This window comes from Cucurbita moschata, unplaced genomic scaffold (genome assembly GCF_002738365.1).
Source record: "Cucurbita moschata cultivar Rifu unplaced genomic scaffold, Cmos_1.0 Cmo_Scf00018, whole genome shotgun sequence".
In the NCBI taxonomy this organism is placed as follows: domain Eukaryota; kingdom Viridiplantae; phylum Streptophyta; class Magnoliopsida; order Cucurbitales; family Cucurbitaceae; genus Cucurbita; species Cucurbita moschata.
The window spans coordinates 1,627,016-1,687,963 of NW_019268534.1; the positions used below are offsets into that span (position 1 = coordinate 1,627,016).

Sequence of the window (60,948 nt, forward strand, 5' to 3'; positions counted from 1 at the left end):
AAAAACAAAATTTGAAATTCAATGAAAGTCGAATAACGAAATTTAAATATATGAAACGGTACGAAACTCGAGGTACAATAATTTTTTAAATTAAAAAAAAAAAAAACATTTTTTTTGTTTAGTTGTTTGATTCCATGTTTGTCTGGCATTTTGTTTGTCATGCCATAACCCATTATTATGGGGTCCATTCTCTTTCAGCTCTATCGGTTTGGTACATGTCATTATTAATCTCCCCAAAATTTTTCTTCCAATTCCCATTTCCACTTCCACTTCACATAGACCTTTTCTCTTCCTCTCAAGCTTCCACAAACCGTGATTCATCGAGAATTTTGAAGTACACGTTTGTTACTGTTGACGATAATGATATTTCTATAATATGAATTTAACGTTTTGAATGAAACCGAGAGAAAAAAACGAACCTAGAATAATTTTCGACCACATAGTTATTAGATCAGATTGTCTTTTCTGGTCAACTCTAGTTTCAATTTGGTCTTATTATAATCCGGGTCATATACAACATGTCAATTTAAAAAAATCGATGACTCAAATATGTCAATACGACACAGTCACAAACAACATGTCAACGAGCTTCAACTAAAAACTAACATTAAAGACATTAGCATAACTAAAGCAACTCGATTGTAAATGAGAGGAGATGTTCATCAAACCGCTTTACTTTTACCGAGTGTACAGTTGAAGAATATATAGGTTCCCGAGCTTAGCAGTTTAAAAATAGTAAATATTCATTTTTCTTTCGTTTTCTTCTTCTAACCTGGAAGAGAAACCGGGTTTGAGAGGAAGGGAAGCAACTATAACGACGTTCAAAAGTTTATTTATTATTATTATTTTTTTAAATTTCAGATACTCTATTTAATAATTTCTTAGAAATATTAGATATAAAAAAAACCCATATTTAAAGTAAATGAGTTAAAAAGTAGACATTTTAAAATTATATAATTAAAATCCCAAAAAATAAAATAAATAATGAAATAAAATGAGAGTATTAATTGCAAATGGCAGCCGACTTAAAAAATAAAATAAATATTTATAAATAATAATAATAATAATAATAATAATGATGATAATAATAGCTGTGTTATTGGGTAATAACATAATGTCGTGTTGTAAAGCTAATGGACAAAAAACAACATTAAACAATTCCCTAACATTACGTGTATGTACCAAAGTCATTAAAAAAAAAAAAAAAAAAACACACACACACATTGTGAAAACCCCAAAATGCCCCCCTCATTTTTTAATTAGTTTATTATGTCCTATTACTCCTATGATAATAATGACTCCACATGGGTCCATTAATTTTTTTTCTTTTTAATTATTTTTATTATTTTACTAATTAAGGTAGTAATTTTTGAATTCATGGTTTCAACCACGACGGTTAGCTTTATCCTTTATACAGGAAAAACCGTTAGTAGGATACCGTGTTATCGACGCAAGTCATCTTACGAGTTACCTCTACGCTTGTTTTAATAGGAATGTTGTTGCAGCTGCCAAAACGGTCTCGAGAGTTTCGTGAAGAAACGCAAATTCTTCGATCCCTGATAAATGATGTGAATTTATTGTAACCGAACATGCCGAGAATAAGTAACCTTTTTCTTTAATATTTATAAATCCATGTTCTTTGAACCACCACCTACTTAGGGCTTTGGTATTATAAAATTAAAAAAAAAAGTAAAAACAAATGAAAAATTGTGAGGGGTATCTTTGGAAATTAATTTTCTATGAGGCCCATAAGAGCAATGGGCCTACAAACATTGTACAATGTATGTGAAAAGGCATAGGGACAATTGGGTCATTTTACGTAAGAAGAATATTCCTTCTTAGAGATAAACAAATGGATCACGTGTTTGATTTAATCACCTTTTTCCCCCACCCAAATTAAATAAATATAATTATATAATTTTAAATAAAATTAAAAAAAATGTAAATATAATTATCGAGTTATTTACTGAGTTATGCTCGTATTAACCATTAATAATATTTTTATTTTTTTCTCAAATAATAAAATAAAGAATGACGTGGAAAAGGGAATTTTTTTTAATTTAATGATTTTTCTCTGTTGGGCCGGTGGAAAATTCGACGAGTTTTGGGCCGTTGTATAAAATTTTGAGCCCATTAAGCAAATAGTAAATGGGCCCAATATAATCATTAATTAATTTTGGGCCATTGTATTAAATTATTTTTAGTATTAATATTTAAAAAAAAAAGTAAATTTAACTATTTTTTAAGGTGATTTAAATCGGTTTGTTATCTATTTTTTAACCGTATTTTCAAATCCAAATCTAAAATTTGAAAATATAAAAAAAAAAAAGTTAAAAAAATATTTTTGTTTTTTAAAAATTAATAAAAAATGATTAAATTTAAGATTAACTAAAATTAAATTGAGGTATTTGTATTAATTTGTATTTATTAAGGATTATGTAAAAAAAGAAAGAAAAAAACTAATTAATTTAGTTTTTAAATCTTCGGCCGTCGCGCCAAATTTTTAAAAATTTAATTCCCGCCACATTGGCGATCGGGGTGAAACAACGTTCCACCAATCACAGCGTTCCGTTCTTCACTATAAAAGCAAACCAACAGCCCTCTTCTATGCTATGAATCCATTTCACCGCCGGAAAGTAAAAATGAGTTCCAACGATGTTCCGACTAAGGGCGGCAGAGGCAAGAAATCTGACGCCAAGTCAGTCTCCAGGTCTCACAAGGCTGGTCTTCAATTCCCCGTGGGTCGTATTGCCAGGTACCTCAAGAAGGGCCGTTACGCTCAGCGCGTAGGTTCTGGATCACCGGTTTACCTCTCCGCCGTCCTCGAATACCTCGCTGCCGAGGTTTGTAAGGCTAATTTCGTTTACAGTTTAATTCTTCGATTTTTAGTGTTTTGTTTCAGGAATTTTGCTTTTCGTTTAGGTTTTGGAGTTGGCCGGCAATGCTGCTAGGGACAACAAGAAGAACAGAATCATTCCGAGGCATATTCAGCTTGCGGTGAGGAACGATGAGGAATTGAGCAAGCTTTTGGGATCGGTTACGATTGCTAGTGGAGGAGTGATGCCGAAGATTCATCAGTCTCTTTTGCCGAAGAAGGCTGGGAATGCGAAAGACAAGGCCGAAATTGGATCGGCATCTCAAGAATTTTAGGTTACTGTAGAAATCACTACCATTGATGATGAAATGAAAATTAAATAGTTAGGTTATGTTAGATTGTTATTAGCTTCAATCGATCATACTTCTTTCGGTATGTAAATTTGCGAAACGAATTTCGCGTAGATCAGTTTTCGTGATTGTTGTCGTTCAACTTTTTTATTGTGTAAATGCTGATGAAGTTCACGGCTAATTAGAATCGAAAGAAACTAATTGAGTTTTCAATTTCCTGGAATTCGTAAATTTTCTTGCATGCCAATAAAAAATTACGAGATATAACCGCTTTAAAATGCGAAATCTTCAATTTACTTAATTGGCCACTAATTTAAATGTTTATTTTTTTTCATTAATGATATGGAAGTTGCTGATTCATGTGATTTCGTTTCTCTCTCTCTATATATTTTAGGGATCCTTCTTCCTTAATCCCTCGATTTTTCTTTTTTCGATTCTATCTATCAAGTTGCATATTATCTAGGGTTTGATCATCCGCCGGGAAAAACTATACTATGAGTTCATCGGCTTCGACCAAGGGCGGCAGAGGGAAACCAAAGGCCACGAAGTCTGTTTCGCGGTCTCAGAAGGCTGGTCTTCAGTTTCCCGTCGGTCGTATTGCGAGGTTTCTTAAGGCCGGTAAGTATGCGGAGCGCGTTGGCGCCGGTGCTCCCGTCTACCTCTCCGCTGTCCTTGAATATCTGGCTGCCGAGGTTAGTGCTTGCTCTTCTCATCGGATCTTTTACTTGTGTTTCCGATCTGTTTATCTGTGGAGTTGTTTTCGTCTGATTGTGATGAAGTGAGGTGCTGTAGTGTAGTGCTTTGATCACTTGAATCGAAATTCTTATATTTGATTTTGTTGGGTTTCGTCTGCTTTGGCTCTGGAATTGATTTGGAGATGATGAATTTCGATTTGTTTCTTTAAATTGATGAAGAAACTATTTGAAATTAGGTTCACCATTGCATAGTAATCTCGAGCTTTGAATTGTGGCCTCCCTTTTTCTCTTGCATGTCATCCAATTGGCTAGAAATTGATACTGAATGCAGCTTATTTAGTTTTACTTGGTGAATAAGATGCCAAAGCCACAAGACTATGTTAGTTTGTTCTTTGGATGAACGAAGTTTCATTTGGGTTCATCCCTATTGTTTCTGTACAATGATGATGAATTGGTTTTGCATTTAAAGTAGCTGAATATACTAAAAATTTTCATTTGCAGGTGCTTGAGCTTGCAGGCAATGCTGCCAGAGACAACAAGAAGAACCGTATTGTTCCGAGGCACATACAGCTCGCAGTCCGTAACGACGAAGAGCTAAGCAAGCTTTTGGGGGATGTGACCATTGCAAATGGTGGAGTGTTGCCGAATATCCATCAAAATCTCTTGCCTAAGAAAGCCGGGTCGGGTAAAGGCGACATTGGATCTGCATCTCAAGAGTTCTAAAGGTGTTTGATCATCTGCAAATTTTGATATGCGAGGTATTTAAGAGCGAAAACTGTTGTGGTTTCTTTGCTTTGGTTTGGAATCTATTTGGTTATTGTGAACCACAAGACTGGATCTCTTTAATTTGACATCTGATTGAAACCATATTGTGTTTTGTCCCTCTACTGTTTTGCATGCTTGTTTGTTAAATTTTGCTTTTGGAATAGACCCTTTTTCATTTAAGATGTCTGCATTAGGTTGATTCAGCCACTTGCAAAAATGTGAACTCTCACATCGGTTGGAGAGGGTTGGAGAGGGGAACGAAACATTCCTTATAAGGGTGTGGAAACCTCTCCCTAGTAGACGCGTTGGGATTGTTCCCAAAAAACACATTGATTCAAATGGCCTTTAGGAAATGTTTCTAGCACTAGCCATATTGATGATTTTTAGGCAAGATACAAGAATAGGGAGATGGGACGGATTCCTTCATACACTTCTTCTAGTTGGTCATGGCGAGAACCAAAAGTAGAATGGATTCCTTCATACACTTCTTCTAGTTGGTCATGTTGAGAACCAAAAGTAGAACGGATTCCTTCATACACTTCTTCTAGTCGGTCATGTCGAGAACCAAACCAAATGGATCTTGCTCATAGTTGGTGTCTTTACAAACACTGTTGAACTCTCCTCTCCTGGCTTCTCTATCTTCCTTCTCCCTGCCCTTAGGATCGAGTTGTTCGGCTGTAGGGAAATATCCCATTCGTCAAGCAAGCGGATAATGTCACCTGGCTTGACCGGGAAGTGAACTGCAGCTGTTTCATTTGCCTCGAATGATAGACATGCCTGGTTTGGTTGTGTCCTTCAACTGTTGTCTTCCCTTTTTCCATAACTATGGACTGGATTCACATTGTTCAAGTCCTTGAGAGGCATATCATTTGCATGCCTATTCTTAATTGCCTCAAACAAACAAACAAACATGCTCTGTTTTGAAGCATAGCATTCTAAACGTTTGAGTGTGGAGGAAGGTCTAGATCATGTACTTTGGAGCTGCAACTTTGTGTGGAATCAGATACTAATGATGTTTGGGCCCTTGTTAAGTTCTACGTTTGGTCAGTTTGGTCATTTCGTTATATATTTGGAGAACGTTGTGAAGTCTAAAACAGATAGTCTTCGATAATGGTCGATTGTCTGAATGATGAAATATGCATTTTAAGTCGAGTTGATAGATGATGAACATTAGGTTAATGTTCTCATCCAAATAGAAGCATATTTCAAAGAAACTTCTAAAACACCAGCCATTAAATAAACATGTTTTTGGAAGTTCATTAAATTATGAATTTCATTTTTTTTGTCATAAACTTTTAAAAGTTTGTGTCTATTTTTATAGGTAAGTGGTAAAGGTATTTTTGAATTTTTTAAAAAAAAGTTTAGAAGAGTTTGAATTTTTTTATAAAAAATAGGAAGTTTTATTATTATTATTATTAATAAGAATACTATATTTAACTGCGTAAATTTTTTTTAGTATAATGAAACTTTTAAAAATTTGATATATTTTTTTAAAGATAATGTAAAATTCAAAAGTATTTTTTAAAAAAATTAATTTAACTTTCATATAATTAATTTGATAAACGGTTTAGATTTTAATTTTTTGATAATTGTTTTTATTTTTATAGATTTTATTTTTTTGATAATTGTTTTTATTTTTCTAGATTTTATTTTTTTGATAATTGTTTTTATTTTTTTATTATTTATTAGTTGTTTGAGCGGTTATTAATAATAATAAGACCGACCATTTTAATAATTAAACAAAAATATGGTAACAAATACTTTTATTCATAAAATTAATTTTTTTTTAAAAAGCTTTTTTCTTGGTGCATCAATACAACTTTGGATGGACGAGCAATAAAATTAAAAATAATTAAAAAAAAAAACTAGCCAGAATTAATTTGTTCTTGCTTATTTCATATCTATCTAGAGTTGATTTGTTCTTGTTCTTGCTTCAATCTGCGAATAAGCTGCATCATTTCAGAACGCATGTTGGACTCAACATACTTACTCTTTACACTTCGCATCACATTAATGGGTCCAGAAATCTCGTCCTTGCTTCGAAATTGATCAACGTTGAAATAATGCTCGTAAATCACCCGAGCGGTTTCCATCACATATAGTCCACAATCATATCCATTATTTTGTCGAGGTGCACGACATTCCATAAACTCTGCTGGATCATAATTGATGTAGCCACTCACAGATTCATAAAGGGTGAAAGCAGGTTCACTGTTCATCGTGGAAAGGCTGTCGTAGTGCATGAATAAATTCCGTTTTCTGCAATACACCAGCAAGCTCCAATGAGATCCACCAGAAGAGGAGACGTTGGAGTTGTCATTGACGACGAAAAAAATTAGCTTCTTTTCATGGAGGTTCAGGGATTCGATCGTGGATATAAAAATATCCCAATCAAGAGTGTTGCCCAACAAGAAAGAGACACTCGTTGGTATCGATAGAATTTCGTTCGATTGGTACGTTGCGGAGAGGTAGGCAAAGTAGAAATCTATGATGGTGTCGTTCAAGTAGTTTCTGCCTTCTAAACTATGCAAATCGAATCCTTGAATAACGACATCACCGTAAGTCAAGAATTTAGCAGCCATGAGAGGAAAGGTTTGCGAAAGGAATTTGTTAAATGTAATTGACGATGAGAGGAATGAGAAAAATAGAATGAACATATGTTTAAATAGACCAGGACAGATGATATATTCCCTGTTTAAATTCAATTTTCAAAATATTTTTTTTTGTTTATTTTATATATTTAAAAATTAGATATATCTTTTTTACAAAAAAAAAATCAATTTTAATATAAACTATTAATTTATATGAAAAAATAAAATTACATTAAAAAAAATCTATTTGTTTCAAAATTGGTTTAAAAAAATATTTTCACATATTTTTAGGCATAAAAAAATAAAAAAGATTAATTTGAATAATTACACCTATTTTTTATAAGCGATATTATTGAAATTAAAATTACAAAATAAATAAATATAAAAATAAAAAATTAAATTTAAAGCACTATTTAAAATTATTTAAAATTTAGAGATTTTAAATGAAGCCCAACGGCCCATTACTATTCTCTCTTCCACTTACGTGTAAGAAAAACCCTAACCCCGTTCAACGGCCCATTACTATTCTCTCTTCCACGTAAGAAAAACCCTAACCCCGTTCTTCCAAGCCATCCGCCAAAACCCTAAGGGCTGCCCTAATTTCTTTGATTCACGCATAAGCCCTATTCGTCTCCCTCCTATTGAAGTTTCTGCTTCTTTGTACATGATACGAACCGTTCGCCCACAATTCATTCTTTCTGGTAAGGTTTAACGTTTTGATTTCGTTCTTTTTTGTTCACAACCCAACCGATATATTTGATTTATGCTCTGTTGCGATGCTCACTTTCGTTCTTATTTCTAGTCAATTTCCTTGTTTTTAACTGCATTGAATGTTAATTTTTCCTCTGTTTGCTGAATTGGTAGTGGGTGTTTTGAATAACAATGAGAAGATTCAGAGCTTTACTTATTGTTCGAACTTTTGGGTTTTTTGATGTTGTTTGGAGTCGCTGAATTGTCGTTGAAATATGTTTTATCTTGTTTGTTTGTACCTATTTTTTTAGTGGCAGATTGCCAATGTTCTAAATTAATGCAGAATGGGTGTTATTCTGTATGGATTTTATGTTGTTTGTGCATCGAGGGCCTTCTATGCTTTGTTTAATCGCATATTTTTCTCATTTTTAGGCTTACTTACTCTACATTTTCATGCTGCTGTAGTTGTTTAGGTGAGAAGGGTGTTCTTTTTTCAGTCTAAGCATGGGAGAACCTAATTCTTTGAGTTTAACAAGGACCTTCCCGGTTAAACCAAAGCTTAAAGCTAAGGCCAGGACACCCAAAGAAACTCCAGAATCAAAATATTGGTCCTCCTTTAAGCGTCATGAGATCCCAAACCTTGTTTCATCCATATCCTCTGTTTCCTTCTGTCCGACGAATCCTTCCATTTTCTCTGCTAGCCACTCGACCTCTCTCACTCTTTTTAGCACGGAAACCATGGCCCCTACCTCTGCAATTACATCTTTTCGAGATGTTGTATCTTGTGCTTCGTTTCGTTGTGATGGCCTTCTCATTGCTGCCTCGGACCTTTCAGGGCTTGTCCAAGTCTTTGATGTTAAATCTCGAACCCCGCTTCGAAAGCTTCGTTCCCATTCGCGCCCAGTTCATTTTGTCCAGTACCCGGTTCTCGATAAGCTCCACCTAGTATCTGGTGGGGATGATGCAGTTGTTAAGTACTGGGATGTGGCGAGTCAGACTCCGCTTTTGGATTTTTTGGGCCATAAGGACTATGTTAGAAGTGGAGCATGCTCTCCATCTAGCATGGACATGTTTGTCACTGGGTCGTATGATCACACTGTGAAGCTTTGGGATGCTAGAACGAATTCAAAATCGGTTCTGGAAGTAAATCACGGGAAACCGGTGGAGGATGTGATTTTCTTACCGTCAGGTGGACTAGTTGCTACTGCTGGGGGTAATTCTGTGAAAATTTGGGATGTGATTGGAGGTGGGAAGATGGTGGGGTCTATGGAGAGTCATAATAAGACTGTTACTTCACTATGTGTTGGGAAATTGGGCAAGGATAGCGGAGAAGAATCAGATCAATTTAGAATCTTGAGTGTAGCTCTGGATGGGTATATGAAGGTGTTTGATTATTCAAAAATGAAAGTTACTCATTCAATGAGATTCCCAACACCTCTTATGTCGGTTGGGTTTTCTCCTGACTGTAGTAGTAGAGTTATAGGGACTTCAAATGGGATCTTGTATGCTGGCAAGAGGAAGACTAAGGGAATTACAGCGAGTAATTTGTCGAACCCTTGGAGTCTCGGATCAGTTGGGGAACCTCAAAGGCGAGCCTTGAGGCCTTCTCACTTTCGATACTTTCATCGTGGTCAAGGGGAGAAGCCAACTGAAGGAGATTACCTAGTCATGAAACCCAAAAAGGTGAAGTTGACAGAGCACGATAAACTCTTGAAGAAGTTCAGGCACAAGGATGCTCTAGTATCGGTGTTAGCGAGTAAGAACCCGGAGAATGTGGTGGCTGTAATGGAGGAATTGGTAGCAAGAAAGAAGCTGTTGAAATGCGTTTCGAATTTGAACACGGAGGAGCTTGGTTTGCTATTGGTTTTCTTACAAAAGCACTCTACATTGCCAAGATACTCAAGCTTGTTGATGGGGTTGACGCGAAAGGTTCTTGAGCTACGGGCCGAAGACATTAGAGCCTCGGATGCCTTGAAAGATCATACCAGAAACTTAAAGCGATCGGTAGACGAAGAGATTCGGATACTACAGTCATTGCTGGAGATACAAGGTATTATTTCACCATTACTGAGAATTGCTGGAAGATGATGAGATTCAGTTTTTCAATTAGTTGTTTGTAAGGTACACTTTTCAGTGTTTTCTTTACAATTAACATCAAGAAAAGGCTCCAATTTTGTCTCTGTGCCTGTGTTGTTTGAAAATCTAGTGGTGAGTAGATCATGAAATATTTAGTGTTTGATTGAATTCATGAATTTTAGGTACCAAAGAACAGTGTCAAGGTCCTTCATGTGAAGGTCATATGTTATATACATTAAATTCAGCTACTCTCTTGAATTGGGTTTGTCTGCTGATATTATTATTTTGCCCCGGGTTTAAAAAACGTCTATATTCAAATATTATTGTCGACCTTTCATACATATTGTTAGAGTAGCAATTTCTTAGAATACTTGGATGAACATTATTGTCGACCTTTCATACATATTGTTAGAGTAGCAATATCTTAGAATACTTGGATGAACATGGGGACTTGAACATCGTTACCATTATACTAGGGTCCCACTTTCTTCTATCCACAGCTATACCGAATTGAAATATTTTTTAGACTAAGGTGTTTGTGATGTGACAAATACCGTATTCGAGCTATAAGATAATATCAATAATTTAACCTATGTTCAAGGTTAACAAATATCTTTTTAAACTTTTATGCGGTTAAGGTTAAAATTAATGGGTGAATAAGTGAGAATTTAATTGATCTGACTTTAATCTTCAACTTAATAAATTACAAACCTAAAAGGGTCCAATTATTATTATTATTTTCTTTCTCTTTTTATGTTTTATTTTTAATACTTAAATTGATAATAATTAGAACACTTTTGGAATCATGAAAATAAAATAATTTATTATTTTTAAAAAATAAAGTTTAATACTTGAAATTACATAAATATTAATTGTTTGAATTATTAAGTTAAAAAAAATTAAAGGCATCTAAAATTGAGGATCTACAAAATAGATCAAAGGTGTCGCCATCATTAAATAAATGATGAAAATCCAAATTTGTGTTTTTTAAATAAAAAAATAAAAAAAATAAAAAATAAATAAAATTGCAGCATCATGTGAGTAGCCATTATTAATAAGAACGCAAATAACAGGTTGGAGTTTTGAATGAGACAGAAAAAAGAATATAATGACCAAACACAAAATACCAAAATTAATGTTTTTAAAAATTAAAATTAAATATTAGAAAAAAAAGAAAATAATCTCTCTCTCTCTCTCTCTCTCTGTTATTATTATTATTATTATTATTATTATTTGAAATTCAAACCTTGAATTTTGGAGGGAGATCTGACAGTTTCATTTTCATCTGATTTTGTGGGGCCCATTTCAATCACCTGCTTTTCGATTTAGGATACCCATTTGTGGGCCCCACCTCTAGATTCAATCTCCTCCGCTCCTTCTACCCCACTGGCCCCACCTCCCTAACGTTTTCATCTCTCTTAACTTTTTTTAAATATTTATGAGTTAAAAAAAAAATAATATTAATTACTTTTTACTGCTTATATTCATTTTCCTTTTAATTTCATTTTTTTTACTATTTATTTGAATTTACTAATTCACCCGTTAATTTTAATTAATAATATTGCAAAAAAAAAAAAAAAAAATCTATAATTTTTATATTTTTCATAAATTATAATATAAAACAAAACATGTGATTAAATTAAAAAAATACTTTAATTTATTAATTCTAATCTATCAGTTTGTTGATGTGACAATTACTATATTACATTATTAAAGACAAACTTTTGATAAATAATATAATGACAATAAAATTGTTGAAAAAAAAAGGACAATAATAATTGAAATTGGCACAAAAAAGCAAATTACAACCTTGGAAATATCAAGCTTGTCCACATTTGTCCCTCAACAGTAAAAAATCCAATTTTTATATTTGAAGTGCCCAAGGCCCATTCCAATTTATTTTCTAACATTTAATGGTTCGTTTTTTAAATTTCTGATAATCGAGAGATTTCACGCCTTTATTATAAGAAATAGATCTCACATCCACACCCTTAGAGGCTCAGCGTCTGGTGGTATGGTGTCCTCGTTAGCACACCGCCTTAAATAGCCCAAACCCACCGTTAATAGATATTGTTTGTTTTAGCCTATTACGTATGACTGTCAATCTCACAATTTTAAAACTATCTACTAGAGAGAAGTTATTCTTATAAGAAATAAAAAAAATTAGTGAAAAATAAACTAAAAAACTCAGAAGTCACCCAAAAAAATCAATTTTTTTAAATTAAAAAAAAATGCATAAATGAGTTATAATTAATTTATGACATCATGATTATGTCATTAATATATGTAAAAGGAATATTTGGGTCCTAATTTTACCTAATTTTATTGAGCTTCAAAGTCCATTTGTTATAATTAATGAAGCTCGCAAATTAAATTCTCCACACACATCCGCTTAAATTCTCATTAATAATTCCCTTTGTGTCCTGTTATTAAATTTTTAATTTTGTATCTAATAAATTATTGACGTATTAATATTTTATTTAAAAAATTCATGGATATTTATACATAAATCAATTAATTTTAAAAACCCATTAAAAAATAGAGATTATTTATTAAATATAAAATTGAAGTTTTAATATTTTATTAAATTTATTTTTTAACGTTGAGAGAGGAGTAAAAAAAATAATAAAATAATAACGGTGGTGAGCGCAGATAGAAGAGAGCACATAAAAAAGCGTTTTTTTGAAATGTGAAGTGGCCGTTTGAGACCTTTTTTTTGAAATTTGTTTAACTTCGAAGAACCGTAGCGACACAAAGACACGGGAAGAGGGCTTCCTTCAATGCAATAAAAACAAGCAACCAAACCCATCTCTCACATTTTCAAAACCCCCACCCAAATCGGCGAACGACCAAGAGAATGACCGGCATTGTCATGGTCACTAGGGGCGGCGGCTGCGGCGGAGGCACCAAAATGGTCAAAGGAGGAGCCAAGGGCTCCTCCGTCAGTGATGACCAAAATCAGATCTCTTTGGTCGATGTTTTGCTCACGGCGTTGAGGAAATCGATGGTTTATTGCCGTGTTGATCGCCGGGAGGAGCTTATCTCCACTGTCCATCAGATGGAAATTGGATGGCCGACAAATGTTCGACATATTGCCCATGTCACTTTCGACCGCTTCAATGGTTTTTTGGGGCTTCCTGTCGAGTTTGAGGTTGAGATTCCCAGCTCTGTTCCTAGTGCCAGGTGAGGAATTTCCTCTGTTTTTTGGTTGTTTGGTTCTAAACTTAGCTATTTTGAGTTCATTTCTTTGTTGGGTTTCTTGTTTTATGTCCTCAATCTTGAGATTTTTACTTTGAAATGAGCTTATTTGTTTCTAAGGAGCTGAATCTTAGCTTTTTTAGTTCAAATGTTTTGTTGGGTTGTCATTTTTTGGGCTCAACTTGGAGCATTTTGGTTGGAAACTTGCCATATTTGCCTTTGTTAAGGGAGCTCATTTGCTAAAAAGACTTAACTCTTTGCTTATTCACTTCAAATGTTGGCTAATTTGAGCCTTTTTCTTGGCTTTTCAGTTTTAGAGTCTCTTCGTCCAAGTTTTTAGCCTTTTTTTTTTTTTTGGAGATGAATGGGTGGATTATAGCATGAAATAGTTTGGGTACTCTCGCATTGGTTGGGGAGGAGAAAGAAACACCCTTTACATGAAAACCTTTCCCTAGCAGAGATGCGTTTTAAAAACCTTAAAGTAAGTCCGAAAGGGAAAGTCCATAAAGGACAATATCTGCTAGCGGTGGACTTGAGTCTGTTACGTATGGAATTCGTTTTAACAACAATGTTCTTCCACTCAATTAAGACAACTTCCTGGGATTTAGAATGAACATTGAATAATGTCACGGACTATGACAATGCTCTGTCTTGGAGCTGTTCTTGCGGTGTGAGGGAGGAGCCTTTTGGTGATTAGTGGGGTCCCGACATCCCGACATCACGACATCATTTAGTTTACTCTGTTCTTAATGTTCAGCTGAATTATGAGCATATCTTAACTTTGCAGTGCCAGTGTGTTTGGGGTCTCTGCTGAATCAATGCAATGTTCTACTGATTCAAGAGGAAATAGTGTACCAAGAATACTCTTGCTAATGCAGGATCGCTTGTACCGTCAAGGAGGCCTTAAGGTATCGAATTGTCGTGTGTCGTGTCGTTAATGGCGCATTGCTAGCTATGTATATGATTTGTATGTTCATGTGTTTGCTGCAGGCTGAAGGGATTTTTCGGATAAACCCCGAAAACAGCCAAGAGGAGCAAGTAAGGGACAAGTTGAATAGAGGGATTATACCTCAAAACATTGATGTTCACTGCTTGGCTGGCCTAATCAAAGCTTGGTTTCGAGAGCTTCCGTCTGGAGTACTCGATGGACTCTCTCCTGAGGAAGTTCTGCAATGTAACACCGAAGAGGAGTCGGTCGAGCTCGTTAAGAAGTTAAAGCCAACCGAGGCTGCGTTGTTGAGTTGGGCTGTGGATCTTATGGCTGATGTTGTTGAGGAAGAAGATTGTAACAAAATGAATGCAAGGAATATTGCTATGGTTTTTGCTCCGAACATGACTCAGGTATAAACTGAGACAGCGCGTAATAGAAGCATAATATACGACTTTCATTTGTCACTTGTATGATGTTGTGTTTTTTGTTGGATAGATGTCTGATCCATTGACGGCTCTAATGCATGCTGTTCAAGTGATGAACTTACTCAAAACACTGATTATGAAAACGTTACGGGAGCGGGAAGAGGCTGCATCGGATGGATATTCGCCTATGTCGTCTCGTTCTTCTGATCGGCAAATGGATGAAGATTTCAATAGTCAGGAAGATATGGATACCGGAGACGAATCGGGAGGGCCGAACTCCGACATTGAGAATGATGTCAATGAAGATGGAGATGAAGATGAGGGATCATTAAGTGAGATTGAGGACTGCTTCTTGAGGAAATTGGATGATACCAAAAGCGAAACTCGAAGATCTTCAGCAAGACGAGAAGGCGATTTAGACGTAGATTTGAGTCCAAGAAGCTGCTCGGGATTGAACGTCGAGTTGAGTATCTCGTTCACCGATAGTAAAAACGAAAACTCGTGCCTTAGTAGTACAAGTGATGGAGAAGATTCCACGACGAGTTTGCACGAAGAGGAGGGACAAAGCATTCACAAAGAACTCGTCTCCATAGCATGTAAAAACTTCATTGATATTCATATGGATGACAAGATGAGGGAACCCGCTTCGTTGACATCCATGGTTGTTGCTTCTAACGACTCGGTGTAACAGCTCTCATCGATGACGACGACGACGATGATAGTATTTCGAGATATGGTTTCTTTGCAGTAGTTCAAAGTGATGCTTGCTTTTTTTTGTATCATAGCACGATGTTTAGCGAGAGGCTTTGACCGGAAAAAAAAAAATCGAAAGGATTGCTTGTTTGTGTGTTTTTGTGATTCCTAAAGTTTAGCTTCGAGCTGAACACGTTTAATTTGTTTCTTTTGTCATTGAAACGAACTTAACCTTGAAGATTCTCTAGTTGATTGGACTGTGTTATTCCTTTGATATGAAAAGGAAGATATTGTCCGTTTTGGCTCATTACGTATTGTTATTAGCCTCATGGTTTTAAAGCGCATCTATTACGGAGAGGTCCTTACCCTTAGAAGGAACGCTTCGTTCCCCTCTCCAACTGATGTAGGGTCTCACAACCACTCCCTTGGGGCTTAGTGTCCTCGCTAGCACACTGTTCGATGTCTGTCCTTGATACCATTTGTAACATCCCAAGCCCACCGTCAGCAGATATTGTCCGCTTTTACCTGTTACGTATTACTGTCAACCTCATGGTTTTAAAACACGTCTGTTACGAAAAGGTTTCTGTACCTTTAGAAGGAATGCGTTTCGTTCCCTTCTCCAGCCGACATGGGATCTCACAGTCCACCTCCCCTTAGAGGCTCAACGTCTTCACTGGTACACTGCCCGTTGTTCGGTTCTAATATTAATTATAATAGCCCAAGCCCACTGCTAGCAGATATTGTCTACTTTGACTCGTTACATGTCTCATCAGCCTCACGGTTTTAAAACACGCCTATTAGGGAGAAGTTTCCACAACACTCTCGTAAGGAATTATAAGGAATGTTTCGTTCCCTTCCCAACGCATGTGGGATTTCACAAGGCCAAAGTAGACATATCTACCAACAGTGGGTTTAGGCGGTTACAAGCTCGAGTCCAATTAGTTATTTGGTAAGATGAGCATAATCAAGACGATGATTAACCACATTAGAACGGAGACATCGCCACGATTCGTAAAGACTAATATCTGCTACGGCTTAGACAAATCTGAGATCATGGATTCAAAACAATGACAGCTACCTACCAACCGAACCGAACAAAATCATAGGACCAAGGAAGTTGCAGATTTTGATTTGAACTCTGTCTTTAAAAGTCACCATTTTTTTCTGAGTTCATTAAATGAACCCAGAAAACAAGGCAAGAACCCATTTCTTAATTTCATGTACATTTTCAACATCAAACAACAACAAACATTAAAGAACACAAAAAAAAAAAAAACCAAATTTGTTCTGTTATGAAGCCAAACAAGTCTCCCAAAACAACCTGTTTTTCTCCACCTCATTCAACATTTTGAACTCCTCAGCTGAATCAATAGAAGCACTTGACTCTGTCATGAATCCAATTGGCTTGCTTTCCACCTCCTCCTCATTCTCGTCATCGTCATCGTCATCGTCTTCATACGTCTGGACCTTGTTACGCATAGCAGGAGTTTCATCCGTGCAAGATTCAGCGTCGTTGAACTCCACCGAGACGGTCGAGCTTCCGTGGCCGACCAAGGAGTCGGCCTCGGAGTCGCCCGTCGCCTCGAAGAGCAATTGAGATGAAAAATCCTCAATGTGAGTGCCATATTGGTGAGGATGGAAGTTGAAGAAGAAAGGAGTTGAGAGCATAATGATGATCAAATGTGAAAAAAAAAAAAAAAATGAAATGAAGAAGAAAAGAGAAAGTTTGCTTAGTTTGCAATAATAAGAAATGCAGGGTGTGGTGTGGTGAGGCTTTTATAAGGCGAGGACTAAAATGTTAAAAAACATGGGCTGCCTTTGGGATTATAAATAATTTTGTGGGTCATTTTCTAAAGTTGGTGTAAATATTGGGGCTTTTTAAAAAATATGTGAATGGAATTGACAACTACATGCAAATATGGGCTTCTAGAAGGAATTGATGTCTTTGAAGAATTTTATTTTGAATTTTATTTTGTATCTCTAGAAGGAATAGAGAGGTCCAACCCAATTCCTACACATACCCAACCCTTTTCATTTTTATTATTATTATTTTTTTAATTTCTATTTTATTGGGTTCCGGGACGAGTGCCGCTAGCAGATGTTGTCCTCTTTGGGCTTTTCATTTCGGGTTTCCCCAAATCTTTAAAACGCGCCTGTTAGGAAAAAGTTTCCACACTCTTATAAATGGTGTTTTGTTCTTCTTCCCAACAAATATGGGACGTCACAAGCCACCCCATTTGGGGCCAACGTCCTTACTGACACCCCGTCTTGTGCCTACCCTCCTTCAGGGAACAACGAGAAGGCTGACACCTCGTTCGGTTTCTGGCTCTAGTATCATTTGTAACGCCCAAGACCACTGCTAGCAAATATTGGACTTTTTGTTTGAATTTATTTCTTACAAATAATTTGATATAAAAAAAAAACGTAATTATAATTCAATAGCATAATTAATTCTTAATTAAATTTGGAAGATTAAATAAACATCTTATTTATTACGATAAGTTAAGTTGATTTATTAAAGTGAAATCTTGCACGCAATCTGAGAAGGGTAATTTTGTAATTTGATAATGAAATTAAAAGAAAAGTCTTTATTTTTTTTTTCAGATAAAAGTTGAATTCATTTTTCAATTCTTTATTTGAATTTCTAATTCCAAAAATATAACTTTTTTTTTTCTTTTTTCTTTTTTTCTTTCTTTTCAACGCTTTTGACCGCCCTAAAATTTACCTTTTTTTCCATGAAAAAAATTAGAAAAAAGCACCAGAAAAATATAAATGAAAAAAATGCTGACTATTTTTTTTTTATAAAAAAAATTAATAATTAATGAATTTGAGCGTAATTGAGTTCGTCAGACATCAATAATGTTCTTTTATCCGAATAATTATTTCCATAAATTACGAAAATAAAAATTTTAAAAAATTTAGAGATATTATTGATTTATAATATCCACGATATTTTAATAGTTAGATTATTTTAAAAGAAAAAAATAAAAGATGACGCAATAAATAGAATTAAATTAAAAGTCATGGATGAAATTGAAATTGAAATTAAAGCTAAATTAGAGTGTTTTTTAAGATACAAAAGTGGTTCTCTAGTTTAGCAAAAGTCAAAAAGCAATTAGTCAGTATTTATTCAATAAATATTTTAAAAAATATATTTATTTTACGTTTAATTGGAAAATGAGCTGTCCGTCCCTAACGCTTTTAACTTTAACTGCTAACACCACCCTTTTTAATTATTACTTCTTTTAATATAAAATCATTACTTTTTTAAAACACATTATTTCTCTTTTTCTGTAACGGTTAATACATTATTAGTATTATTCCACCATTTTTTTTCTTTTTTTTATTTATTTAAAAAATGTGAAATAATTTTCTAAATTATTATTGAAATTTTAATCTAAAAAAAGTTGAAATAATACGAAAATAAGTGATCGGAGAACACAACTATATGAACACTAAACTCCATCAGTTCAATCGAGCTTTAATTCAAATCATAACAGTCAAGCTCATTGCTAGTAGATATTGTCTGTTTTGACATGCTACGTATTGCTGTTAGTCTCATAATTTTAAAACGCATATGTTGATGTGAGGCTTCCACGCCCTTATAAGGAATCTTTCGTTCTTTTCTCAAACCGATGTGGAGAAGAGAACGTTTGTTGATCCAAGTTCAATAACGTGTAGATCGATATAGCTGGATTCGAATCTCTGACCTCTTGATCAAAAATATATATTTTAATTAGTAAAATTATCGTAATTTTAATGTCTATTTTGGTGAGTTGAAATAAACAAAAATTAAAATTAAAATTAAAAGTGAAAAAAAAAATCAATTTTTTAATTAATTATCTTAATTTCCATATTCCAAATATGGTTTTAAGATAATTTACAAAAAAAAAAAAGGGAAAAAACAAATAAATAAAGAAATCCATGGTTTTTGACCTTTTTACACAGACACGGAGAAGGTAAGGCGGCAGAAAAGGGGCCCATTTTTGTCATTTTCATATAATCAAATACGTGTATCGCATGCACACGGCATATCATGCGGTCGCAGTCAGCTTCCCCATTGGATTGAGCAAAACTACACGTGGCAGAATCTGAACGGTGATGATGTCTAAGTCATTCAAGAAGCTCTTGCTTTTTACCAAAGCGCGTGCAGAGCACTTCTCATCAAAATCAATCACTACTAAGCCTAATTTTTTTTCCTTCTAGAAGGTCCAAATTTAATCTAAAATCATAATTATAATATACATCCATTAATTCGGTATTTTTAATTAATATAAAAAAAATATTGGTGTTATAGGATAAGATAATATTGTTCAAATTAGGTAAAATGATAATATTTTAATCGGTGCCCACATTTTGAGTTTTTAATTCATTTACTAATTTTCTAATTTTGGTAAAAAATAATTAATAATTTAATCAATTAAATTAGGTTTGAAATGACTCAAGTGGAAAAAAAATATTATATTTTATATTTTATTTTAGCCATAAATAATAATAATAATAAAAAAGCTAAAAAGAATCTCTTTATGAGTCATCTTCGAAAATAATAATAATAATAATAATAAATTTAAAACTATTTCCATGTTTTTTATCTTTTAAATAATAACACAGAAACTCACGTGCAGATTTTAATCGAGTCACTTTCCTGAGGCAAGACACTTATTTAGTTTTGTTGCAGGTTCATTTTTCGTGTCGCTCATGTCTAGTCCGCTCTTTTTGAGCGGATGTTGGCCTCGACAACTCTTGTAAAGCTATCCACCTTAAACACGAGATTATAGCTTAAGAAATATATGTATAATTTCTCGAAGTATTTACGTTTTAGGGGTGGGCGACTTATCCATTTAGTGATTTTGGCACTAGACGTTCCAAAAATGGAATACTATCAGGTCGGGTGAATTCAATAATAGACGCCTATTGGCATTCCAATCTTCCTTCTTCTTTCAGGGCCTACCCGAAAGAGAATTCAGTGTTTCTTGATCGTGAATATATGAATAGGACGTTCCGTGGTCTGCTGGAATCCAGTGTTTCGGAACAAAACAATTAGAATTAGGCTCGTTGAACTGGAATGTGTATTATCCATATATGAGATCTTTCAATGGAGAAGATCCGTGTAAATCTTTTACTAAGAATATTTATATAAATATTTAAACCTTCAATCAATCATTAGAAAAAAAAATGATTTACGTCTTAATCCACACTCTTAATACTCAACCATATAAATAAAAAAATAAAAAAATAAAAAATTTATTTATATTAAACTTCAAAGTCACATAAATTTGACTACTTCAATCTATTAATTAAATCTGATTTAATTTTTGAATGTATAAGCCAACAAATTAAAAGGTTTTCTAATATTATTTTAATTACTCTAATTAATTTTTTTTTAAAGTAAAGCAATTGAAATATTAAAAAATATATGCACTAAGAAATAATTTGGTTTAAAAAAAATGATGATGGTCCCTCCCAAATTTTAATATTAAATGAAATAACTTTTCATCTGCTAATTTTGTTTTATTGCCTTAATTAATAATAATATGTTTACTTTATTATAAATACAAATCTAAAAATTTAGAGTCTAAACCCACACAAATTTATTATAAACGTTTAAAAAATGTGTTTTTAATGAAATTTGAACTTATTAAAATATTATTGAATTAAGTATTTAAATATTTAATGAATGTCAGCATTAAAACCTACCCATTACTGTGGATTTGTTTTAGTCCAAAAGGATCTCTTATGATTAAATTTTCATTATTTTGGTCAATTTTTTTTTTAAATAATGAAAGAAATTGTTGTTCAAGTACCCATTTTTTTAATCTAAAAACTGTACAATATTTAAAAGAATTAAATAATTTTATTAAAATAAATATATATATCGAAAATTTGTCTAATTCTTATCCAAAATTAATAATAATAAATAAATACATAAAGCAACTCACTTTTGAGGGCCCAAGTCTAAAGGATGTGAAAAGATTAGAAACAGAGATAAAAGATGATTTTACCATGTTTTAAATGCAAATAAAAAAAACCCCATATTTGATGAAATGGAAAATGAACTTTATCATTTATTTAAAAAATATTATATGCATTTCAAAACTATTCTCAAAGTAAAAATTTGTTAGAATGAAAATTGGGACCTGAAACGGTGATCTGAATTGGACGTTCCAAATCCCAATTTCCATTTTTTAAAAAAAAGAAAGTTCTAATAAATTTATGACCCACTTTTGAATGAAATAAAAATAAGTTTTTAAGGAAATAGACTTACAGATCCTTTCAACTCTTGACTCACTTTGCAAATGAGCTACAGATCCTTTCAACTCTTGACTCACTTTGCAAATGAGCTACACATCTTGCCTAGTTAGTCACAAGTGCAACTCATTACGACACGAGTTGGCTTCTCATGCGCGAGGCACTGAGTGACGGAAGCTTGGCTTGAATGTCACCAAAATAAAGTTTTTAGCTAACTTGACGAAATTAAAAGTTTAAGATGAATATTGACACAACTATCGAACACACAGATAACAAAGATAGACGTAACAAATGAGTAAAGAAAAATGTTGGGACGGCTAGAGAAGGCCACCATGTGATTCATTAGGAACATGATTATAAGAAGACATCAAAATTGATCAGCAAAGACTTCTAATCATTGACTCAAAGAAATGAACAAAAATGAATGAGAAAGCTACAAATGCATTAACAGGGACAGATGAGGAAAATTCAGACTCATAATTCTTTGAATGCCTAAGTGGAAAATAACAAAAGCTTTTAATTTAAGCTAATTCAAATGGGATGGACATATTTTCTTCTTACTGCGCTTTCATGGTAGATGCTCCATCCATCCACCATCCTTGAATTGTCTATACTGAAAAAAGTATGTCTTCCAATATCCCTGAACAGATCAATGATGCATTTAGAAGTGTCTCTATCATAAAGAAACTTCGTAACTTTTATGAAACTTAACGGCACACAGAGGTAAGAATTGATGCATGAATGGAAGGGAATATCGAGAAGAAACAAAAAAAAATCAGAAATGAACAGGGAGAAAGACAATGTCATCAGCAGTTTGAAAGTTCTTTAAACGAAGCTTCAACACAATCCCACGTCGGTTGAAGAGGAGAACGAAGCATTCTTTAGAAGGGTGAGGAAACCTCTTTCACGCATTTTAAAAAACCTTGAGAGGAAATATTTAGAAGAGTGTGAAAACCTCTCTAGCAGACACATTTTAAAAAATCTCGAGGAGAAACACAAATAGAAAAGCCTAAAGAGGACAATATCTGCTAGCGGTAGCAGCTAGACACCAAGCGATATACCAGCTAGGATGTTGAGGCCCGAACGGGGTGGACATCGGGCAGTGTGACAGAGAGGACGTTGGGCCTCGAAGGGGGTGGATTGTGAGATCCCGCATCGATTAAAGAGAGGAATGAGTGCCCGCAAGGACGCTGGGTCCCAAAGGGAGGTGGATCCAAAGATCTCACAATCATTGGAAAAGGGAACGAGTGCCAGCAAGGTTGCTGGGCACCAAGAGGGGGAAGTGGATTGTGAGATCTTAGGTCGATTGGAGAGAGGAACGAAACATTATTTAAAAGAACGTGAAACTTCTTCCTAGCAGACGCATTTTAAAAACCTTGAGTGGAAGCTCGAAAGGGAAAGCCCAAAAAGGACAATATTTGTTAGTGGTGGACTTGGGCTGTTACATTATCAACCATTTCAAAACACGAAGTCCATTATGAACATTACCATTACCATGAGAAAAATAACAAGCAGCAGCCCAGGTAAAGTAATTGAGTCCTAAGAATTTAGAACAACAATAGTCATCAAATGTGATTTCAAAACACAAAATATTCTGGGAGGAATCGAACTTCTAACCGATTAACGGTAATACCTGTATGATGCTACAGCTGATAAGTTGCCTTGGAAGAATCCATCCAGCATTTTTATTTGGAAGACTGCAAAAGAAAATCAGATTACAGAGTTAAGTATCAAAGAAAACAGAGTCATGTGTTTATGCTTGTCAAAATAAAGGTACAAGTCGTGCACTGGCAGAAAAGCAGCAAAGCCACATGTATAACCAATGTCTTTTACTGTTTGAGTCAACGCATTGAAAGGGATTTCAGATTGTATGGAACTATTTTGATCATCTCCAATAGGCTCCTAGTTCTAGATAAAAATGGTAGTTTGTAATAGATAATCTAAAACAAGATATGCTTGCAGAAGTAAGGATTGAATGCCCAACCCACAGTATTGCAAGCAAGAGATGAGTTTCTTTCAAAGAATACAAGAAACCAGAAGGCAAAAGCATCAAATTAGGCAATACTAAATCAATAACCTAAAAGAATCAAGAGATCATTTATAATTACATTGTATTTTACAGTCAACAGATGTCCCGGAAGAATCAATTAAAGAATGTTAATCTTCCAAGATACATAAATTACAAATCGCATCAGCATGGCCGAACGATGTTACAAGTATCTTTGATTTCATCTGATGATGCAATCACAGGCAGAATGGAGTAATGAATTTTAACCAGACCATTCCAATCCACCCTAAGATCTGATAATGGAATGACTGTCGTGTGCTTTTGGGCCCCCCCGATGTAAGCAAGTGGTAGCAGCTTGGCTGCGTTGGATCACATAACTAAGAATCAATATGGTTTGCTTTGTTTGTTGTCTCTCTTCAGCTGGACTTTTAATTTCTTTCCACCTAATTGGCATCCATTCATCCTACTTATGGCAGATTGAGCAGCCTCGACTGAATCATAACTAACAAATCCTGTAAGATGGAGCAAGGTTAGACGGCTACAGTTACCTAAATACAGTAGAGAATGATCAAAACACTTCATCTTCAACATTTGCTTTTGCACAAAGTTGCAGGTGTAAAGTAGTAAGAAAAAAATTTCAGCTACCCATTAAAGGAATCAACCGTGCTCACCAAAACATTTGCTAACTCCAGATGTTTTGTCAACAAATACTTTAGCACTCAAAACTCGACCAAATGCTCGAAAAGAATTAGCAAGCTCCAGATCACCAAATTCTTGAGGTATGTGATAAATAAAAAGATTAGCACCAGGTGGACCTAGAGTAAAAGAGAGAAGTATAATTCCCAGAAACTCAACAAATCAGTAAATTAAAGTCGGACAAAAACAGAAATAACTACCTACCTTCAATCTGACTCCCAGAGCCTTTACCCAAACTAGACGTTGGAGAGTTATTGTTACCACCAGTAAATGGCCCAGGTGAACTGCTCACAACCCCAGGACTCATCATTCCTCCAGGGTATGCCATGGGATGCTGAAGACCTGGAACTGCAGGATACGCAGAGCCAACGTAACTTGCAGGAGGCATGCCATAATTTCTAGTGGCCATACCTGGGCCAAGGTCGGGTGGGATCCCACGCATTGCATTTCCTTGGTTTAACTGGGGTATCATATTGGGAAAACCAGATTGATTCTGCATTGGAGGTAGATGATACTGCATAAGCCCATAACTTCCAGGAGCCTACAAAGAGAATGCAGAGACTATCATTGGCTACCCTCCAATTTCAATATAAAAAATTTCAATACAAACATGAAAATGAAAACCACTCAAAAGGAAATCAAGATTAAGATCATGGATTCAGGTGTCTGATTTATAACGTTCATTAATAACTCCTCTAATTTAAAAGAGATGTGAATGGCGTTCTTTTGAAAGCATGACAACCAAAAGAACAAGAACAAGGACAGCACAGACCCTCTACAATAATAATAAAAGAGAAACAGAAAAAAAAAAAAGATCATTGCACACAAATGCATGCGTACATACTAAGAAGAAGCCCAAAAATAATCCCCTTGCAAAACTGACCTGATAACCATAGCCATTATATGGTGGAATATAACCCAGTGGCACGGCTCCAAACAGCGAAGAGCGTTGAGAGTCAGCATTAAGCACATTAGAGGCCTGTGATTGAGCTTTCTGAGCTTTCCGAGCTTGCCTTTCCTTCTCTGTGTCAGCCCATTTAACAACCAAAGGGACACTGGATCCCTGAGTAGGGGAAAAAACAACCAAATGATGTTGGCTAAAATATGTCGGCCCCAAAAAGATGTTGGCTCGTGCAAGAAAGCTCGACTATTGATGATAATGAATTTAACTAACCAATTTGACTTGTATGACAAATTCCTCACCGAAAAAATTCCAACCAGTTACAGCTACAACGAATTTCATTTTTTTCTTTTAGAAAAAATAAATAAATGCTATTCTGTCCAGGGCCAGGCCACAATACCATCTGCTATTATAAGTATGACTATTAGTTTCATTCATCCATTATAAAATTCATTAAAAATAAAAGTAAAACCAATGGAAGAATAAAAGAATACGGTCTTAAGCAACAGGGAAACAAAAAGAAGAACCAAAAATATTCATGTTTAATGCAAGTTTATGCAAAGCAATGCTCTGAACACAAATTTAAATATCCTTATCAGAACCCCCGATTGCCTTCTTCCCATTGATAGACGTAGCTGGACTGAGAGTAAAACACTATCAAACTAATAGAATATTTACTGCAATACAATATCACGATACATAAATGTATCCAAGAAATGATCTTGAGAGGCAGGGAATAAAATTTACATCAACATTCTCATGAATAAAAGGGTTCAACATAACAAGAGCGAGCAATACCCTTTTTCAAAAATGAAATATTCAGACAATATTGGGATCTATGATTTCAATGATTTTGGTATTGACCACCTATCAACGAAATTTGAAAAGCTAAACATTTCTAGAAAATTAACTCAGAGATGAATGAGTAGACAAGTTAATTTACATTACCTCCATTTTATGCTTTCCATTAATTGCCTCAAGTGCTGCAACAGCTTGATCCTTCGTCTCATACTTCAAGAATGCACAACCTGAACTTGAGCAACATATGGAGCTAATGGTGAAGATTCAACTGAATGTGTGAGATCTTTCATAATTTCAACTAACATCAAGCTGAAACAAACCAAAAACTACCTTTACTTGTCTGCTGCGAACCTCTTAATATTTGCAAGTCTTTTATAGTTCCATATTGAGAGAAAAGACTAGAAACTTCATCTTCAGATACATTTTTTGGAAGCATTCCAATGAAGAGTTTGTGTTCTGCTCTTTTCACAAAAAACCAATCATTACTATCCAAAATTAATCTTTTAGCAAGATAAATATAAGCTCATGAAGAAAGTGGCGATGTAGGTGATAGATATTAGGAACCATCTTTTAGATGAAATATTCAAGCAGGGCATGATATTACACCTAGTCTTTCCAGCTCGCCATCTGCATATTTTACTTGCAACGGACTAGAAGCCTGATTGAATGGAAAAGGAGGGGTATTACTAATCAATTTGACGATAAACATTGTTTAATTACAGAGTTAACGGAAACATAAAAGGATAATTACAAGAAGAATCATAACATCAGAGAATCATTGCTCCAAAATTTAAGACAAAAAGCCATAATTTAGGGATCAAAAGTTGATCCCACTCCAATGATGTGCATAGTTAACTTAATTTTGTAAGAGCCAGCTTCCTATAAAGGTTTTATTTATTTTTACTCTTTTCTCTATTGTTCATCGCCAGAGCATGTCCAGGCACAAGGGTATCACCTTTGATAGTTAAACTATAATATATAATTGAAAAGATTCAACAACTTTTTTTCTTAAGAAAAAGGTACGTGAAAGCTTAAAGCGTCTGCTCAAGTTGGCTCCACAAGAAATGTAGAGCGCTTCTAGTTCATTTTTAAGTCCAAATATAAGATACATCACAATGTGCTGTATCTAAAACTAGAAAGCAGCTTCTACAGAAAATCCAAGACTTTTAGAACTTCTAGGTTACCGATAACAGCGATTACGTACAAGGCCAAGTCATCGAATCGATCAGTTGCATTGATTAGCATTATCGACAAGAAAGAAAAAAAAAAGAAAAAGAAAGAAAAAGATATAAATTACAAAACATTGGGAGAGAGAGACATAAATTATACAAAATCATAAAAACGTCCAGATTCCACTAACCCCAGGTAAAGTTTTCTTGTTATGGCAAGCATTGATCGCCTTATCCGCCTCCTGCCTCGAAGGACATATCACAAAACAGCAACCTGAAAATGTAGTAACCAAAACAAGCCCAAATCACAACAAAATTAGGGATCAACACATGAATTCACAATGTTTATCGGTTAAAGACCTCTCAAAATCAATCGAACCACAAACAAGCAACAACACACAACCAAAACAGAGAGAATGCGAGTGCAAATGTAAACTAAGAAAAATAAGAACGAGAGACGCTGAAGTTGAAATCAAAGAGAAAAACCTCTAGAGGCGCGAGTGGTTTTGTCTCTGATGATGTTGACCTCGTCCACAAGTGCAAACTCTTGGAACATTGCGAGAAGTTGAGCTTCGGTCATATGCTTCGGCACTTGACCAACAAAGAGTTTGACGCTGTCTTCCTCCTCCTGACTACTCCCCTTTCTCTCTCCTCCTCCACTCCCCTCCGCCATTAATGCCGGTTTCAAGCTTTCTCTCTCTGGAAAACCTCTCTCTCTCTCTCTCTGCTCTGTGTCTGTCTCTCTCTAGTTTTCGCCGTCGCTTCTCTCTCTGGTATTGGATTTTCCTTCTGAAAGTCTTCGCAGAGAAAAAAAATGAGTGCTTCCGATGCTAAAATTAGATCTCTTCAATAAATTACACTAATTAAAATGACTGTAAATTACCCCTGGATTTTCTACTTATTACCAAATTGCCATTACAGCTGTTTTTTACTCTCGCGCTCGTTTGTTCTTCTGTTTGCAGCGAAAGTTGGTGTACTTATTTATGTGAATGGTCAATTACATTTATACCCTTTGTCTTTTTAAAAAATAAATGTTTATTTTCTCTAAATCAAATTAATCGCACGTTTTTTTGTTCAATAATTTATGTTTAAAATTCAATTTCTTTTGGGTTTAAATGTCTTATTTAATTTGATTTTTGTTTTTTAATATGGGATTAATTAATTTCGATTTGATTGATATATATTTTTATCGAATACATTTTGAAGTTTAGCTAACTTTTAAAATTCGATTAAAATTTTCGATAATCAAAATAGAACAACGCTCAATTCAAGTGACCAAATTGAAGTGTTTTCGGAGATGAAATTGGGATTCTTAGTACGGTTTATAATACTAAATTGAAATTTAAACCGAGCATAGTTCAACGGAAAGATAGGTGTAAAAACAACAATAAAATTAAGATTATTTATTTAAATTTAAAAGATAATTAAAAGTTTACGGTAAATATTTGGAAAGTTCGAGATAAATATTGAATTTTTTTGCCAAAAAATGAATAAAATTAGTTGGTTGGCCAACTTTGTAAAGGCGTGGAAGCAAATGAATGGGGTTCTTGTACCATTTTGCAGGTAGGGGTAGAATAGTAATTTCGAAATAGAGTGGCATGGTTGTAATTAAATTGAAAAAGGAGGGTAAGGATAAAAGATGCCAGACTGTCCTGCCAACAAGGTTCCACGCTGCAGCCCAAACACGGAGAGACCAAGCTGTTTCTCGTGTGCCAAATTGCCTACTTGCACATTAAATAAAAATATTACCTCAATATATATTCTTTATTATTATTATTATATTATCGACACTAAATTTTAAATAAATTCTCGTAGTTAGGTCTATTTTTCATTTTAATATATGGATTTTAAAATGTCTAAGTCTATGTAATTTTAATAAATATTAAAATTAATTTTTATGTTACACTTGAATTTGGAAATAATAATCATAATAATTTTTTAATTAAAAAATACAACATGATTAAAAATTGAATTTTTACCCAACTAATTATAGCAAATAAAAAATGAATCCATTATTAGACCAACTTGTTTATAAACAAAAACAATAAGATTACAATACAAAAATATATTTTAACAAATAAATTTAAGCATTTTGGTAGGCATTTAATATAAATATTACAACTTAATTTATAACTCAAAATAATAGAATAAAATTAGTTACTAAGTAATTAAAACACCTTATTTTTGACATATTGGTCAATTAAATTCTAAAAGAAAAATCAATTTAAATTTTATGAGTTGCATCCATTACAACGGATAATAATTATATAATTAAAATCCTAAATTTTTATTGGTTAATCAAATTAATCTATTTATTATGTTTCCATTTTTGAAAACTATTAATTCACAAATTTCGTACATGAATAACATTTATTTTAATATAGGAATAATTACAAAGGATAGCGACTTTTCATCAAAATGAATAATTTTTATCAAATTGCTTGTGAATTTCTTATTTTAGGAGAAATTTGATTTTAATTGGGTAATTTAAATTGATTTTAAATGAAACCAAGTAAAAATAATTATAAATTGGTAATTGGTAATTCAAATCAGTTTGTAACTCAAAACAATCTAAAAATATTTTTATTTTATTTTTTCATCTAAATGATTAAATATATATTTAAATGATTTTAACGAATTTAAAATCACTTCTAAATTAAACCATATTCATGATTGAATTCAACGATTTTCTGACATAGATAATAGCATTTTAACGGTTGAATTTTATATGAAATAGTAATAAATTTCAATTTTACCAAGCATTAATTTACCGCACTTATTGAATACTTATTTAAAATCATCATTGAGTTCAATACTTTACCTAATATGAGATCAAATATACATTTCCCTATATATAACAAGCACTCACGAGGAAGACTAAGCTCATGAGCTTATTATCCTAGGTCGGAACAAGTTGATAGGATCCCCTTCTTTAGGTCCCCATGTCTCTCTCGTGTGGTGACATGAGGGCAAAAAAAGGAAAGAGAGGGACAGGGTTTTTCTCGCTTTTGGCATAGCAGACCCCAGCGGGAGGCCCGCACGACGAGCTATTAGCTTGGTGGTAGAGCGCGCCCCTAATAATTGCGTTGTTGTGCCTAGGCTATGAGGGCTCTCAACTACATGGATAGTTTAATGTGCTTATCGGCATCTGACCCTAAGATGTGGATCATCAAATTCAAACAGAAACAAAATTTCGATACTATTGGTAGAAAGGGAATTACAAGAGCAAAGAAAAAAGTAAATGATTATTAAAGAAATAATTGAGAAGAAGAGTGTAAGGGGAAATAAAATTATGGAGGAAAAGTTATAAATGGATAATAAAGGGGTACCTGTCATGATAGCTGTAGTCCAACTCCAAACCAAAGCCAATGCCAACTCCCTTTGAAGTCAATTAAATTGTAAATCAAGGAAGGACTGCCACTTCAATATGCCTCTAACCAATTAAGCCTTCAGGAAACTTATTTTACACTATAAACCAGATCACACCAATCATGGACAAATAAACAACTAAGTAACAATAATCTTAAGAATTCAAATCATATGGAATTCAATTGGGATGAATAGTTACATTTAATATGTGCATGTGGAAGCTTCATCGAGCTAGACTAGACTTGAGTTTGACCTCGAGAGGATGAAGGTGAAACAAAAATCGAATGGACTTTTCTCACCTTCCTTCATGTCATAGCTTGACGTTGTCAATGCAAGTTAAAGTATATAAACAACTTTCATAGAAGCCACCCCAATGATCGATGGGGTGATCGGGCAGCTAAGATCTCGATTGAGAAAGAAATGGCATGGAAATGGACTTCTCACAGGCTATGAATATGATTGTGGTTTGTGGACCCAATCTTGCAAAAAGTTGTTAGGCCCCTGAAAAATATTCTGGGTCAGCAACCTGATATTCGACAAAGCAAAAGCACTTTTAAACCTCATAAATGCATGTTTCTTTTCAGGGTTTGAAACGGTAATTTAGCCATCGAAAAACTTTATTATATAACTCCATCGTCTCCACTCCGTAGGAACTATGAGATCACTCCAAGGACGCCTTCGGTATCCAGGGGTCGCGGACCGACCATAGAACCCTGTTCAATAAATGAAACGCATTAGCTGTTCGAAATTATTAGAATACTATGAAAGAGACTCGTTCGCGATTTGAGGGAAGCCAAAAACATAGAAAAAATTTATTATGTCTGTACTGGTTCTGAAAAGAATAATGTGTGTATATATACACTTTTTTGAGCTATTGAAAGTGAGGGATTGGAAAAGCACATACTCATCCATTGTAAAGTGCATCCACGAACCCATGATGAGAGGGAGCAACCAAAATGTTGAGCCAATCTACATGACATCGCTAAGAAAAAACAAGGACGTTGGAAGTTTCAAAAGACACACCTTATAAGGAATGCTTTGTTCCCCTCCCCAACCGGTATGGAATCTCACAATCCACTCCCTTTGGGGGCCAGCATCCTTACTGGAACACCTCCCGATGTCTAGCTCTAATACCATTTGTAACCATCTAAACACACCGCTAGCAGATATTGTCCGTTTTGGACCATTACGTATTGTTTTCCACACCTTTATAAAGAATGTTTCGCTCACCTCTCCAGCTGATATGAGATGTCACACGAGTTGTATTTGCAACCTAAGTTTAAGGACATCTGCATCAAGCTGGACAAAAATTAAGATCACTAGTCGTTGGCTATAGGATCAACTTCTTCACTTTCTCTGTTCTGGAAAATTAAGAATCGTTCATATTGTTTCTACATATTCAGATTTACGAAAGGTTTACATCAGCAACTACCAAAAAACGACCAATTCGTTCTAATTCAGGAATTCCCTTATTCATTCCTTCCTGTTCTCCATTTATCATACATAGATTGGTGGTAGCATGTACTAAGCATTACTATATAACTTCATCTCTCAAATAATATGTGAAAAAAAAAAAACTATAAAGCAGTAACACCACGAGATAATGCAAATGAAATGCCACACATCAAGAAATGATTACTGTGAATATGACAGTTACCAAAAAGAAAAAGAAGTTCATTATACAGTCCCACAGACCAACACATTCACCATGAGCGTAACTCTAAGGAAACAAAGCGGTAGCATCACATTCAATTCGGGGTCCACCAAAACCTAGCAACTTGCAAGAACGACACACATTTAATAAGAACCGAAAATTTAGAAGGAAAAGAGAGAGAGAGAGAACCTAAAGGGTGAGAAACGCAACGGAGAGGCCACTGGTTCAAAAATTACGCATCTCAATGCGCACCAAAAATCCTGAATACAATTCGAGAAACAAAAATCATTTCAAAATATATCGGAATTCAACCAAACAGAAGCTGAGCTGAAAAACATAAGCAGAATTTTGCTCCTCAAGCAATCAGAAGAAAGATTCAATTAGAACAGTAATAATAAAAGATGAAGAAAGCGAGAGAACCTGAAGTGGACGATATTCTTAGGAAGAAGAAGATTCGTTAACCATTTCCTTTTTTCGTTTCACCAGTTACAGAAATGGAAAGCTGCCCCCACGCTTCATTTATATAGGGATCGGGTGGCTTCTAAATTGACTCGGAAGTCGGATCTTAACCAATAATCTGGTGTATAACCGAACCGAACCGAACCAAAAAAATATATATATCGAGTATCTTTTTAAATAAAATATTAATAATTTTCGTAAAAGTATTTTTTTAAATTTTTTTAAGTTAAAAATATTACTAAATTTTTTTAAAACTATATATATATATATATATTTTAAAGTTTATGGTATCTTTCACAGTCAATTTTATTAACTTAGCCTAACTGAAACACTAGAAGCTTTTCTCTCTCCCTCGTTCTGGCGGAGTCGCTGATAGGGTTTTTGGAGGGTCTGCCATTGTTGCTTCTTCTTCGAGCTATACAGCGCTATGCCTCGGTGCGTTATTCCATATCCGTCTTCTTCTAAGAGACTCATTATTTTATGATTCAATCAATTTCACACCTCTCTCTCTCGTTTTCTCTGTATAGTGAGTGAAGTGATCTTGTTCTATGGCTGCAGGTATTATTGTGACTATTGCGATACATATCTGACACATGATTCTGTAAGTCCTCTTCTTACATTCACATCAGAATGCCATTTTCTTTTCGTTTAATCATTCCCCAGGCTTTCTTCATTGATGCTGCAGTTCCTTCTCTTTTTTATGGGTAATGTTTTGCGGTTTATGATGTTTCATTTTTAAGCTCGAAGGAATTTGGAGGAATGTTTTGAATTGGTATGATTGTGGTTGGTGTTCGGATTAGATCAAATTCTTTTTGGATCAAATCGACTGTTTGTAGATTGGTTTGTGTAGGCTTAGTGTAACGGCCCAAGTCAGATGCACCGCTAGCAGATATTGTCCTCTTTAGGCTTCCCCTCAAGGCTTTAGAATGAGTCATTGGTAGGGGAAGGTTTTCATACTCTAAAAAGGGTGTTCTTGTTCTCCTCCCCGCCAATGTGGGACATCACAATCCACCCACCTTCAGGGCGAGCGTCTTCTGGCACTCTTTCCTTTCTTCAATTGACGTGGGACCCCCGCCAAATCCACCCCTTTGGGGCAAGCGTCTTTACTGGCGACACTCTTTCCTTTCTCTAATCGATGTGGGACCCTGCCAAATCCACCCCCCTTTGGGGCTAGCGTCCTTACTGGCACACCGTCTCGTGTTTACCCCCTTTGGGGAACAGCCTCCTCGCTGGCACGTAGTTTGGTGTCTGGCTCTAAATCATTTGTAACGGCCCAGATCCACTGCTAGCAGATATTGTCCTCTTTGGGCTTTCCCTTGAGGGCAAGTCAATGTGAGATCCCACATTGATTGGGGAGGAGAACGAAGCATTCTTTATAAGGGTGCTACTTAGACGCATTTTAAAAACCTTGAGGGCAAGTCCGAAAGGGAAATCCCAAAGAGGACAATATTTGCTAGTGATGGACTTGGGCTGTTACAGCCAAACTGTTGCTTTCAAACGGAACGTGCCGAACCTCTGTTTCCTTTGAAACTGAGTTTAGTTTGTACAATCTTGGAAGGATTTTCAAGTATAACAATATTTAGGCCCGAGTTTGGTGGCTGGCTTCAAGATTTTGGACCTGTTTGTCATTTATATTGAGTTAGTGAATGTTCAATGCTTCCCATATTTAGTTTTTTTTTTTTTTTTTTTTTTTTTTTTTTTTTTTTTTTGGTGTTTCAGCCATCTGTGAGGAAGCAGCATAATGCAGGCTACAAACATAAGGTATGTTAATCTTTTCCACATCTCAATTTAGTAGAGTATTTATGTTCCAAGGTTGATGTGAGATCCCAGATCGGTTGGAGGGAACGAAACATTCCTTATAAGGGTGTGGAAACCTCTCCCTAACAGACGTGTTTTAAAATCTTGATGGGAAGCTCATAAGGTAAAGTCCAAAGAGGACAATGTCTGCTAGTGGTGGACTTAGGCTGTTACATTTGAGCTCTACCGGCTATAGTTAGAACTGAATTTAATGGTATTTTTACTTATTTAAGAACAAACCATTCTCAGTCTAAAATGAGCTTAACTGCTAGAGGTAAGTTTTTATTGTTTTTTAGAGGTTGCTTTCTGTTTACTGAAATATGATAAAGAATATGATTAGTAACTTTAGTATATTTGAATAAAAAGGCAAAATTTAAATAACTGTAGAAATATTATTTCCATTCATTCATCCAATAAGAACTTCAAAAGAAAATTAAAGAACAAGAGATTCTTAGTACCTCATTTATGAATGCACTCCAGGCAAACGTGCGATCATACTATCAGCAATTTGAGGAGCAACAAACCCAAAGTTTAATTGACCAGAGGATCAAAGAACATCTTGGTCAAGCCGCAGCATTCCATCAGGTTGGTGCAGCCTATAATCAGCATTTACTTGGCCAACGACCTCGTCTTCCTGTATTACCTACTCCTGTAATGCCGGGAGCTGCCCCGGGGTTATTGCCTGGAATTAGGCCTCCAGTTTTGCCAAGACCAACTCCTGGTGCTCCAGGTAATATTCACAGATTTCATACATTGAAATCTTGTTGGGAAGCCTTGGGGTGTTCTCGTCTGTTTTTATTGATTTCGGTTTGTGCTCCTTTGTCTTTGTAGGATATCTACCTGCTCCTACAATGCCACCTATGATGGCTCCGCCCGGTGCTCCTATGCCTGGCCAAGTGAATATGCTTGCCAGGCCGCCGCCTCCTCCAGCACCAATTCCAGGGAGCACACCTCAACCTTCTTCAGCCAATGGCGCACCTTCAGCTGCTGCACCATTGATGTATCAAGCAAATCCAGCAGCACCAGGAAGTGGTGGTTATGATAGCTTCACCACCACCGCTCAACCTTCTGAGTCTAACCATTAGAGCTTCTAATATCTGTGCTATATGTGTATGATATCCAAATCTCTTCTAGTGCAAATTTAGACTCAACAATTCTTAACATATCTGAAGAAAAATTTGGAGCCTTGAGATTTAATGTAGAAAAGTTCTCTGAGGAAGTGTGGAAAGGGAATATTTTTGGTGGTTGATTCCTTGCTACTTGTTTGGTGGTAGAATAAAGAATGTGATTATAGGGTTAAATGGGCAATTCTTGTAATTTCTAGCCTTCGGGAATGGAATGTATTTGATCATGTTTTTTGTGCTTTTTCATATCTGATTTTCTTTGACAAATTTACCGACTATGAAAACAGTATTATAATTTCTACGTTGCATATGTTCTTTTTGGGAAATTTGTAAGTGACCAAAGAAAAATGATTTCAAATCCAAAATAGTATTCACTTCCATCCAAAAAAATGTTTGAAAATAAAAGAAAAAAATATTGCCATGCTGTTGTAAACAAAAATAGAACAGAAAAACAGTGCCCACAAAATTCTTGATGGATATTCATTATAGAAACAAAAATATGTACAAAGTTTTCGTCTTCCAAAATGACTCGAAGATATAAAGGACTATATCTCTTAAGTGGAAATACGTACCCATCAGCCATTTTTACCAGCATTTCCATGGAGGTAGAGAGGGAAGAGGACAGAGTATTTCGACTGTTCTACTGGTCTTGGCTGTCATCAAAACCTTTCGTGCAATATGTGAAGAGCTCATGCCTGTTAATGGCAAGTGTAAATCAAAGAACAAAGTTCAGCAGCTGATGAACTCTCAATGTGAAAAAGAGAGGGAGTAAAAGGGTCAATGATATACTCATATATAACTTTAGTCAACTATACTAGGTTTGAGGTCACTTCTTTTGAAAACGTGTACTAAATGCCACATTTTACAACACGTTTACAGCTAACTAAGCATTATAAAAGACTTGAAAAGTGTTCTTATTCATTATGCTAATTAGTAAGCCTGAATATTGCTAGAGTCAATCTATGTTCTAAAATTTATAATAACTTGCACCTCCTTCAGGACGCATGGTTTGCGTAGAAAATACTAACCGTTTGTTTTCAAGTTTCTGGATAACTATCCCATTCAATAGAAGCTCGGAACTGTAAACGGTTGCTCCTGCAAAAAGGAGCTCTAGCATTATTCTTGAGCTACTCTTTAAGAAACCAGGTGTTTTATTTATTAAAAAGGGGATAAATCCATACCTTTTCTGAGGAAAGGAACACAATTCGCATAATCTTCTTCGCATGAAAGAATAAGTAGATCGTCGGGGAACTTATCAGCCTTCCCAGTGAAAATCTGACTCCTCTCAATAGGCTGCAAGGCGTTTAAATTTATGACCAATTTTGTAATACCAAAAGGGATAAGAATACATAGAGGTCGAAATTTACAGCTGCAAACAGTAATGCAATTTGAGAACAATCACAACTATGCACAAGCATGTATAGTCAGTACCTCACCCTGAGACATCTTTACCAAACTAGTTATGATTTCTTTACTAGGTTTTATGTTTGGGGTGACGAAGACTCTGAGACCCTGCTAAGTAGGATCAAAGAGGAAAAAGTAAAATATCTACAGCATTAATGAAAAATCAACTTGGAGAGAAACCTTAGCCTATATGAAACCAAAAAACAACATTTCACCTGTAGAAGTGGACATTGGGTAGCACGAGATATGGAAACAGGCAAGTTAAAACCAATTTCCTTCTCCTTCTTAGTATCTCTTAGAATATAATTCTTTTCATCAATAAAACAGCTTGCTTGTCCACAACTTTCAAGCCATGAGTGTGTAACCACTGGTTTACCGAGAGCAATAGCCTCCAACATGTTTCTTGTACGAACGAACTTATCTGCTACAAAATGTGTGGCATCTGCAGAACTCGATGCAATTGATATACCCAGTTGTAAGACTACCTATTAAAGAAGAAACCAGATGGTAAGTACACATTTTGAAAGAACTTGATTGTCATAAAAAAGATAAGCACAGATTTACCTTTTTTTGTTGCTTGAGGGTAACTTCATCCAAATGCTGGCTAAAACATACTCTTACCAAAGCCATTGTTCTTCTCCTCCTCAAGTCTTTCCATCTGAGATCAGGCACCGACTCTGAGACACCTAATCGTGCAAGCTCTTTCGAAGATGACTGTGGTAGCATTATGGGTGTTGTTTTGTGATAAATATCAAATTTGCAGCTGGACCTTGATGTATTTTTCCCTGCAGTAAAACATAGCATGTATTTTTCCCTGGACTGCATTATCATAGTATAAACAGAAATTTCTCAAACTGTGATCACAGTTTATGGTCTCACGCAATACATTTTGAAAACATTTTTGCACTACAGACCATTAATGTAGAACATGTTGCACATTGCTTATTTAACTTGCATGAATCCCTAGGCAAACACGCAGGACATTCGGATTGATACTCCTAATTAAGGCAGTTGACTTACTGTTAGAATTTCTGCCTAATGTCCCATTTTTCATTAAGATGGAATTCTCGCAACTTCCCTCAACTGCTAAAGAAGTGTTGTTCTGATTGTTTGATTTATTTGGATGACTGTGGAAGTTGCGTGGTGTTCTTCTCCTCCTGGGGTGGCTCCATAAACCGACCATCAAACTGGTGATGGTAACTTGATCTCCCTTAGTGAGACCTCGCTGAATCAGTTGGCAACTACCTGTATCGCTGAGTAGATTGAAAGATGTGGCTGAATAATTGCTCCCATCAGGAGACTTTCTATAATTCAACCGTCCCTTCACCGCCAATCTACTTCTTTTTGCTTGTCTCTTAGTTGTCAAATCGGATTCTAACTCCTGACGGTCATATTGTGCTTGAGATCTATTCAAACACTTTGCATTAAGCTTCTTCTTAGAATGCAGTGCTCGCTTTGACTTTCTAACTGCGCCTCTCATAATTTGAGGATAGGAATTATTCAAATGAGGTTTATGTTCAATTATAGAGCACGAAATGTTATCGAAGGCATTCTCTGGACTGCAGGCATTGGCAAGTTTGTTACTATCTGGGATATAAGACAGTGCTTCCATTGCTTCAACAGCTATTTGGGTACTAAAACCAATATCTAATTCTTCGAGTTCATCTCCCTCATCACCCATAGAGCCAAACTGTTCGTCTGCTATTTTTGCATTTGGTTCCTTGTTGAACGTATTCTCTATTTCAATGTTGTTCATCCCATCTATCTCTGATGAAGAGATATCCAATCTTGGATGTGGCAAGGTTGAAGCAGTTGGATCAATCTGGAACTGGATGCCTGCACTTGCTTCCTCACCTACATACTTTTTGAGCAAACAATCGCCTTCTTTATTGCTCAGTTTTGCGATATTCTGAGGCTTGGCTGCACATGACTGCCCTCTGCAGTTAACAAAATCAGAAGTTGCCTTTTTGCACTTGGCAAATAAGTTGCATTCTGCTTCTTGTTTGTAAATGTCAACCCACTCAAAGTTCCTTGTTTCTTCAATCGACTTCCCACCTATTCTCTTTGCCAAACTTTGAGGTCCCTTAATTCTTGAAAGAAGAGGAGATTGCACTCTAGCAGCCTCTCTTCCTTGAGAAAGATTAACATTTGTAGTACTTAGAGTTACAAACTGATCCACAAAGCCAAGAGCATTGACTTGGGTTGAATCTCCCGGTTCTTGAGAACTGCAATAGCTTAACCTTGGCGAAAGTTGATATGAATCCTTCCCCATGTCAACCCCATTCAAACAATTGGAAGAAACTTGCTCCCCTTCATACAAATTTATAGACAAGTCAACCAAAGTTATGCTAAAAAAAATGAATAGAACAGAAAAAGGGTTCAAAGGTTTACTTTTAGCATTTTGTCCACTTTGATTTGCAGTGATCCCTGTACTTTTAAAACTCCGTTTTTTAAAAGTACTAGATAAAAATCATCCTTTTGAAAGTACATTGTAAAAAAAAAGTAGTGTTTCAGAAGTATATGAACTAGAATGGATGTCTTAGGAGTAGAAAAGACACTGAAATGGCCCAAGCTGAAGTTACATACTAAAATATTACTTAACCCTATATTTGAAAATGGCTAATAATATCGAGTTTCAAATTGAAGCAGGGAGTATGAACCTGTATCGCATGGCTTCTGATCAGAAGAGTTGAAATCCAATGCCATATTCTCATCTTGTGCATCACTTTTAACTTCCCACCCCGCTTCATTTCTAGACAGGTTGCTGGAAACTCTAATCACTCGACATCCATTAATTCCTTCGTCCTCGCTATCAAGCACGACATCATCCTCATACTCGAAAGTAGGAATGCATAAGTTCTTCGAACAATCAAGCGCATCCACCATCTCTGTATCAGTGAGAGGACTCTTCAAACGAACAACGTGGTTGTCAAATCCAACACTGTCTTCAAAAGCCAACGTATTCTGTAGTAGTTCGCAATCATCATAACTCGAACCAGAATCGTCATTTTCTGATTCTAAGACCATAAAGAAAACAATAGACTACTAAGCCAACGGCATAAGGTGAAAAATGAAAGACAACGTGCAAACATCGATGAAACACACAAACATTCACTGTTCAAATTATAGCGATGGTCAATCAATAACGCAGTTAACAAATGGCTCGGTTCAGTCACTCTCTAAGTCGTTTGATGATCGAGCGCGCTTTCAAAGTTAAGAATGTTGAAAATAACTGATGATTACCAGAAACCGACGATGAAGATGGAGAATGAAGATCAACGATCCGAGCCTGGATATTGGCGACGGCTGCCATTGGCATTGTTGCTCAAGATTCCTTAATCACGAACTTGCACCGAAATCACATCCCCTTGCCGAGGCAATCGCGGAGAGAAATACAGGAGACCTTTTGATTCGATTTGGTAAGAGCATGAAGTTCCGCGAAGTGAAGAATTGGAGGGAAATTTTTGGAACGCTTTTATTTTTATTTATTTATTTCATATATTTATCTAAATTAAAAAAATACTTACGCTTCATCTTGGAATAACCGTTTCTTCGAAATTAAATTATTTACCTAATTGAAATTTAAAAAATATATTTATATTTATAATATGAAATTTTGGTAATTTAAATAATAAATAGAAAAGATTCAGTAAGAAATTTCAGATGATGAGAAATGAAGTAGGAAGCACGAACAAGATCGAGGAATCCCAGTCTATATCCCGGTAGACATCTATGGTTTCGTGTCTTTTTCTTGGGGATATTCAAATAGGCTTCTACACACATGTGGATCGACGTCGTTATCTGGACACATTCACGACCAGCTTTAAAGGGAACTCAAGTCCCATATTCATTTTTCGCTCCGACTTTGTAGTTTTGTTAAACCTTGGGCGAGGTTTATCTTTACCAACTGATGCAGCAATCCAAGCTTATTTGACCACACATGCTGCCTACACATACATGTTTAATCGTCTGCGACACAACTGACTTACCTCTACTCTAAGTAAAGTCATCCGGTTCGACTTTACTTCTACTCGAGGCTAAGGTTTCTCAATACAACATTACATTTTATCTTGTCATCTCAATTTCCAATCGACATTACCCACATGTCTTGATGTCATCTCGAATCATAGAGTGTCGTCGACCATCGCTACTCACTCAGGAATTGTTTACATTTTTCTTAATTAATTTAGTTTCTAATATATTTTACAAATAAGGTTTTAATGCGAATATAATAACATTAAACACAATGGAGTTGGGCCGCTATGTCATTGGCAACTTCTTGGGCCTCAACCTTGGACCCATAGAGCCCTCTTTTGGATAAGCCCACACAATAAAGCCCATTTTTCCCTTTCCAGTGATTGGGTGGACTCACTTTGGATAGTCCATCATCATTTAGGAGATAATCGTCATCCTGCGTCAAAAACATTTTAGACATCCAACTACCAAATTATAAAAAACCAAATTATAAAAAACCAAATTATAAAGAATAGAGCTCCAAGATTTGAATCTATGATTTCGAGACACAAGCTAGAAGACATTGTTCACCGTTAACTTTTTTATCGAAGGTATATATAACAGCCCAAGTCCACCGTTAGCAGACATTGTTCGCTTTGGCCCATATCGTCGTCAACCTCACGATTTAAAACGTGTCTGCTAATAAAAAGTTTCCACGCTCTTGTAAGGAATGGTTTGTTCCTCTCTACAATTGACGTGAGATCTCACAATCCACTCCTCTAGGAGCCCCGTCGTCACAGGCACATCACCAAGTATCTCGCTTTGATATTGTTTGTAATAGTTAAAGCTCACCGCTAGCATATATTGTCCTCTTTAGCCGTTACACATCCCCCTCCAACCGATGTAAGATGCCACAATATAGTCTCAACTAGTTGAGACCAAAGATTAACATAACAATTTTAAAGACACATACGCAAAAACAGCTACCCATTACAAACTTTCTAAATTAATTTTATTAATTTTCTTTGTTCGTTAGGTTAGATATAGTATAAATTAACGAGGGTTTAGTGCGACGTCCCACATTGGTTACATTGGTTAGGGACGAGAACAAATCACCTCTTGATAAGGGTGTGGAAAGCTTATCCTAGCAAACGCGTTTTAAAAGCTTGAAGGGAAGCCCGAAAGGAAAAGTCGAAAGAAGACAATATCCGCTAGAGCGGTGGATCTGGGTCTTTACATTTAAATAAAGTTTATTAATTAAAATTGGATTTTGTGTAGAAGATTATTGGAAAGAGGGGTGGAGATTTTACCTTAAGCCACAGCTTAGCAGAGGTAGTGAAGCCAGTGCAGAATATTATGGAATGAAATGGATGAAGTTTACCATCTTTAAACATCACATTATTGTTGCTTTCTACCATTGATATTTCTGAAGATATCACCTACAATTACAATTACAATTACAGTTCTTTCCATATTAATAAACTACAAAAGTATGTGAAGGTTAAGGGATTATGAGTACCTGAATTTCACCGGATTTGATTTTGTCGAAGGTTCCCACATCAATGACAGGGAACTTTCCATGGTGCCTCTTCATGTGGATGGGCCCTTTTTCCCATCTCTTCATACCATATTTACTCAACTCTCCAAAAACCATCTTACTCAGAAACACCATCAATGAATCCAAAAACTTTAATGCCAGATATTGTCCCAACAACACTTGCAACTTCATCATTCTTCTGCTCATAATATGGATCTGTTTCAATTCATTTAAAATTACCTTAAATTTGTTATGTTATGGATCTGTTTCAATTCATTTAAAATTACCTTAAATTTGTTATGTTATGGATCTGTTTCAATTCATTTAAAATTACCTTAAATTTGTTATGTTATGGATCTGTTTCAATTCATTTAAAATTACCTTAAATTTGTTATGTTATGGATCTGTTTCAATTCATTTAAAATTACCTTAAATTTGTTATGTTGTGGATCTGTTTCAATTCATTTAAAATTACCATTCATTTAAAATTACCATGTTATGGAGCCTCACTTAATCTAAACTAAATCATATACCAACTAAGTTGTCCTAAATAACTAGGATAGTAAATCAACAGTTATACATAACTAAATAGTAAATACAAGCTATGTATAGCAAGTCAACCGTTATACAGATAATAATTGTCATAAATAATAAATCGGGATATAAAATCTATATTCGGTAAAGCTATATATAGTAAGCTAAACCATATGTATATTCTCCTTACATTTTCTCTATTGTTTAGCCAATATTCTCCTTCTCCTTGCATTTTCTCTATTATATTGTTTGTGTTCATCTAGATCGAGTGTGTGCGCGATGCTAACAATTTTCTCTCTAATATTCTTCACATACTTTTAATTCAAATGTTTTAAAAATTTAAGATTTGAGTAAATTTCTTAGTGAAGCAAGGAATTAAAACCTTTAATTTTCTTTTATCGAAACAATATATTAGTTAATGTTAAGTTAAATTTCAAAATTTTTAAATTTTTATTATGAAATTGATTCTAAAATTTTAGGTATTTAATTATTTTGAAAATGGGTTTCTAATTTGTTGAGATCTAAAAAAAATTAAAAAACTCTAAATTACATATCCTTTTATATACTTTATAGTAATACAACTGACCACGTCATTCTTTTATGATATCTCTATCAAATCTCTCTCTCTTAAATTACAACTGTCCACGTCATTTTTAAACTTCTTACAATTTCTTAAAATTGGAGTTATTAATGTATGAGGCTAGAGAGTTCTATCAACTAAAATAATTTTTAAGTAATAAATGTATCCAATTTTAACCATTTATAACCTTCAATCAAATTTCCTCTAAATCTTTGAAATTGCAACAATTTTTCATTAAATTTGAAACCATTTTTTTCATAGATATCTAACTTAAATTAGATATTACAAAAAAAAAAAAAAAAAAAAAAGTGTGTATTTTATAGGAAGAAAAATATGAATGGTGAAAAAAAAAATTATTAAATTTGATTTTCAGGATTTTTTTTTCTTTCTAAATTCTAGAAAGAACGAACTTTCAATAATTTTAAAACTGAAAAAGATAGAGTGGGAAGTGTAACAATTATTATTATTATTATTATTTCATGCAACAATTTTTCTGTAAAATAAATTTCCTGTAACAAATTTTCATTAAATTTGAATATCTAACTTAAATTAGTGATTAAAAAAAAGTGTATTTTATAGGAAGAAAAATATAATGGAGAAAAAAAATTGTTAAATTTGATTTTCAGAATTTTTTTTTATTTTTTTATTTTTTTTTTGGTTAAATTATAGAAAGGACGAATTTTCAATAAATTTAAAACAGAAAAATATAGAGTGGAAAGTGGATTACCGGACTTCGAACGAGGATGGAAGTTGTAGCGCCGTGACTCGCAAGATCCAAAGCAATTTCCATTCCTGAATTTCCCGCCCCAACCACCAACACATTTTTCCCCTCAAATCCCTTCCCCGATTTATACCTCGTCGAGTGCATCACTTCGCCGCCGAATCTCTCCATCCCCTCCACCACCGGCATGTACGGATCCGCCGTCTCCCCCGTCGCCACCACCAAAAACCGTCCAACATACTCCTCCTCGATTTCTCCGCCGCCCTCACTATTCCTCACTCTCACCTTCCATTTCTTCAAATCCCTATCGTACTCCGCCGCCTCCACCTTCCTCCGGTACAGAGGATCGATTCCGAAATTCGAAATATAAGAATCTAAATACTCGAGAAACATCTTCTTCGGCACGTAATTAGGGAAAGAAGACGGAAACTCCATAAACGCAAGCTCTGAGGATTTCTTCGGAAGATGGAGACACAATCGATCGTACGCATATTTCCGCCATAGCGAAGCAGAGCAATCTTCTCGTTCAAGGAGTTTGTAAGGGATCGAGGCTCGAGATAGACAGGCGGCGGTGGATAGGCCGGACGGACCTGCTCCGACGATGATCACTGTAGTCTCCATTTTTCTTTCTTCTTCTTTACCGTTTCTGTTGAAATCTGATTCTAGGGCTGTGTGTGTGGAAGATCAAGGATGAACTTATTGTACGTGGTTAGGCAGTTGTGAGAGACTAAAATTACGAAATTAACGTGAGGATTAATGAATTTGGTGCTAAATCAAGGGTTCTTTTGGTAATTTTGTTAACATCATTTGATTTTATTAATTTTCTTTTTATGGTTAAAATACAAAAAAAAATTATTGGATTTATGGGCTGGGCCTCATTGAAAGAATGTTTTACACCTACCTTCTACTTTGAGCCAAGCCCAAGCCCACGTTTCGCAGGGCCCATTTATAACACCGATAAGGGCTCACAACAAAAACTTAGAGCCAAGCCCAAGCCCACGTTTTGCAGGGCCCATATAACACCGTTAAGGGCTTACAACAAAAACTTAGAGCCAAGCCCAAGCCCACGATTTGCAGGGCCCATATAACATCGATAAGGGCTTACAACAAAAATTTCGAGCCAAGCCCAAGCCCACGTTTTGCAGGGCCCATATAACACCGATAAGGGCTCACAACAAAAATTTCGAGCCAAGCCCAAGCCCACGTTTTGTAGGGCCCATATAACACCGACAAGGGCTTACAACAAAAACTTCAAGCCAAGCCCAAACCCACGTTTTGCAGGGTCCATATAACACCGATAAGGGCTCACAACAAAAACTTCGAGTCAAGCCCAAACCCAAGCCCACGTTTCACAGGGCCCATATATAACACCGTTAAGGGCTCACAACAAAAACTTCGAGTCAAGCCCAAGCCCAAGCCCACGTTTCACAGGGCCCATATAACATCGATAAGAGCTCACAACAAAAACTTGCTCAAAAGTTCCACAAATTTTCTTTTATCCAAATATGATCAAAATAAAGTAGGATTGTACGGATATAATACAAATAAAGAAAATAGGTGAATTTTGAAGTCGGTAAAAGATAATTTAGGGACGATATCCCGAGTCATATAAACTAAGTTTAAAATTTATAATTCAAATTGCTAAATATCAGTGAACTCTACATCTCGTGTTCGATTTATATCTTCGATCCAGAGGTCAAAAGTTTGAATCTCTCACTCGATTCTCGTAAACGAAATGGGATTTAATTATAAAAAAATAATAGTGGCATACAACCACACATCACAAAACAACACATAAACACCAAATGCAAAAAGATAAAAACAAGAAAAATAATAATAAAGAAGGAAAAAAAAAAGTAGCTAAGAAAAACATTTCCATGTGGTTGAGAAAGGTAAAAGAGACCCAACAAGACATATGAAGCTTTGTCTGTTAGTATCACTTGCCAAGCTGTGTTATCACATCACAGCCCACTAACCATTAGCCACGTGTCATTCTGACTACACCTTAGCTAACTCACATCACAGGCACCCCCACTCCCTTACCTTTTCAGCTTTAATCATAATCCCTTTTTCCCCCTCTCTGGGTTTCTTGCTTCTCCTCCATTCCTCTCTCTCATCCCACAAAATGGCTTCCATTTTCTCTCTCTACATCCCCATTTTCATGGCCTACACAGCTTCTATTTTGCCTTTCTCCTTCGCTTCTTATCCCAACCACTTCCCTCCCCTCATTTCTTCCATCTCCGCCGCGCCTGAATTTTCGCCCTCCCCTTCTCCGTCCCCGGCGTCGGACATTGCTCCGCTCTTTCCGACCCCCGGCGGTGCCACTCTTCCGCCGTCCTCTTTGCCTACCATCCCCTCTAGCCCCAGCCCTCCGAACCCCGATTTTATGGACGCCGCACCGGCGCCGGAAATGCCTCTTCCACCGTCTCAGTCCTTGCCGTTCTCTGCCGCTGCTACTCTCAACTCCGGTGGGTGGTGTTGGTCGATTTGGGTGGCTCTTACGGCGGCTATCGTAGCGGAGGTTTGCCGGTGACTGGTTAGCCGGCGTTGTTGGGGTTTTAGTGGACATTGGAGTGTAGTTGTATTGGCACTTGTAATTCTCTTCCTTTACGTTATCTCTTCTTATTGCGATATAAAATTTTGATTTTTTGTATTTCACTCATTTTTTTTAATTCCATATTTTATCTTTTTTTCCCATAAAATAACTGAATTGTTCTTTTTAACATTTGAGTGAAATAAAAATAATCATGTTAGAGAAGGTTGGCCAAGTTCAAAATTTGAGATATTCTTGTTTGTTTTATTTATATATAGATAATTTAGAGAATGAGGGTTCAAATGACTCGAAAGCCCACTGATTCGAAGTATTCAACTCAAACCATAAAGATAAAGGGAACATTAGATTATTTTATTTATTTATTTTATTTGGGTTGGGTTGGATGTTTGGAAATTCAAAAAATTGAGGAGTTACATTTTTTAGTTGGATCAACCATACCCACCCGACCTATTTGAAAATAGGATTACAACCCAACCCTACTTTTAAAATATTAGAAATATCGAGAATATTTAAAGTTTGTAACAATGTTGGTGATGTGTTATGACAGGTGAATGTTTGATATTTAAATTTTTTGAAATTTAAGTTACTATATATATTAAGATAAGTACAATTTTTAAAAAATAATTAAAAAAAAATCCTTTAGACAGAATACCGTCATCCATTCCTACTAAAAAATCGAAAGAAACAGAGGGAACTAAACAGGAACAAGAGGGATCCACCGAAGAAGATACTTCTCCTTCCATTTTTTTGGAAGAAAAGGAGGATCCGGACAAGATCGATGAAACGGAAGAGATCCGAGTGAATGGAAAGGAAAAAAGAAAGGATGAATTCCACTTTAAAAGGACACACTATCAAAAGATAAAAAGACCTATTTATGAAACTTCTTACCCTCCGAATGAAAATAAAGAAAATTACAAAATGCTACTAGAAAAAAACAAAATAAATACATAATATAAAAAAAAAAATACATAAGCTAAATACAAAAAGATATAAGACGACCACGTCCGACAACCCAACTTAAAATATAGGGTTGGATTAAGTTGTAAACTCTATTAGGGCGGTTTGTGTTATCAACTCAACCAACCAAAAAATTCTAGTTATTCCATAAAATTTCTCCAACCCCTAAATTTAGAGTATTAATACTAATTTTTTTAATTCAAAAGATTAAACAACCAAACTTATATTTATAATAAAATAATATTTGGATGAAAATAAGTAATGAAGAAAAATCATAGATTTTAATGAAATAGAAAAGTAAAAATGTATAAATGATAAGCATAATGGGTAAGTTGAGGTATGTATGAAGCCTACCTAAAAGCTTGCTTTCTTCCTCATTTTCCAACAACTCAAAAGCTTGTCCTATTTTTATATTTTAATTTCTATTTTGAATTTTGTTTCTCTAAAATTATTAATCTTCTATTCTATATTTAAATTATCAACTTTGCATTAAAAAAAATCAAATCTACTTCTAGTGCAAAAATTCCAGGATATAGAAATCATTATTGATAATTATTTAATAAAATAATTCAAATTCTAAAATAAAAATATTATTATAAAGTGGATAATATATAAATAAAAGTAATATTTATAAACTTATTTTTTCAAAAACTAAAAATTAAATAATTATTAAACCAAACTTAGCATCGAAAAAGATAAAAAGATATTAAAAAAAATGAGAAAATAAATGAAGTGTGAAAAAGTAATTCTTGATTATGGGAAGTTGTGCCTATTTAATAAATTTATTTAAAATAATTAATTATATATTTAGAATTTCAGTTCTTAAACATTAGGACGAAGTACATGCATATGATTAGACACCCTAATTCAAGTTTCCCAAAACACCAACATACTTTGTGGAAGAGCCCACCCCATCTAGACCAACTCTTTTACCCCACCAAAAACAAAACAATATTGACTCCAAGTATTGCGCTTGATCATTAGGTCTAGTATGTATCTAATTATGTATGGTTTACTATGTGCACGTCCGTGTGCCATGACGTACATATGTGTATGTATGTATGTATGGATATAATCACGGAGAAGTAGAGGGAGTGAGATGCTTCAATCATCAAACATGTGTCAATAGTCATAGAGACACTAAGTTGGAGATGCCATAAAAAAACGACATGAAACAGTTTGGTCATGTTGGATTTTAGATCGTTGTCATCAAGCAATGGATCACTCAATTCTTGTGGTGTATGAAAATATAAATGTGTTGAAATTCATACCTGACTGAGAATAGCTTCTTCGTGATAAATGCACATTAGGGGCTGCACAAAAAAAAGAAAATTTAATAAGGACATAATAACAAATTGTTAAGAATGAAAAACATAAATGGAATCGAGAGTGGGATCTTCATTAATGTTCACAACGTTTAGATAGAATTGAAGAGTTACCATCGTTGACCACACATTTGCCAAAGACCAGACTATAAAGTAAAGGTGTAACGGCCCAAGCTCACCGCTAGCAGATATTGTTCTCTTTGGGATTTTCCTTTCGGAATTTACCTTAGTTTTTAAAACGTGTCTGCAAGGGAGAGGTTTTCACACCCTTATAAAAGCTAGTTCGTTCTTCTCCCCAACCAATGTGGGATCTTACAATGACATTTGTTGAGGTTCCGTGAGAGGTGAAATTTCTTGATAGCATTGAAGAGTTAGCATCATTGACCACCCCTTCGCCAAATACTAGACTATAAAGTAAAGGCAGTCATCTTGTTTAAGAACCTGTAACATCAGACACAATCAAGTGCATCTATTATATGCACAAATAAGCCATGGAAACCATTTAGATGAACGTATTTGCAAGGTGCAAACACTATCTGTTGCAGTTAAGATTGCTCCAAGTGCTACAAGTACAAAAAAAAAAAAAAAAAAAAAAAAAAAAGATAAATACCAACACTATAAGAAACATGAAACTATGAATAGAAGAACAGAGAAAGTGGTTCGATCTAAAAGGAGATCAAAGTCACTTGCTCGAACATGATATCTTCAGTTTCCATAAATATTGTAGCATTTGAGAGAAAATTATTCCCATTGACACATGTTGTACCTGATAAATGCCTACCAAATATATTAGATATCTGGAATAATAAATTTAAAAGGGAAGCATCCATCCCCTGTTTCAATTCTCACCATTTAAATGGAAAAAGAAAAACAAAGGAAAACAATTCACCCAACAACTTGTTGGAATAAGTGCTACAAGTGGAAACTTATTCTATATCCAGATATCATCATAGGAAGTGTATTAAAAAAAAAAAATTACAGAACTTCTACGTTCAATGGATAGCCAACCGTAGGTCTGAAAATGATGCTCTTGTAGCAGTAGGTATGAATGTAACCGGCCCAATCAGTTATTATTCATGATCTGGGTAGCTTTTGTTTTAGTTTTTGTTTTCATAGAAAATAGAGAAGGCCGAAGGTTGAAAAAAAGATACACCCAAAATGATTTAGATTTATTAGCAAGTATCATTATCCAACAAATTTGTGAATATAATTTTATCTATTGTAAACCTCAGTTCCAAAAGGCAAGACCAGTTTGATATAAGAGATTTAAAGCGGAATAAATTAACAATTGAGCATTTCCTGCACCCATTATTCACTATAGTTGTAGATTAGTTTGTGCGGATTTTGTATTTCTAAAAAATTGAATGCAAGTCATGGCGATTCCTCGCCCATTTGGATATGGGGTATATGATGAAATTATAATGTTCAAGGAATGTACCTACTGATATGATGAAGAATGATATCACTCTTCCAAAAGCACCAAACAATATGATTGCCAGAAAGTTTCGAAGAGCTGTTTCTTCTTCACCTGAAACCTGTAGTAGGTGTAAAATTTAATCTAAAACAGACCAGAAAGTTAAAAAAATGAAATAAAGTGGAAAATCATAAACACGGGATTAAGATTTAATGTAAAGCCAATTGCCTCATAAACTCGGGGTGTTCTACACTTCCCAGTCAGCCTAAAATCTATATCGTCATGGTACTAAAGATCCATCAAGTCCCATGAAACAATAAATTTATACTTCAACCCAATGAGCTTTAAATGCAAACTTACATGGCTAGGGAAGTAACTGACTCATTCGGCCAACGTTTCTTTTCAAAAAAAGGCGAACAATTAGATAACAAACAAGGAGTAGCACCGCAAAGAATGTGAAGTGCGCCGCTTACGGGTCTGGTTTCAGCCCCAATTGCGACAGAAACGCGAATGGACTTGAATCCATGAAGCCAAAAGCCCAGTCTGGTAAATTCTAAAAGAAAATCACTGCAAAAATATTCAAATCCTTTGTATAAACTTGTTTTAGAAAGTTTCGAATATTTAAATCTAATTTCTAGACTTCATACATAGAATTATATCGATAGCTCGTGAATTCTTGGCTGCTTACAGATATTCATCATGCAGATATTTAACAAAACGTCGATAATCTGATTTTAAAATCAGCCACAGAAGGCAAAGAACGATAACAACACAGCGCCAAATTTTCAAATCTTTCCACTCCAACGATTAGTGAAGAAAAAGAAAACTCGCGGCCTGGCAGTAAATGAACATAATGCCAAATGCAGAAGCTGAAAATTAGCAAGCAAAAACCACAAACCTAGAATCGTCTTCCTCAGCAACGCAAAATAAAGAGAAAAGATGAAAAAAAAAACAGAAAGCTATAAGAAATCAAGAGTGATCGAAGCGCGCGCGCGCGCACACACACACACACACACATATATATATATATATATAGAGAGAGAGAGAGAGAGAACCGAGAGCTGTAATTTGAAACTTGCAGAGGAAGGAATCCCAATGTTGACCGGAGCTCTTGACGGAAGAACCCTGATGAAATAGGAAGTTCATGGCGTAAAGTAGCGAAGCTTTCGTCTCCGGCGACGGAATACAATTCTCCCTCCTTGCAATTCCATTACAGAGACGGAGTTCTTCTTTGGCGCGAACGGCCAGCGCCACGAATTTATATGAATTCCAAAAGTTCAATTTTATTATTTTCATTTTCATTGCAATTCTAACTTATTTTCCTCCAAATATTACAAAAATAACCCCAAACTTGTAATTGCAAATAGAACATTATCAAAATACTTAATTAAATTAACGGTAAGTTTAGTATTTGAAAATTTAAAATTGCAATTTTTAAAAGTTGCAATTATTATCGGTCTTCAGACCGTACCTAGCTTTGACTCTCCGAAGTGTAAGACTAAACTCAAACTCTGATAGGGTAAAATTATGACTCTAAAATATATATATATAATATGTTAAATTTCAAATTACATTATTAAACAAACCTATAAACGAGATTTAGCATGTTACTTATGTACATATACGAACACTTTTATTAAAAAAAACATAATTAAAAGTTTCTAAAAATGAGATACCTCCGACATGACTTCATAAGTGCTTAAAAACGTGTTTTCGAGGGAAAAAAACATATTTCTAAGCACTTGCTAACGAGGCTCTAACTGCACTACCCTACAGTTTCCAACCTTATTTACACATGGTAATTGTTGTGCCATCTTCTAGCTGTATGGCTGTATATGGCTTCCTCTTCCTCATGTTATTCTAAAGAATAGCTGTGCTACAAAACTTCATGTGTTTGCTATACGATCTGCCATCAGTGGATATACTTTTCAGTTGGTGAGCCAGGGATGAAAGGTACGAAGCCTCTTCCACCAAAGACAGGACGCATGTATCGATCATCGAACATCCGCCAATAGTAATGGACGGAATGAGTTGGAGTTGTTAACAGCATACGTAAGCTGGTAGGACGGGGAATGTTCGATTCTCGAACATCGGCTTCGACATCTTCACCACCAGACAAAAGAACGTCGGTCAGCGACTTAACTGGAGAATCTGCTGCTGCTACAATTGTGGCATCTATTGGTGTATCATGCAGTGAAAGCATGTATCTTACAATGGGTTTAGTTAAGAGTCCAAATACCTGCCATAAATGTAACACCATGAAATGAAAACCTTTCTGAAGATTTTTCACATTAGAAACCTTTCAACCAGGTGTGTAGGATGAAACAGTACACAAATTGAATGATGAAACAATTGAATAGGGCAGTCAGAGGAACAGCTAGAAACATCTAAAATTGCAACAAGAGCTAAACATGATAACAGCAATCACTTCAAAACACTTAATAATAGATCCACATCGATTGGGGAGGAGAATAAAGCATTCTTAAAAAGAATGCAGAAATCTCGTCCTAGCAAACGTGTTTTAAAAACCTTAAGGGGAAACCTGAAAGGGATCTCCCAAAGAGGATAATATATGTGCTAGCAGTGAGATTGGGCCGTTACAAATGGTATCAGAGCTAGATACCGGGCGATGTGCCTGCGAGGAGGCTGAGCCTCGAAGGAGGTGGACATGAGACAGTGTGCCAGCAAGAACGATTGTGAGATTGGGGGGGGGGGGAGAAAGAGTGTCAGCGAGGACGCTGGCCCCGAAGAGGGGTGGATTGTGAGGTCCCACATCAATTAGGGAGGAGAATGAAACATTCTTTTTAAGGGTGTAGAAACCTCTCCCTAACAAATGCATTTTAAAAACCTTGAGGGGAAACCCGAAAGGGAAAGCCCAAAGAGAACAATATTTGCTGGCACTGGGCTTAAGCCGTTACATTGAACTACAACGCTATTCTAATGAGAAAAGGTAAAACTCGACCCATATTTATCTCAAAGAAACTAGGCAGGAGAATGTAGTGTATCCTATTAGAGATATAGTACAATATTGTCAATTTTGGACCTAAGCTCTCGTAATTTTGTTTTTGGTTTTACTCAAAATGTTTTACTTTAGGCTTCACCCAAAAGGCCTTGTACCAATGTAAAGGTTGTCAAACACTAATATACTCTCATGATTTTCCTCTTTCTTGGCCAATATCGGACTTTAGGCGCACTCCGACGGCATTATGGTTAAGATGAAGTGAAGTGAAGTAATCAAAACAGCGATATGTCAATATCTTAAACTCGATGCATCATTTCTCTTACCACATTAGTGACGAGAACAATTGTGATCGTGCTAGTAATCATAATCGCATTCTCTTGCAGCTGTGTGTACCCTGACCTTGTAAACTGCAAATATTACAAAACCCATCTTTAATCACTAGAAGTCCACACTTTTGAAAGTGTCCACACAGTTTTTAGTAAGCTGTTGGTCCTTAGTGGTTTGCTAATAAGACCTAGAATAAGTTTCTTTCATAGCAAGGCAGCAAAATTCCCAGAAATCTAAAGCAAGAGTACCTGATTATAAGCAAGGGCCACAGACACAGCACCTCTCATGAGCCCAGCCCACCAAATTGTAACCTGCAAGGAATTGACATAAGTTTTAAAACCTAATATAAAATTTTAAAATAAGTCCAAGGACTTATTAGAAACCTTTTCAAATACATGAACTTATTGGACATAACTTGAAAGTCGATAGACCAAACATGTTAATTTAACGAAAATATAGCTACCTGCTGCTTAAACCCAATTTTGTCACTCTGAGACTTTCTAGTCAAGTTCGATATAAACGAGAGCGGAAATACAAAAGCTGCCCTTGCAGCAAGGACTAAACCAAGCAGTATTAGACTCACACCAGCCGATGTCCAAGGCCTGTCAAAAGGCAACATATTATGTAATGCAAAAGTGCAGGGCAGAGAAAGATTTGTATCAAGTACATGCATGGGTCCACAACACTTGAAAGCTATACAGTCGATGATGTCAACCATTTCAATCTAATAGATTACATAATTTTAATCGAGGGCAAAAATGACGTTATAGGAGTTTAAACACAAGAATTCCTACTCTTATAGCTCCCTCGATTGATAGCCACTTATTGAGCGTTATGCTAATTTCCAAGCTTGTAAAATAAAAGTTGATAAGAATCATAGGAGTTTAAACACGAGATTTCCTACTCTTATTTGAACCCATAAGCTTAGACCGATGTGTTACTGTAAATTCAATTTTATATTCATATTCTTAACAGTTAGATAATCCTTCAATAATCCTATTGATAAACTGCTTAATGGCACTTATAAGAATGATGAATGTATGCATCACAACTCCAAGATAGCCAATTTAAGAATCTCACCTTCGGCCAACAATTTTCCACTTCTCAATATCCAAGGCATCCATGCCAACGTATAAGAAGATGAAAATCTCTGAAACAAATGAGAGCGTTGCAAAAGTATGCCTACAAGAATCGATAAACAACAGAAGGGAAAAAAAACTATATCAGTACTTCAAAATTTTTAAAATACATTATTAGACTATGAAAAAGCAGCATCCAATGAGACCAAAAGAAAGAACGAACATACTTGGTGGTCACTCTTGAACTTTCAGTCACATTATGCCAAGTGTAATGGGACATGACAATCCCACAAAAGAACATGGTAAGAATACCACTAAGATTGCACAACTGCAATAAATAACCAATTGCATCATCAAATGATAGCCAAAATCAAATATGATATCAATTAAAATCAAATATTTCTGAAGTCTTACTTCAGCAGTCATATACGAAAGGTAAGGCATTAAAATCATCAAAGCGACCTCCCGATCAGTCGAGTGCCTGAAATTTTGAAAGAGCTTAGCATATAGCGTTTGACTTCAACTTGAAATTTATACGATGACAGATACAAAAAGCCTCCGACCCTACTCAAAATAAGCAAGTTAATCGACAATTCCACTGATTCGAAGTTCCAAGTAAATCTAAATCCTTTTTATCAATGACAAGGGTCGCGTTTCATACACTACATTGGAATTCGTTTAGCAAAAGAAATGAACTTAATGAACAGAGGGAGGAAAGAAAGTGCTTGCCTGCCAAAGTACAGTTTCTTTATGATGTATGCACTGGACAGCCCAACCTGTGAATTAAAGTAGTCTCAATTTCCTAAGAACCAAAAACTGAGTTGACAGATAAACAAATTTGAATAATAAAATAGTTTATGCAGCCTCGAGGCTTTCTCCAGTGTTAACTGATGGAAAGACCGATCCACCCCTGCCAACATTTTTCTAAAATCACATATATACTGCCCCTTCTCTTCCCAGAACATATGATATTTGTAATTCTTGCACCTTCACTGTATTTAAGTTCCTAACAGTGTTCTATACTATTCTCGTTCACACATGGTCCATCATTTTAAATACATTTCTCAATGCCACCAAATAGACTTTGACTTGAGATTTACTCTTTTTCATGTATCTATGAGTGTTTGGTATAACTTGTGACCAGCTCGACTAATCTCATAGGACAACCGTTTGACTCTACTATACTTGGTTGTCAAGAAAACGAGCAATTTTAAATATTAAGTAGGTGATCACCATGGTTTATACCTATTTCCTCTAAATCCCTTTATTTTTTCATCTGTCACAATGAAACTAGGCCAATTCGTGGTGGTTGACTTGAGATTATTGCAAATAAGACAGGAGAAAACGTGTTGAAAAAGAGACTCACTATCACTCCCAGCAAGGTGCTCATAAAAAATAAGTAGGAAAAGTTTCCAAGAAGCTGAATGGCATTGGATGAGGTGATGTGAGAGAGGTCGAATCTCTGGATTGCTTTGAAAAGCACGACAGAAGTAGCATCATTAACCACACCTTCACCAAAGACTAGACTATACAGTAAAGGAGTCTCGTCCTGATTAAGCACCTACAGCATTAGAAGAAAAATAAGCAAATTATGGGTACATTGTTGAGTGACATATAATCCACTGAAATCGACACGTACCTGCAAAGTGCAAACACTATCTGTGGCTGATAAGATTGCTCCTAGGGCTGCAAGAGACAAATTAATGAATGAATGGGAAAAAATATATTGAATAGCAAACAAGACCAAATGACAAAGTATATAATTAAGGTTCATAATCTTTAATCACTGTATAATCTTTAAATAATATGGACAGTATGAAGATGTAAGCAGTAAACCGGGGAAATTAATATTAGAAATAAAATTGAGAACTCGATTGCCTAACTTTTAAAAGTTTAGGAACTTATTAAATACCTACCTATTAAAGTAAAGAACTTAATAGATATAAACCTGAAAGTTGAGGGTCGACCGTGAGGAACGCTCTACCAACTAAATACATAGATGCCGAGATTGAAAAATACAAAATGCGCACACACAAAATGCAGGAAGCCAGACTCTAGTTCTAAACTATCCCATAAGCAAAATAAGAATGATAATAATGCTCTGGCTTTCTATACACACATTAGATAAAGGAAGAAGAACAGAAACATACCAAAATAATCACCCACATCTAAGAAGCCAATATCCAATTTCTTGAATATATGTAGTGAACCTGTTTCAAGGATCTTAACGTTAATCTTGAGAAATTATAGGATGTCCCAACAAATTTAGATATACACCATCAAAAGAGAGTGAAACTTTTAGTATATAAGAGAAACTACCAAGTGATATGATGAAAAATGAGATCGCAGTACCAACAGCCCCAAACAACATGATCATTAGAAAGTTCCGAAAGAACTGTTTCTTTTTCACCTGAAATCTGAAACAGGAGAGAAATCTTAAGTTAGGAAGCTACGGCATCTCGAGAAAGAAACAAAACTCATACAAGTAAAGAAAATTTGTCAATGGTGGCACCAGTACAAGCTTTATATTATACAAATAAAGTAATGTTGATGTGCTTGGAAATAAGAGTATATGAACCCACTGCAACAACAAAAAGAACACTCTGACTCAATCATTATTACATACCCAGCATTAAAAATTATGGGTGGAAGAACATAAATGAAGAAAAGCTCTTCACTAAACACTAGGATACGTGAGTTTCTGCCTTTGGTTGTTAATAAGATGAGAGTTCCAGTGAAAAGACCCTGTAGACAACAAACAAGTATCACAGATTCAAATTCCTGGGCCTGAAGATGCACAAATCCATAATACATGCAACAAATTTAAAGGCAACTCACAATGAAAATAGCAGTGACTGATTCATTTATCCAACGACTTTTCTCAAGGAGATGCCCAATTACAATACAAGCACAGAGAAGTAATACAAACAATGCAACGCGATGCTCTTCAGGGTCTGATTTCAAAGCCAACTTCATCACGGTGTTTCCCAAAAATGAATCCATGAAAGTATTTGAATATCAGGCACTGCAGGAAATGAAAATCATTATGTGATTGTAGCAAACATCCATATGGTCAATCCAAAAGAGGTTCAATCAAACGTCATACAATTCTAAAAAAGCTTGTTCATATGTAATTTAACATTAAGCTCCAAAGATTTTTCCAGTCCGTACCTATCAAAAATTCATCATCAAAGTGCCGGCGTAGGATAGATTTTATGAACTTCCCACCATTTTTTTTTTTTTTGGTTCACACACAAATTTCAAAAGAAAAACAAGGAACATTACTTAACTCTCAAGATTCTACTACTTTACCCCCAATTCACTCCTTCAACTACACCAATAACAGCAGAACTTCCAAGCAACGCCAGGAAGATCAATCGGATGACAATACTTTGAATCAAACAAACGTGTAACATCATATCAATAAAGCATAACATTCAAAGATTCTTACCTCAATTCAATCACCTCAGAACAGAAATTACACCAATAATACGACCGATTCCGTTGTGCATGCAATCTCGAAGAAAAAGGGAAGGAAAATGGTAACAAGGAAACAAAATCTGTTCGCCTACCGCCAAAAGAATCGACAGAAGAGGAGGAGTCCAAGGGATGGAATCAAAACGTAACCTCAGAAATATCAAATATGAAGGCCAGCTGAGAGTTGAAGAGAATGGAAGCTTGTAGGCGAAGGAAACTTTGTTGTTGGAACGATGGCCGTAGGATCAGAATATTGAATTCCAGTTAGCCAAGTCCGCCATTGATACCGCGATTGTGACTAATTTAAATTTTTTGTTGAGCCAAATTACACTTTTGCCCTACAGTCTTAGACAGGACATTTTTAGTCAAAGTTTCGTTGGTCGGTTAATAGTAGTGACGTGGAATTAACAAAATGACTAGATTGGCTTATGTGGCACTTTTTGATTAGTTGGCTAAATTTTTATTTTTTTAATTTGCCATTTTCTATGAAAATTAAAATTATAACTTGACCACCGAAAATAAGATTATAACTTAATCTAACTTTATATTAAAGATTAATATCGTAAAGTTTAATATATGAGTTTTATGAAATTTTAATAATTAATTATATATAATAGATTAATATATTTTTTTTAAATAATTATAAATAAGAAAAAACCACCACTCAACGGTATAAATTTAAAAACTTAATTTTATCAAATTTGAGCATAAACTCATAAAGCATTTTAAATGTGATCTAGATAAATAAAATAACAAAACATAATCGAAAGAGGATAATTTTGAAAAATATTAGAGGCTAAAATAATTATTTTAAAATTTTAGAGATGAAATAAGATAAAATTAAAAATCGTACTAAAATAAAATTTAAATTTTATTTCTCCATTAAAATATTTATTTACAACATAATGTTCATGCTATACGAATTGGATAGTTGTGCATTTTAATACGTTTAAAATAATCTTATACTTAAATGTGGTTTTTGCAATATTGTTTAAAATTTATGAAAATTTACCACCAAAGTTAAATAAAACATTATTATAGAAAATGAATAGTAGTTATAAATTAATTGTTGAATTATATGTTTCTATTAAACAAAGGCATATTTTGAAAAGAAAAAATAATAATAATAATTTCAGGTGTGATTTTGTCATTGTCACTCCAATCTCTAGGAAAACATACTTTCAAAAAAAAAATCGAAGTTCAAAATGAGAATGAATTGATGCAAAATCCAGTAATAATTGAAACCTATGCAGATTTAATTTAACGAAAATGAATCGATTCAAAAAAATGAGTAAAGAAAAATAAGCTTCAGATTAGCATTTTGGCACATTCTTCATCGCAGCAACAACCCATGTAGATCTCGTCTACACGGAGCGCAATCGTATTGCTGCGGCTCATGCCTGAAATGTTCTCATCATCAGCACCATGAAGAACAAGTGTTCACAAATTTCCTTAAAAAACAAGAACAGAAGCCTAGTTTCGCCTTCGAAATCATCGGAACCAGAAAACTTTTGGATCAGATCGACAAAGTTCCGAATAAACAAGAACAGAAGCCTAATTTCGCCACCGAAATCATCAGAACCAGAAAATTTTTGGATCGGATCAATAAAGTTCCCAATAAACAAGGAGATTCTTGACCTCGAATCTGAAGTTAGAGAAAATCAAACAAGGAAGAAGAACGAATGTTAAAAATCCGAGAAAGATCGTGATTTCTGGATACAAAACCTTCGGGACCGAATCCATTTCTGCAAATCGATTTTCCCGGCTCCCAAATAACAAGAAAGCCTGCCGCCTCTCCAGTGAAGCGCGAAAATGACGAGCCCTAGATAGTTAGGGTTTCTTATATATAAACAATTTGGGGCAAATTGCAAAATTTGATATAATAATCAATTGTAGTTTATTATGTTTAAATAATATATTGAAATTAATAGTTAATTAGAAATCATTAGTAATAAGTTTAACCAATAATAATTAATTCTGTTATTATTGTTGGGCCTGAATTAAACTGGGCCTTTTAATTGAGCCCAATAAAGACGCCTAGTAGACTAATAGGCCCAATGACAATATTGTAGGGAGAGATTTCCTTAGATCATTATTGTGTAATTATATTTAAGTTAATAAATAAATATTTACTTCCAAATTAATTTAAATTTTATTTAAATTAATAATATTTATCTTATTTTCCCGACCATGTACAGAGTAATTTAATAAAATTAAAATAAATTATATAATAATTAAATGAGGGTCAAAAGCTAAAGTAGAGTAGGTTAGAAAGCCATCCCACTTTTCCCCTAACTCATGAATAAGGTGCCTAATAAAGGTTGAAAATTAGTAGGAAAATAAATAAAGTTATTATTATTATTATTTTATTTTAATATTTTTTTTTATTTTCAACCTTGTACCAAAAAAATTTTGAGTGGGTTTTATTCCATGAATCTCTTTTACATGTGAACCATATTTTTCTTGTGTACCATTAATTTTTTAAAATAAAAAATAATATAATATCGTCCACTCAAATGTAAGCTCTCGTAATTTTGTTTTGAATTTTTGAGCTTTTCTAATAGGCTTTATATTAATGGACATAGTATTTCTCATTTATAAACTCATGATCTTCCACTAAATTAACCAACGTGGGCCTTGCTACCAATGATGTAAAAAAAAAAATCT

The 60,948-nt window shown here is 34.9% G+C and overlaps 12 protein-coding genes and 2 long non-coding RNA genes across 22 annotated transcripts; 6 read left to right on the plus strand and 8 right to left on the minus strand.

Moving 5' to 3' along the window:
- The first annotated feature begins 2,594 nt into the window (after positions 1 to 2,594).
- Positions 2,595 to 3,378, plus strand: LOC111456076 (histone H2AX-like). Its single transcript, XM_023097814.1, has 2 exons — positions 2,595 to 2,843; positions 2,923 to 3,378. Exons 1-2 carry the CDS (start codon positions 2,613 to 2,615, stop codon positions 3,148 to 3,150), a joined length of 459 nt encoding a protein of 152 aa, XP_022953582.1. The 5' UTR covers positions 2,595 to 2,612; the 3' UTR covers positions 3,151 to 3,378.
- A 98-nt stretch (positions 3,379 to 3,476) lies between these two features.
- On the plus strand, positions 3,477 to 4,741 carry LOC111456077 (histone H2AX). The gene is made up of 2 exons (XM_023097815.1): positions 3,477 to 3,857; positions 4,362 to 4,741. Exons 1-2 carry the CDS (start codon positions 3,660 to 3,662, stop codon positions 4,581 to 4,583), a joined length of 420 nt encoding a protein of 139 aa, XP_022953583.1. The 5' UTR covers positions 3,477 to 3,659; the 3' UTR covers positions 4,584 to 4,741.
- A 1,785-nt stretch (positions 4,742 to 6,526) lies between these two features.
- LOC111456312 (NEDD8-specific protease 1-like) lies at positions 6,527 to 7,207 on the minus strand. The gene has a single exon (XM_023098140.1). The coding sequence runs from the start codon at positions 7,205 to 7,207 to the stop codon at positions 6,527 to 6,529; it is 681 nt and encodes a 226-aa protein (XP_022953908.1).
- Positions 7,208 to 7,766: 559 nt separating this feature from the next.
- On the plus strand, positions 7,767 to 10,240 carry LOC111456074 (protein SLOW WALKER 1). Of its 4 annotated transcripts, none has more exons than XM_023097807.1 (2): positions 7,767 to 7,917; positions 8,375 to 10,240. In XM_023097807.1, exon 2 carries the CDS (start codon positions 8,411 to 8,413, stop codon positions 9,992 to 9,994), a length of 1,584 nt encoding a protein of 527 aa, XP_022953575.1. In that variant the 5' UTR covers positions 7,767 to 7,917; positions 8,375 to 8,410; the 3' UTR covers positions 9,995 to 10,240. The 4 variants fall into 4 exon arrangements, with proteins under 4 accessions (XP_022953575.1, XP_022953577.1, XP_022953578.1 ...); XM_023097809.1 differs by having other exon boundaries at positions 7,772 to 7,917; positions 8,339 to 10,240; XM_023097810.1 differs by having other exon boundaries at positions 7,772 to 7,917; positions 8,372 to 10,240.
- Positions 10,241 to 12,677: 2,437 nt separating this feature from the next.
- LOC111455798 (rho GTPase-activating protein 2) lies at positions 12,678 to 15,504 on the plus strand. The gene is made up of 4 exons (XM_023097412.1): positions 12,678 to 13,165; positions 13,968 to 14,088; positions 14,171 to 14,521; positions 14,607 to 15,504. Exons 1-4 carry the CDS (start codon positions 12,840 to 12,842, stop codon positions 15,222 to 15,224), a joined length of 1,416 nt encoding a protein of 471 aa, XP_022953180.1. The 5' UTR covers positions 12,678 to 12,839; the 3' UTR covers positions 15,225 to 15,504.
- A 930-nt stretch (positions 15,505 to 16,434) lies between these two features.
- On the minus strand, positions 16,435 to 16,986 carry LOC111456367. Its single transcript, XM_023098201.1, has one exon. It carries the CDS (start codon positions 16,895 to 16,897, stop codon positions 16,520 to 16,522), a length of 378 nt encoding a protein of 125 aa, XP_022953969.1. The 5' UTR covers positions 16,898 to 16,986; the 3' UTR covers positions 16,435 to 16,519.
- A 6,522-nt stretch (positions 16,987 to 23,508) lies between these two features.
- On the minus strand, positions 23,509 to 27,875 carry LOC111456261 (RNA-binding protein BRN1-like). The gene is made up of 9 exons (XM_023098078.1): positions 27,540 to 27,875; positions 27,245 to 27,327; positions 26,491 to 26,542; positions 26,215 to 26,340; positions 26,032 to 26,111; positions 25,066 to 25,245; positions 24,387 to 24,723; positions 24,158 to 24,301; positions 23,509 to 23,998 (listed from the first exon to the last, which is right to left on the minus strand). Exons 1-9 carry the CDS (start codon positions 27,724 to 27,726, stop codon positions 23,871 to 23,873), a joined length of 1,317 nt encoding a protein of 438 aa, XP_022953846.1. The 5' UTR covers positions 27,727 to 27,875; the 3' UTR covers positions 23,509 to 23,870.
- Positions 27,876 to 30,529: 2,654 nt separating this feature from the next.
- LOC111456263 lies at positions 30,530 to 34,870 on the minus strand. 3 transcript variants are annotated; one of them, XR_002712736.1, is made up of 3 exons: positions 32,497 to 32,639; positions 32,266 to 32,336; positions 30,530 to 31,135 (listed from the first exon to the last, which is right to left on the minus strand). It is a non-coding gene; the product is annotated as an uncharacterized LOC111456263 (long non-coding RNA). The 3 variants fall into 3 exon arrangements; XR_002712735.1 differs by lacking the exons at positions 30,530 to 31,135; positions 32,497 to 32,639 and adding an exon at positions 34,791 to 34,870 and having other exon boundaries at positions 31,754 to 32,336; XR_002712734.1 differs by lacking the exon at positions 30,530 to 31,135 and having other exon boundaries at positions 31,754 to 32,336.
- On the plus strand, positions 32,859 to 35,640 carry LOC111456262 (U1 small nuclear ribonucleoprotein C-like). The gene is made up of 5 exons (XM_023098079.1): positions 32,859 to 32,970; positions 33,094 to 33,136; positions 34,255 to 34,296; positions 34,813 to 35,062; positions 35,164 to 35,640. The coding sequence occupies exons 1-5, from the start codon at positions 32,963 to 32,965 to the stop codon at positions 35,415 to 35,417; spliced, it is 597 nt and encodes a 198-aa protein (XP_022953847.1). The 5' UTR covers positions 32,859 to 32,962; the 3' UTR covers positions 35,418 to 35,640.
- A 94-nt stretch (positions 35,641 to 35,734) lies between these two features.
- On the minus strand, positions 35,735 to 40,318 carry LOC111456260. 2 transcript variants are annotated; one of them, XM_023098076.1, is made up of 9 exons: positions 40,104 to 40,318; positions 39,521 to 39,877; positions 37,881 to 39,170; positions 37,425 to 37,645; positions 37,076 to 37,345; positions 36,888 to 36,968; positions 36,638 to 36,749; positions 36,485 to 36,551; positions 35,735 to 36,151 (listed from the first exon to the last, which is right to left on the minus strand). In XM_023098076.1, exons 1-9 carry the CDS (start codon positions 40,177 to 40,179, stop codon positions 36,097 to 36,099), a joined length of 2,529 nt encoding a protein of 842 aa, XP_022953844.1. In that variant the 5' UTR covers positions 40,180 to 40,318; the 3' UTR covers positions 35,735 to 36,096. The 2 variants fall into 2 exon arrangements, with proteins under 2 accessions (XP_022953844.1, XP_022953845.1); XM_023098077.1 differs by having other exon boundaries at positions 39,521 to 39,849; positions 40,104 to 40,186.
- Positions 40,319 to 41,007: 689 nt separating this feature from the next.
- Positions 41,008 to 44,856, minus strand: LOC111456232 (probable indole-3-pyruvate monooxygenase YUCCA10). The gene is made up of 4 exons (XM_023098047.1): positions 44,193 to 44,856; positions 42,334 to 42,567; positions 42,125 to 42,253; positions 41,008 to 41,271 (listed from the first exon to the last, which is right to left on the minus strand). The coding sequence occupies exons 1-4, from the start codon at positions 44,805 to 44,807 to the stop codon at positions 41,098 to 41,100; spliced, it is 1,152 nt and encodes a 383-aa protein (XP_022953815.1). The 5' UTR covers positions 44,808 to 44,856; the 3' UTR covers positions 41,008 to 41,097.
- Positions 44,857 to 46,256: 1,400 nt separating this feature from the next.
- LOC111456234 (classical arabinogalactan protein 26) lies at positions 46,257 to 46,839 on the plus strand. The gene has a single exon (XM_023098049.1). The coding sequence runs from the start codon at positions 46,312 to 46,314 to the stop codon at positions 46,717 to 46,719; it is 408 nt and encodes a 135-aa protein (XP_022953817.1). The 5' UTR covers positions 46,257 to 46,311; the 3' UTR covers positions 46,720 to 46,839.
- A 5,208-nt stretch (positions 46,840 to 52,047) lies between these two features.
- On the minus strand, positions 52,048 to 58,567 carry LOC111456231 (sodium/hydrogen exchanger 2-like). 3 transcript variants are annotated; one of them, XM_023098044.1, is made up of 15 exons: positions 58,256 to 58,567; positions 57,643 to 57,829; positions 57,431 to 57,549; positions 57,124 to 57,221; positions 56,955 to 57,014; positions 56,444 to 56,490; positions 56,171 to 56,365; positions 55,534 to 55,580; positions 55,219 to 55,285; positions 55,032 to 55,132; positions 54,806 to 54,907; positions 54,189 to 54,327; positions 53,974 to 54,036; positions 53,722 to 53,805; positions 52,048 to 52,675 (listed from the first exon to the last, which is right to left on the minus strand). In XM_023098044.1, exons 2-15 carry the CDS (start codon positions 57,805 to 57,807, stop codon positions 52,349 to 52,351), a joined length of 1,614 nt encoding a protein of 537 aa, XP_022953812.1. In that variant the 5' UTR covers positions 57,808 to 57,829; positions 58,256 to 58,567; the 3' UTR covers positions 52,048 to 52,348. The 3 variants fall into 3 exon arrangements, with proteins under 3 accessions (XP_022953812.1, XP_022953813.1, XP_022953814.1); XM_023098045.1 differs by lacking the exon at positions 58,256 to 58,567 and adding an exon at positions 57,976 to 58,179; XM_023098046.1 differs by lacking the exon at positions 58,256 to 58,567 and adding an exon at positions 57,911 to 57,987.
- An 898-nt stretch (positions 58,568 to 59,465) lies between these two features.
- On the minus strand, positions 59,466 to 60,114 carry LOC111456404. The gene is made up of 2 exons (XR_002712758.1): positions 60,007 to 60,114; positions 59,466 to 59,926 (listed from the first exon to the last, which is right to left on the minus strand). It is a non-coding gene; the product is annotated as an uncharacterized LOC111456404 (long non-coding RNA).
- Positions 60,115 to 60,948: the final 834 nt, after the last annotated feature.

What these genes read in the sequence shown, in the direction of transcription:
- LOC111455798 (XM_023097412.1), top strand. Translation starts at nt 12,840, where the DNA reads ATGACCGGCATTGTCATGGTCACTAGGGGCGGCGGCTGCGGCGGAGGC. An exon ending in AGCTCTGTTCCTAGTGCCAG is followed by an intron (nt 13,166 to 13,967) that starts GTGAGGAATTTC and finishes TTAACTTTGCAG; the next exon opens with TGCCAGTGTGTTTGGGGTCT. An exon ending in ACCGTCAAGGAGGCCTTAAG is followed by an intron (nt 14,089 to 14,170) that starts GTATCGAATTGT and finishes TGTTTGCTGCAG; the next exon opens with GCTGAAGGGATTTTTCGGAT.
- LOC111456260 (XM_023098076.1), bottom strand. Translation starts at nt 40,179, where the DNA reads ATGCCAATGGCAGCCGTCGCCAATATCCAGGCTCGGATCGTTGATCTT. An exon ending in ATCTTCATCGTCGGTTTCTG is followed by an intron (nt 39,878 to 40,103) that starts GTAATCATCAGT and finishes TTATGGTCTTAG; the next exon opens with AATCAGAAAATGACGATTCT. An exon ending in TGTTCCTTTCCTCAGAAAAG is followed by an intron (nt 36,552 to 36,637) that starts GTATGGATTTAT and finishes TCCTTTTTGCAG; the next exon opens with GAGCAACCGTTTACAGTTCC.
- LOC111456234 (XM_023098049.1), top strand. Translation starts at nt 46,312, where the DNA reads ATGGCTTCCATTTTCTCTCTCTACATCCCCATTTTCATGGCCTACACA.
- LOC111456077 (XM_023097815.1), top strand. Translation starts at nt 3,660, where the DNA reads ATGAGTTCATCGGCTTCGACCAAGGGCGGCAGAGGGAAACCAAAGGCC. An exon ending in TTGAATATCTGGCTGCCGAG is followed by an intron (nt 3,858 to 4,361) that starts GTTAGTGCTTGC and finishes TTTCATTTGCAG; the next exon opens with GTGCTTGAGCTTGCAGGCAA.
- LOC111456232 (XM_023098047.1), bottom strand. Translation starts at nt 44,807, where the DNA reads ATGGAGACTACAGTGATCATCGTCGGAGCAGGTCCGTCCGGCCTATCC. An exon ending in CCATCCTCGTTCGAAGTCCG is followed by an intron (nt 42,568 to 44,192) that starts GTAATCCACTTT and finishes GAATTGAAACAG; the next exon opens with ATCCATATTATGAGCAGAAG. An exon ending in TCAAATCCGGTGAAATTCAG is followed by an intron (nt 42,254 to 42,333) that starts GTACTCATAATC and finishes TTGTAATTGTAG; the next exon opens with GTGATATCTTCAGAAATATC.
- LOC111456367 (XM_023098201.1), bottom strand. Translation starts at nt 16,897, where the DNA reads ATGCTCTCAACTCCTTTCTTCTTCAACTTCCATCCTCACCAATATGGC.
- LOC111456262 (XM_023098079.1), top strand. An exon ending in CATATCTGACACATGATTCT is followed by an intron (nt 33,137 to 34,254) that starts GTAAGTCCTCTT and finishes TTGGTGTTTCAG; the next exon opens with CCATCTGTGAGGAAGCAGCA. An exon ending in ATGCAGGCTACAAACATAAG is followed by an intron (nt 34,297 to 34,812) that starts GTATGTTAATCT and finishes AATGCACTCCAG; the next exon opens with GCAAACGTGCGATCATACTA.
- LOC111456231 (XM_023098044.1), bottom strand. Translation starts at nt 57,807, where the DNA reads ATGGATTCATTTTTGGGAAACACCGTGATGAAGTTGGCTTTGAAATCA. An exon ending in AAATTGGGTTTAAGCAGCAG is followed by an intron (nt 54,037 to 54,188) that starts GTAGCTATATTT and finishes AATTCCTTGCAG; the next exon opens with GTTACAATTTGGTGGGCTGG. An exon ending in TGGCCCTTGCTTATAATCAG is followed by an intron (nt 53,806 to 53,973) that starts GTACTCTTGCTT and finishes TAATATTTGCAG; the next exon opens with TTTACAAGGTCAGGGTACAC.
- LOC111456076 (XM_023097814.1), top strand. Translation starts at nt 2,613, where the DNA reads ATGAATCCATTTCACCGCCGGAAAGTAAAAATGAGTTCCAACGATGTT. An exon ending in TCGAATACCTCGCTGCCGAG is followed by an intron (nt 2,844 to 2,922) that starts GTTTGTAAGGCT and finishes CTTTTCGTTTAG; the next exon opens with GTTTTGGAGTTGGCCGGCAA.
- LOC111456261 (XM_023098078.1), bottom strand. Translation starts at nt 27,726, where the DNA reads ATGGCGGAGGGGAGTGGAGGAGGAGAGAGAAAGGGGAGTAGTCAGGAG. An exon ending in AACCACTCGCGCCTCTAGAG is followed by an intron (nt 27,328 to 27,539) that starts GTTTTTCTCTTT and finishes CTACATTTTCAG; the next exon opens with GTTGCTGTTTTGTGATATGT. An exon ending in ATGGAAAGCATAAAATGGAG is followed by an intron (nt 25,246 to 26,031) that starts GTAATGTAAATT and finishes TCCCCTACTCAG; the next exon opens with GGATCCAGTGTCCCTTTGGT.
- LOC111456074 (XM_023097807.1), top strand. Translation starts at nt 8,411, where the DNA reads ATGGGAGAACCTAATTCTTTGAGTTTAACAAGGACCTTCCCGGTTAAA.
- LOC111456312 (XM_023098140.1), bottom strand. Translation starts at nt 7,207, where the DNA reads ATGGCTGCTAAATTCTTGACTTACGGTGATGTCGTTATTCAAGGATTC.